Source organism: Coturnix japonica, chromosome 18 (assembly GCF_001577835.2).
Source record: "Coturnix japonica isolate 7356 chromosome 18, Coturnix japonica 2.1, whole genome shotgun sequence".
NCBI lineage: Eukaryota > Metazoa > Chordata > Aves > Galliformes > Phasianidae > Coturnix > Coturnix japonica.
In genome coordinates, this window is record NC_029533.1 from 250,984 (window position 1) to 311,910 (window position 60,927).

Sequence of the window (60,927 nt, forward strand, 5' to 3'; positions counted from 1 at the left end):
GGAACAGTGAGATGGTTTTGATCAGCTTGACAGACAGTAATCACAGATCTTCATGTGGTGGGGCATTAGGAGACAAAACACCAGAGAGCTGAGACTGGCACAACAGGCCTGTGTGCAAGCAGACCCATAAGCAGTCAGGAGGCAGATGGATGACAGCCAACAGTGATGACAGAGTACAAAACACAAGAGGATGGCAGAGTCCCAAACTGAACACAATGGTACAAGAACAATTGCCACAGATGAACTGGCAAAAGGAGAAAGGAATGGGATGGAAGGAAGGAACACAAAGAAGGACAGCAGGCTGCTAATTACTGAATTCAAATGAGGAGAGATAGGAACCTTGTCAGGTGTGGTGGCACTTCTGACTGACAACAAAAATGAAAGACAACACTGATCAAGGACACTGAGTGGCAGTCAGATGAACCACCCTGCTGAACACCACAAAATCAAGCTCCCATTGACAGTGAACATGGAGGCATTTTATAAAGAAAAATTGGAAGCTCTAACCAGCACATTATCTCCTGGACATCTTTGTTCTTTTCTTTTCTTTTCTTTTTTTTTTTTTTTTTCCCTGAAACAAATCTATGATCCCTTTAGGGTTAATATAAATAAAATGACAAGCAGCTCATTTAAGACCTGTGTGCTGGGCAAGGAAGACTCAGCATGGCTCTTCTCTTTTGATGTGCAGCCCTAACCCAGCACAGAGGGCACCAGATCATGGGGTGCCAGAGTGGTGTAAGTGCAGTAAGAGCGCAGCCCTGCTGTGCTAGAGAAGCCCAAAGCAGGTGCATGGAAACCAAGGCTGTGGCAACAGCCACAGGCTCCTTGGGCTGGCCAAGGGCTCATAACAAGCTCTGGTCATCCAGACCCTGCCCAGAGCGCAGGGAGGGATGCCCTGCAGGTGCTGAGCTGCACCTAAGGATGCAGCCCATCATCTCTGGGAGTGAAATGAAGATGGAGGAGCAGTGACACTATGTATGTATGTAGTTCCGCAAAGGTAGGAGAAGGAAAGTCCTACTGGATGGCCGCCTGCCCCTGCTTCTGCCCTGGGCTGCTCACAGCCGTCCTCCATACTTCACGTGCATGACAGTTTCCTGCCTCTGCTTTCCCATGTTGTGTGCAGCCACTCTCCTTTTCCACAAGGCACAGGCCTGTACCCAAAAGGAGGCTGCACTCTGCACACACGCAGCAAATAGCCATGCACAGGCAGCGCATGGAGCAGATGCTTTCCCATGGGACTGTATGGAGGACTTGGTAAGGCAGACAAGAGAATGGAGCAGTTGCTAGTTGCACTGCTACAGCTTTACAGAGAGATTTTTGCTTTATTTTTTCTTGTTTAACTGTTAATTTCCCTAGAGCATCAAAGCTGAAACCATGGATGTGTCCCGTTCCCCCAGGAATCCATTTCCCTGTATGGGATGTGACCCATACTACGTAACTGTTGCCTGTCTGCTCCATCTATTCGCAAACACTGTCAACATCCTTACAAAGTGATAGTCCTCACCATCATGTAGGTTTACTTTTATTTCTGACAGCTTCTACTTAGAGCTGACTAAGAATGAAGCAATCAAAGACAAGTTACATGCACACCAAGAGATTTGAAGCAGGTAATGAACATATCTGTTGCGTGAGCAGAAGTGTAGAGTATCAGGGAGTTTTCTACAGTGCTGCTCAGGGACCTCATTCTTCTGATTTCTAAATGCAAAAAAAAAAAAAAAAGAAGGAAATATACAAGTTAATGTACAAGTTACTGGTGTAAAAGAATTACTTGCGGGGCTGTTTCAGGTCTGTGGATGTTGCATGTTATGCCATACTACCAGTAAGAAAGTATTATTTCCCAGCTCTGATGAGAGCCTTGGTTCTTACAGTAGCTTATTACTGGTACGTATCTTGGGAGGCACTGACATGATTTTCAAAAAGCACCAGTTCTGAATAAATACCAACTCTGGATCTTTATGGCTTTTGATGCACAGGAAGAGTTCTTCTCTGCAGCACTCCAACTCACCTGTCTTCCGATGTCACGACTCTTGGCTCGCAGTTTGTTAACCTGACACTCAGCAATATCAGCTCGTTCTTCAGCCTCTTCCAGCTCATGCTGGGTCTTGCGGCATCGAGAGAGATTAGTGCTTGCCTGTTCCTCCTGAAAGTCATGGTGCCATCAGTAGCATGCACACAACCTGGCACTGCCCCATTCCAATTAACACTCTGCACCTACTTCATTCCAATGTCACCTACTACAGTTAACCTCACAGCTCCATCCATGCATTTCCAGCACTCAGTACATTTCCATCTAGTACTACCAAAAACTTGAGCACTGGGAAAACTGTGTGGTATGGCTCCAAAAGTGTGAAAATGCCAGGTTAACTATAACTGTGCCTGCTCTGCTGTGTGTCAGAACTCTTTAAAAATAAGCGCTATTCAAAGGCAATGGCCATCAGTGCTCTATCAAACTGAGTATTCAATTATTTTAAGAAATGTGGGATACTACACTTTTTGGGAATCTCCCCACAGGGCCCAAAACAACCAAGAGAGTCCTGTACTCACAGCTTCCTCAGCCTGTTTCTTGTATGCTTTCACTTTCAACTGCAGCTTGTCCACCAGGTTCTGGAGCCGAAGAATATTTTTCTTATCCTCTTCAGACTGTAGCAAGTGAAAATTAATACCAAAGTGATGAGCATTGAATACAAGAAATATAAAGAAGAACGCAGAGGATTTGTATTACCTGGTAAGTGAGCTCCTTCAGCCTTCGTTCATACTTGCGAGCACCTTTCAGTGACTCTGTTCCTCGCTTCTGCTCTATGTCAAGCTCATTTTCTAACTCATGAATCTGAAACAGAATACCATGATAAAGACAGGAAGCTGCCAGGAATGGCTGCTGATCTTGCTGCAGGACCCAGGACTGTGGACCTAGTTCTGTGGACTAAGGCCTGCAGAGAAAGTGGCAGCGCAGAGCAGCTTCCTGCAGCTGTTTATTGGGGTTAGACTAGCTAACACCTGCTCACCACACTACATTAGTAATGATATAGTTTGTGACTCCACAGCTATTTATGCAGCGAATTTAGCTTTGTATACCTGGGGCTGCCTAAACCAAAATTAGGCTTAAATCTGTCAGAGAAGAGGAAACTGAAACAGGGGAGGGAGGGTTTTGTTCACATTGTTCAGGAAAACAGAATTGTTTCATTTGTGATTTTCAAATCCAGCTTGATCTCATGAATAGCCTGGAACTACTCATTTGATGGTGGCTCCCACAGCTCTATTCCTGTCCTGCAGTGTATGTAAGTCAAATCTGGATGCCAATTTCTTTCTTCTTCTGTGTATACCTTGTTTCACAACCAAAAAACACTTAACTCCCCATCAGCTGTGCTGTATCTTGGAAGTTAAATAGTTTTAGACCAATTCAGTGGGCCAGGCAAATGCTTCATCTAGCCCAGTGCTCTGCCTCTGAGTATCTAGAGTGGCTGCTATTTTGGGACAGCATGGAAGATTGGCTGCTATCTACCCTCCTCACACTTGCCCAACTTCCACACATTAGATTACAGGTTTCAGGTGGCATATCTGTACCTGTTTCCCTGAGCTTATAAACCTGCTGATTTTAAATCCCTCTTTGAGCCTTCCACCAACTGCCTCTGCAGCCCCCTATGGCAGCAGATTCCAGAATTTCACTACCCAGTCTGTAAAGTACTTTATTTGTTTTAAACTGACTTCTGAGTAAGGATCACACGATCTGCATCACACGTCCTTACTTCTAGCATTTGTCTAATCATAAACTGTGTATTTTGATTTCTAACCATGCCAATAAAGCCCATCTCTTTTTTTAATATATATATATATTTTTTTTTTTTAATTTAGCTTTCTGCTTCTTCTGCACACTGAGAACAGAGTTTCTAAGACCCATCATGTACTGAGATCGCTCTTTGCATAGCTGTAGCTTCCATTTCCAAGTTCATCCCCACATAATATGTTTAAAACTGTTTTCCTCTAGATACTAGGCTGGTGTTCATCTCCCACCATTTTGCCCATTTCATTTGGGTTTTATCAGGTTATTCCCAAGATCCTTACTTGCTGTACAACACTAAGTGTAACCCTCATCAAATCTGATGGTGATCCTTGTTCTAGCCTTCCCAAGAGATTCTAGCAGCCCTGGTCCAGCTAAAGATATTGACCTCAGTCTACCCCAGTCTCCACCATACCCTGGCCTCTAGTTTCTGGAGTTGCTTCTTTCCACCCTTAAGGGCCAGCTGCTCTGCTTCATCCAGACGGTGCTGCAGGTCCTTCACTGTTTGTTCCAGATTCCTCTTCATTCTCTCCAGGTGAGCACTGGTGTCCTGCTCCTTCTTCAGCTCTTCTGCCATCATGGCTGCCTGGTTGAAGTGCAGAGTTATGAATACATCTCCACATTACTGGCAGTTCTGTGCCCTCTTTGGAAGAAATGCTCACAGTGGTGAATGATTCTTCACATTCTCAGTCAGCTGCCTATGATTGTGCTAAGGGTCTGTCATATAAAGAAGATCACAAAAGCTACTCTGTCTTGCAAATTGGGCAGGGTTTGATAATAAGAATAAAAATCTCAGCCAAATGACAAAAGAGTCAAAGCTTGTTTTTAAATGAAAGTGGAAGTTAGTGGCATCTTAAAGTATCACCAATTAGAACTCTGCTGGTTTTGAATATATCAGTGTTTGGTATCTAAGTTTGCTTGACATTCAGACTCCTAAGCATCTTTTATCAGTGGAATGACTCCAAGGTTCTCCTGAACATCAATGAAGAGCTTGTGTCTGTTGGGCTTTACAGACTATGGGGTGTAAAGGTGTCACCACTGTTTTGTGAAGAGTACAGAGGTCAAAGGAGAACCTAGAAAACTTTCTGTGCAGAAACCACAACTACACACATTGCTTCAGGTGTGCCACAATGTGATACAAGAGAGTAAGCATTTTCTGTTTTATTTTCTTACACTTCTTCTAGATAGTTCTAAGAATTGGTTCTTTTGATGTCGTGAACAGTTTCCTTGTTTAAATTAAACACTTAAATTAACCCTTTTTTTTTTTTTTTTAAAATTTCTTACAGAGAGAAGCATGTATCATTTTAGTCTCGATTCCTATTTTTCTGCAATATCTAGGTAGGACTTGGTCCAAAATACTCTTTGCCTGTTTCAATTTTGCCACCATCTGGCTTTTACTGTCAATTACATCTATCCAGGAAGCAAAAGTGAATGTGAGTATTGTGAGTATTGGGAAGAGGAGATAGGACAATTTTTCAGTATAGACTGCTAGCAGAACATGAGCAGATTAACTTGACTGAAAGGTTCTTCCGTGACAAGCAGTAGAACAGAGACTGTGCAAAAGACGCAGGTGGGAAGGCTTGTGTGTTACTGTTATTTTCTGTTCCTAAGTTCCACCTCACTGCTGCATTTCTAAGGTGTTAATATCACTGCAATAGGATAAAATGGAGCGAAGCAAGCAAAAATACTTACATCTGTGATTGCTTTCTTTGCCTTTTCCTCTGCATTTCTGGCTTCCTGAATGCTATCTTCAACTTCATTCTGTAAATGTGTAATGTCCACTTCCAGTTTCTTCTTGGTGTTCAGGAGGCTTGTGTTCTGTTGGGACAGTCCAAGGACAGGTCATTCCCATCCCACTTCATACCAGTCTAACATGCATATTATAAAACAAATACCTGAGAATGGAGAATCTGCGCTCGCTCACAGGCATCTGTCAGCTCCTGCTCAGAAATTTTCCGGGCTCGCTCTGTCTGCTCGAGGGCAGCTCGCATCTGCTCAAGTTCTGTCATCATCAGATTATTCCTACGCTCTACCACAGCAAGCTGCTCCTTCAGGTTATCATTCTCTCTCAACGCATCATCCAAATGGAGCTGGGAATCCTTTAAAGTTGAAGGCATGGTAAGACACAGAGGAAAGCGGAATGAATGTTAAAGACCTTGTTGAACATTCGCCCCTGTGGTTCCTACCTTGAGTTGCCCTTGCACGCCTTTGAGGTGCTTCTGTATTTCTGCTACCTGACAGTTGGCACGGCTCAGCTGTATTTCCATGTCATTCAGATCTCCCTCCATCTTCTTTTTCAGCCTCAAAGCATCGTTTCTGCTTCTAATCTCAGCATCCAACGTGGTTTGCATAGACTCTAATACCCGCTGATGATTCTTCTTCAGCTGTTGAACTTCCTCATCTTTCTCTGCACCCCTTCTGTCCACATCTGACTTCACTTGGTTCAGCTCCAGCTGAACACGCAAGATTTTTCCCTCTTCATGCTCTAAAGAGCCCTGGTAGTGTTGAAATAATATTAGACTGAAATGTTCATTGCTGAGAATTGCCTATGCAGAATTTTGACACTTCACAGTTAGTAACACAGATGTGTCCTATTATAAAACTTCAGAAAAGGCCTAGCTCTGAAAAAACGGACTTCTTATATACAGGAGTTATTGTACCCTAGCTGCACAGTAAACAGCAATTTGGTAACAAGACTGCTTAGAAAAATGCCTCCAGTACCACAGGGTCTAAACAGTGAGAGCTATGTTCACACAGCTATGTTCACACTACAGAGATAACAAAACTTGTGAAAATATTAAATTGACAGGAAAGCCAAGTGTTATGCTCAGTAGAAGTTAGCCTTCACTTGCATCTTCATGCTGAATTCTGCTTAGGGACACTGTACTTAGTCTCACCCAAACTGAGAAGCTCCAGCAACTGTGTGGGCATTCTCCCATATAGCCTATTTCCTGTGATGCTAATAACATCTAGAGCAAGATGTTTAGGAGTTATGGCTTGAGGCTGGGTCTTTACAACCAGTGGACAAAAATAAGCACATACAGAGGATGAAGCATTCCCATATAGCTTTGGCATCCCTTTTAAGAATAGTCCCTCCCAAGATGCCTATTTCCCCCTCTTGGTTCTCGAAGGAGCCCATGGTGACTAATTCAGGATGAGACTGCTGACATTTTGACATGAAAATGGGAGCACATGGATTTGCATGGCCACTATTACTCCTGTGTCTACTTCCCTCCCACCTTGTGTGATCTCAAGATCATAGATGTCAGATGCTTATTATTCCTTTTCCTTTCTAAGGGGATTTAGGAAGAAAAGGAAATGAGGCTCTTCTTGGAAGTGGATATCACAAAAGGTAACAGTCAAAAGGTAGCAGAAGGGAAAACCTGACTGCATGTAATTTTAAAGAAGTTTCTCCATAAGAAAGATGGTTATGGAACAGATCATCTTGGGTGCAGTCACGTAGCATGGACGAGCAGATGGACTACATGATCTTAGAGGTCTTCTCCAACTTTAATGATTCTATGATTCCTTGCCGTATAGAATATACAGCAAGGGCAAAGACTGTCCAGAATTACTGTGAAATCTCATTCCTTGGAAATTACAGAAAATATTTAAACAAGGCTCTGAGTAATCTAATGCAATTTGACTAAGTAACAAAAATTGTCAGATTTTTGAAACACAAATAAACTTTCTGCAGCTTTTCAGAAGAGTGAAATCAAACTAGTAGTGCAAAATGAGTTCAGATTTACCCTGGCACTGAATTTTTTGCATATGATAGCACAAGCTGGGCCACACTGGAGCAGGAGAGAGGCTGTCCCTGTTACTTGTTCTGCTTGTGATCTCATACTGGACCTTCATGGCATTATCAGGATAATTTCCAGATTTTCTCCATCCATAATCTGCCTGAAAACAAGCCCTCTTACTAAGACACTTGCCTCTGCTTCTTCTAATGCTGCTTGAAGGTCATACTTCTCTTGCTCAGTTTGCTTCTTTGCTTTCTCCAGTCCATGGTTAGCTTTTCCAGCTTCAGCAAGCTGTTCAGTAAGATCAGAAATCTCCTCTGAAACACAGAAAATGCACAGTGAGTTCATCTTAAATAATGTTGTTGGCACCTGCAATTGCTGTTTGGCAGTGGGAATGATGGAAGAGATAATAATATACTAGGAAGTGACAGCAAGAAGAAATAACTGGTCTTGTGTCATGTGAAGTCTTTATTTCTGATTACCTGTTATTTCTAATTCAGTGTGCAAGTTTAAAAATGAGGGGAGCCAAGTAGAGAGCAATTCGTTACTTCTGGATTATGAAATGACATCTCCAGAGACAGTCCTGTTTGATTTTATTCTAAAATACTCCACAGGGAACATTAGGCTCCACATAAAAGAACCGAATTCTGTTTCCTTTACACAGATGGTTCACTTATTAAATGCCAATCTATTGTGCCACAGCTGCTCAGTGCTCCAATAAGGAAATAGAAAACAGCCCTCCCAGTTTTTCTAATGGCAGTGATTGAAGTGGTCTGAAAAAAACAAGTATCTGTTTTCTTCATCATTTCTGCAGATTCAATTAATTTGGTCCCTAACCAGGAATGGGATTATAATGGTGTAGAGGAGGGGAAATACAATGATGGCACTAGCAACCATGAAGAAGCAGGATACTGTCATGAGCTGTAGGCATGTGGTCATAGGTGACCTTGTGATCATCTGAACAGAAAAGAAAGTCACATAGCCTGAGTTTTGCGGGAAAACCATAAGAAACAAAAGCTTGTGAAGAGGCAGAGCTTTGGTGTACCAGAAACATAGAAGCATCTCTTGGTTCACTGTGGATCCCAGCTGACAGAGATCTGAACTTACGCTGAAGGTTCTTGTTCTCCCGTCTGACAGTCTCAAACTGGTCAAGCACTTCTTCATAGGCATTCTTCATCCGGAAGATCTCAGTGCTAAGGGTGCGAGACTCTTTCTGGGCAGCTTCCAGCTCAGCCTGACTCTCCTGATACTTCTGCCGCCATTCAGCCACGACCTGGAGAGACAGGAACTATCAGTGCACAAGACTGGTCCATTTTACAACACACATGTCCCTGCACATTTATAGTATAAGAACCTAAGAGACGTGGTTTGTCTTGCAATCTTTTGCTTTGCGTTGATCACTGCCTGTAGCAATCTATTCACTGGTATATATACTGTGGCTGTTTCAGTGGTAACTACTTAAATTTCCCTCAAGGCTGGCAGACAAGCATCAGCCAAAAGTCATAAAATTATTATCACAGAATCGTTTGCCTTGGAAGGGATCTCTGAAGTCATCTAGTTCAGTCCCCCTGCAATGTACAGGGACATCCATAGCTTGATCAAGTGCTGAGAGCCTGGTCCAGCCTGATCTTGAATGCCTCAGGGAGGGGCATTCACCACCTCTCTGGGCAATCAGTTCTAATGCTTCACTATCCTTATCATGTATATATTTTTTCTTATATACAACCTAAATCCCCCATTTTAGTTTGAAACCACTTCCCCTTGTCCTATCACAACAAACCCTGCTAAAGAGTCTGTATCCTTCCTTCTTATAGCCCCCTTTAGTTACCAGAAGTTAGGGCTTGTTAGTAGGCATATGAAAACTTTCTCATTCTTCTTGGTCTTCCACTTGATATAGAGCTTCCCAATCTCCCTCACAAAAACTCTGTGCTATTTAAAACTATCAGAAGCTATTTTATTGTTTGATGTGGTTACATGGGGTTACTCACACTGTGACATTTTCATTACTGTTTGTTGTGTTACATGCTTCTTACCACAGTTTTGCTTTAGATAAAATGTAATTTATCTTATGTTGAGCACAGAACTCTCATACTTTCAGAATTTGGTCTGGCCTATCAAATTTTTATGATGTTCATATCTAGTAGCCTTTCCAAATGAACCTTGTCAAAGTTCTTCTGCTTTTTATCAAATGCTGCACAGGCTGCATTCGACCTCTCCACAGCAATCATGAGGTCATCCACTTCCCCCTGCAGCCTCTGCTTTGTCTTCTCCAGCGAAGCACACTTTGAATTGACAGCTTCAGTCTGCTCTTCTGAATCCTGCAGGCGCTGAGCAAGCTTCTTTCTGCAGGATGAGACAAGCAGTGCTAAGAAAAGGAAAATTCCGGCATCCTGAGAAAATGGACAGGAGGGGAGTTTGACACAGGAGAGAGCCAGCATAGACAGCTGTGATATTATGGACAGAGAGCATGAGTAGAAGCCTGGGATCACAAAGAATGCTAGAGTGGTGCATAGACTTGGAGAACACACAGAAAGAGATATGAACATGCAGGTAACATGGAAAGACGACTCTCCAGAAATCTGGGAGAAAGGTGGTATGTGTGATGGAATTGGTGGAGAAAAAAAGAGCATGGAAGGGGTAGACTACACCAAGGTGGGGAAGAAGCAGAAACTATTTCTGTATTGGCAGTGTGAAGAATATGATTTTTCAACAATTGCGTTAAACTCCATAGCTAATACACTGGAATTCTGCATTCTATAGAGACTCTCTCAAACATCCACTCCATCTCATTTAACTCTTTTTTGTCTCCCTCACATTTTCACTCTCAACAAATTACAGAGCACAAAGCTGTGAAAATTCCCACTATAACCATGTTCTGGTTTCCTCCAATTCCTTCTCATATTTTTACTTATCTTTTTGTTTGCTCAAGACCATCCCTCCACATACTTGGCATCCTCCAGTTCCTCCATACACTGAATAGCATCTGTCTCATATTTGGTTCTCCACTGGGCCACTTCGCTGTTGGCCTTGGACAGGGCACGCTGCAGCTCACCCTTGGCTTCCTGCTCCTCTTCATATTGTTCCCGGAGCAAGTCACAGTCATGGCGGGCAGACTGCAAGGCGTGGGCCAGGGCGTTCTTGGCCTGTATAATTATAATTGTACAAATTGTCAGAACATTAACAATTTGTGAGTGGACCTTTTTATTGCATTTTGATAAATTCCACATCTCACTGACCACATTGCTAGGGTCACTGAAGGAAAGAAGTCAACAGTATTTGGGACTCTGTGTTTCAGACTTGATAATGTCAATCAACATAAGGCCATTTTGTTCAGTTTGTCTGGGACACTGCCCCTTAAACAGATGAGCACCAAGTGCTTCCGGACAAGATGCAGCTAATACTGCAGTGGAAAAGGTAGGAATAATCTCTCCAAAAGTTTCCCTGTAAGCTTTTTAGGTAGAATCTAGTATTTGTTCAAAGGTGGAAAAGACTTTAATCTGTGCTGTCATTTCTAATCCTGGAGAGTTCACTCCTTTTTCTTATTTTTTTTGCTGTTGCTGTACTCTTTGAATCAAGGATTTCCTATAGCAGTAATATATATATATTTATATATATATATATTTATATAGATACTCTTATTCACTTCTCTCCTGTATTTGAACTTCAGAAAGCATGGTATGAAGAGCTTAAATTGTCTTAATTTCTAATGTCTCTTCTTGCATTATACTCCAAGGCTAAGTTCTGAAGTTTCACTGTTAATGTCTTTTTCTCAGAGGAGCTCTCATTTATTCTTTTATCACATTGATTTATTTTACAATTTTCAGGACCAAATTAAAACAAATCACCTTATTTTCTTCCTCTAGTTGCCTCTTCAGCTCTTCTGTCTCCTGTGTGATAGCCTGTTTGCCTCTAGTCAGCTGAGAAATCAAGGACTCCTTCTCCTCTAGTTGCCGAGTTAGTTCACCTAACAAGGAACCACTTTTTTTAGACAGAAACATGGGACATATTTGAAACATGAGAAAGGCTAGCCATACACAAAGAGACTACAAGATTTAAAGTAAAATCCAAGGCCAGGCTCTGAGCAACCTGACTGAGCTGTGGATGTCTCTGTTCATTGCTGGGGAGTTGGACTAGGTGACCTTTAAAGGTTCCATCCAACTCTAAGGATTCTATGATTTGATAATTTCATTCTCACCAGGTAGAAAAGAGCTGTCAGAGATAACACTATGCTAGCATTGAAGGAAATGGAGTTAACTGACCACAGACCCACACATTCGTTTTGATTGAGAATACTTCTTTTGGCTTGTTGTGTCCCCTTGTGTAGAGTTTCCTTGACTACCCGCAGGAAGAAATTCTACATTCTGAAGTTTGTTCAGATCACCCAGTGATGACTGCATTAGAAAATATATAGGCAGAATATTTAATACTTGGCACTGGACAAATATATTTAATATAAGGACACACCATTCTCAGTCTGTAGACGTGTTTTCTGTGTGTTCATATCATTAATTAGTCGCATATGCTCATCATCTTTAATTCTGATTTCACTGTACTGGTCTTCGAGAGCTCTGCATGTCTTTTCCAGATTGCTCTGTTAAGACATAGAAAGCACATCTATCAGCTCATTTAACTGTTCAAAAAAAAACTGCAGCAGTGATAAATATTTAATCCAACCTTAGCTTTGGAGACAGACTCCATGTTGCTGGCCAAGTCATCAATTTCCATCTTCAGCTCACTCTTCTCCTTCTCCAACTTCTGCTTGACTCGCTGCAGGTTGTCGATCTGCTCCCCAAGCTCCGCTGTGCTGTCCGCATGCTTCTTCCGCAGGGCAGCAGCCGTGGCTTCGTGCTGCAGCGTGGCCTCTTCAAGGTCACGGCGCATCTTCTGAAATTCTGCCTCACGCTTCTTGTTCATATCGATCTGAGCTGCTGTAGCCCCTCCTGCTTCCTCCAGGCGCTCACTGATCTCCTCCAGCTCCCTGGAGAGGTCAGCCCGCTGCTTTTCAGTCTTTGCACGGATTGCACGCTCAGCCTCAATTTCCTCCTCCAATTCTTCTGTACGAGCCTAAGAAAGTTAATTGGTTAAATGAGAGCTTCTGAATAGAAATACCTGAAATAAGCTTTAAGGAATAAAGAACAATCATTCACTTTCATTATATCAACAAGGAAAGTAAAGCACTGCAAGAAATTTCACTGAATTGTCCTAGGACATTCAATACTAAGTTCTTGAACAAAATTGAACTTAAACTTAGGCACTTTGGGACAGGTGAGTGGACAGTGAGTTGGACTGAGAAACAGCTGACTGGCAGTGCTGAGAGAGTTGTGATAAGTGACTCATAGTCTACTCGGAGGTCTTTAGCTAGCAGTGATCCCCATGAGTCAGTACTGGATCTGCTCTTGTCTAATATCTTCATCAGTGACCTGGGATAAGGGATGGAGTACACCCTCAGCAGATTTGCTGATGATACAAAGCTGGAAGGTGGATCTGACACACCAGAAGACTGTGCTGCCATTCAACGAGGCCTGGACAGGCTGAGAGTTGTGTGCAGAGGAACTTGTTGAGGACCAACAAGAGCAAGTCTAGAGTCTTGCACCTGAGGAGGAATAACCACATGCATCAGCACAGATCAGGGGCTGGCCTGCTGGAAAGGAGATCTGTGAAGAAGGACCTGAGTGTTCTGGTAGACAAGAGGTTAGCCATGAGCCAGCAGTGTGCCCTCCTGGACAAGAAGGCCAATGGGACCCTGGGGTGCATTACAAAGAGTGTGGCTAGCAGGGTGAAGGAGCTTCTATCCTCTGCCCTGCCCCTTTGAAGCCACATCTGGAGTACTGTGTCCAGTTCTGGGCTTCTCAGTTCAAGGCAGACAGAGAAGTACTGGAGAGAGTCCAGTGGAGAGCTACAAAGATGGTCAGAGACTGAAGCATTTCCCTTATGAGGAAAGGCTGGGGCTCTTCAACCTAGAGGAGAGGATCTTATCTGTGCTTATAACTATCTAAACAGCAGGAGCCAAGCAGATGTGCCAAGCTCTTTTCAGTGGTGCCCAGTAACAGAATAAAGGGAGTCGAAACAAACTAGAAAACAGGAATTTCCATTTGAACATGAGGAAAAACTTCTTTGCAGTGAGGATTACAGAGCACTGGAATAGGCTGCCCAGAGATGTGGCGGAGTCTCCTCTGAAAATATTCAAGCCTGTCCAGACACATTTCTGTGAAACCTGCTGTAGGGAACATGCTCTAGGGGAAGCTGGACTAGATGACCTGCAGAAGTCCCTTCCAATCTGTTTGATTCTGTGAAAATCTGATACTTCCATAAATATTGTAGGTCAGAATGGATTTATTTTGTAACAACAGGCATAAAACTTTTCTAAAGGCATAATGGATGAGCCTCTGAAAAATGTAAAATGATGTGAGTTGTTTAGAAATTTGCAGGTCAAGCCATCTCCATCAGCAAACACAACATAATGAACCTTGGGACAAGTAACCATGAGGTGATATCACTGAAAGGAACTGTTTTCCTTGACTCTACATTTAGATGTTATTCTCTATGCCGATTATGTAACTTCCTTTAATTTTCTTAGAAAATAGCTTCACTACTGTGAAGCAGTAGCTTTACTATAGTTTTAACTTAGCATCTTAGCCATTTCTGGAGACTGCCATAAGCTTTGCTTAAGAAATTCTTACATGCACATGATTATAGACCAGAGCCTCTGTAAAAAGTGCTGTCAGACAGCACCAAGAGTCACTGTTCATTGTTTTTTTATGTGTTTTTTATATTTCTCTACAACATTCTAAGAAAATATCAGATAATCCCAAGAAACCTGTACCCGGATACTAAAAATATCAATAATCTTTAGACTTTACCTGAAGCTCCTTGATTTTCTTCTGCAGCTGAGAACTTTGAGCCTGCTCATCCTCAATTTTACTTTGTAGATGGCCAATTTCAAAATCTTTTCTGTTGAAGAACAAGAATGTGAATTTAATACAGTTTCATATCCAAAATATGAATGTTGGAATTCAGAGAATAAAAAGTCTGTGCAATACTTTTTTAGTATTTCATCCATCTGTTGCTTATCATTTTCCAAATCCATGATGGAATCTTGAGACATTTTCAGATCCCCATCCAGTTTTCTCTTTGCTCTCTCAAGGTCCATTCGCTGTTTCCTCTCTTGTTCCAGAGACCCTTCAAGCTAGAACACATAAAACATAAAACATACTTTGAAACAAATAAAATATACTTCAGTAGTAAATATTCTTAATGTAAAAATCTCAACTAGAGTTTCAAATCAAAACTAGAGGAAACAACCAGATCCTATATATGTTCTCATCTTCTCCCACTCTCACTACAGGATCAAGGTTTAGTTTCTGATGTTAAGCTGGTCACAACTTGGGTGTGCAAAGGTGAAATGAAAGCTATTCAAAAATAAAGAAATGGAAGATTACCAGTGACTGTAATTCCTGCCATATAAACTGCAAAATATTGACAATTTCCCAGAATCCATAGCTTTCTGGATTATACACATAAAGTACATAGGTCTGCAACAACCCTCAAACTGCTAACTGGTTAAAATGTGCAGTACAAAAAGTCTACAATGATGAAATATCCAATGACGAACACAGATTAAACAGCCAAGAAAAAACAGAAAATTTACTGGATTCCACAACACCCTACCAACTGCCTGTAAGTTATTAGGTAAAACTGTTAAGAGCTGGCATGGCTGTTCTAAATGTTGTTTCCACTTCCAACTAAAGATTTCTGCACTTGTGATCTGTCAGAGTATCCCCCTACACAACTCTTTTTTTTTTTTTAATTTAATTTAATTTAATTTAATTTAATTTAATTTAATTTAATTTAATTTTATTTTATTTTATTTTATTTTATTTTATTTTATTTTATTTTATTTTATTTTATTTTATTTTATTTTATTTTTGTCTTACATCATTTACTTGCTGCTCCAGTTTGGTCTTGGTTTTGTTGAGTGTACTGACTTTGTCCTCCTCAGCCTGCAGGTCATCCAGTGTCTGCTGGTGCGCCTCCTGGAGGGCCTTTTTCTCCTTGGTGAGTTTAGAAAGATTTTCATCCAGAGCTGCCATCTCTTCAGTCAGATTCTTAACCTATAAGGCAGCAAGCATCCATATTATTGAGGGGGTATAATGAGAATGGACAGATTGAAAACACAGTGAAAGCACTTCTGCAAAATCCTGCATGGATGGACTCAAAGTGATCTCCACGGAAGGTCTACGTTTTTTATGATGAGAGCAGTAACCAGTATCATGCCTGTCATACCACTCTGATCTTGAAGTGGTAAAAATCCTTGCTTTAGTTGGTCTTGAATCCCAGCCCTACTCTGACAGTTTTTATAGTGGAATGTGTGCTAGATATTCACTTGTACCTGCAAGTTGTACTCTGCTTGGATTTACTGAAGGCCTTGTCCAAAAAATGCATTTTCTACATGTGATATATTTGCTAGGCACACAGTTGTAACTTCTCAGTAAGTGAGGTTGCTTAGAAGATACTATCAAATGCAAATCACAGCCAAACGTATGTTAAATTTTCCATAAAAGCTTAATTTGGCAATATACAAAGAATCTTCTGCCTTTTAAGAGATTATCACGAATTGAGGTCTAGAGCTCTTAACACGTCTGTTGACATACCAGCTCTGCTGGATTTTTTTTGGAAAATTATTCCCTGCTCTTCATGAACCACCGCACTACCAACAACTCTATCTCAAACACATCAGTCTCTCTGCATGAGGCTGCCTGATGTTTGCTTCCCACTTTTCTCATTCAGATTGGAAAGACTGACAGTATCTATAAAGGAATTCCGCTCTGCTGGGTGCTTTAGCTATGTGGTCCTTATTTTACTACCCAGCACCACCTAGATTTCTTCTAAACATTAGCATAGAAATGCCCAACATGTCTGAAATTGCAAACTTAGGATCCAGTAGTGTTTTCAGTGATGTCAGTAAAGGGAACCTCAACGTGTAAATACATCTCTGTTGGTATTGTTTCTACAGCAGGACTGAACACTGTCACCACAGACATGGCCTTTTGAATTCTAAGATTTCAGTTGTGATTTGTCGCATTAATTGCTGAGACATATGTAAAGAGATCAGTGCTCTTACTGGAAGATAAATAAGCTAATGACAACCTGATCCTTAGAATTCAGGAATTCTCATTGTGTAGTCAAGCCAATGGAAGGAAAGTATAGCCATCCTAGTTGAGATTGGGGCCTCTTAAATACTAGAGAATTATAAGAAAACATTTCGCATTTGCAATATCAGCTCTCCTCATTCATTGAGGAGAAAGGATCAAAACAGATATCCTCTATTGAGCTACTCACAAGCTACTATTTCTCCATCTGCAGGATAGAAACTGGTTCCTTATGCCTGAAAATAGCAGTGTATGGAAATTCTCCATCAAACACCCCAACAAGCTGTAAACTTTTTTTGAAATGCCATGAAAAAAATATTTTTCCTAAAAGGAAGTTATAATTTTTGCAAAATTTCTTCTTTTACAGGCAATTAAGTGGCAATATCTGTTTGTGCCTTGGGCACATACCACTTCCATTGAGAGCACATCCCACAAAACTGAAACCTGTCTGGGAAAACTGTCTGGGGATGAATAATTTCCTGGTTCGTCTGTCACCTTATTCTCTGTTGCATGCTTCTCCTTTTCCACTTTGGCCAGAGTCAGTTCAAGATCATCAATATCTTTCTTCAGCTCAGAGCACTCATCCTCAAGTTTCCTCTTCTTTGCTGTCAATTCAGCATTCATCTCCTCTTCATCCTCCACTCTTTCATTAAGTTCTTTAATTCTAGCTTCCAGCTGAATTTTACTTTTGATGAGACCTTCACATCTCTCCTCAGCATCAGCTAGACTTTCAATCTCCTGTCAGAACACATTGAAGGTGTGTTACATTTAGGACACATGATGAAAAGCAGCATATACTGTCCAAGTGCTGCCCCCAGGAAATGAACTGGGACAGGGTAAAATTTCCTATGCAGTTAGGAAGTAATGCACACAATCCAATCATGGGGAGATTACCCTGCTTGGTCATGGATTAGGGATCCCACAATAGAGGCCCTTCCTTTAAGCTGGTCAGGTGGTTTGATATCAGTAATACCACCAACAGGTGGGTCATCAAATTGGATGTCACGCAAGCATGAACCTACATAATGATTTGTAAAACATAAGGCATTTGAAAGCCATCTTTCATAATGTTGGATTATTCTATCTTTAGTAAGCTCCTCCAGCTCTAATGACACAGGTCTGATTGTCTCTCCACTGACTCCTTCTGCCCTTTAATTCACATGAGATTAACTGGCTTTCTTAATTGTCTAACCTCTTTCAGCCAAAACAGAATTGGGCTCATGGCTTAACCTAAAGTTTAGCCTGCAATTTCTACTAAAACTAACATTTTGAGCAACGTGATCAACAGATTAAATGTTACTCAAATTAATGCTACTGTGATGTATTCTAGGCAGAATACCAGAAAAGGTATTTGCTGTTTCCCAGAAGAGTCACGGAGAAAAGACATCACTTCATTAACAGTGGATGTTATCTCTGAAATTCATACTGAAACTCAAAATTAATGCTACTGAGTGTGCTACTGAGTACACACCAGTGCTACTAAGTATTTTCTGAGGACAAACATGGAGAAAATGACTTATGAGGAGCGTTTCAATTAGAGTTAACTGAAATTCACACAGCAGCAATGGGACTTAGACAGAAAAGGCTCTTCCCATGATGAATCACAGAATCGTAGGGGTTGGAAGGGACCTCCAGAGATCATCGAGTCCAACCCCCTTGTCAAAGCAAGTTCCATACACCAGGTCGCACAGGTAGGTGCCCAGGCGGGTCTTGAATATCTCCAGAGAAGGAGACTCCACAACCCCCTTGGGCAGCCTGTTCCAGTGCTCCGTCGCCCTCACTGTAAAGAAGTTCTTGAGCACATTCATGCAGAACTTACTCTGCTCCAGTTTCAGGTGAGTCAGCCAATCCTCCCAACTTGTCATCAGCAAACTTGATGAGGGTGGCCACTATGCACTCATCAAGGTCATTGATGAAGACACTGAACAAGACCGGACCCAGCACTGACCCCTGGGGGACACCACTACTTACAGGTCTCCAGCCAGACTATGCACTGACAATGACAACTCTCTGTGCTCTGCCAGTCAGCCAGTTCTCAACCCACCTCACTGTCCACATATCCATCCCACACTTCCTCAGCTTTGTTATAAGGAAGAAAGTATCAAATGCCTTGCTGATAGAAGGCTACCATGTTGGTCAAGTATGACCCCCCCCCTCCCCTTGGTTAACCCATGCTGACTACTCCTGATAAAGTTATTTTCTTCCAAAAAAAAATGAAACAGAGAGAAACTGAGTCAGGAAAGAAGCAGACAACACTCTAAGGGAAATAATCATATCCTAAGACTCTTTTTATGCTCTGAAATATGAATCCATGGAGTGCATTGATGGAATCCTAGCCTGGAAGCTAGGCTTCTTTTTTTCACTTACAATCTATGTGAAGGAGTTACAGAGAAGCCTAAAATACTTACAGAGTAGGTTGGCACTGAAGAACAGGACATTAAGTACTAAAAAAGGATGCAAATGAAATCAGAAAACTGAGTGATGTTAAGCTGAAGTGCTGAAGAAGGATTCAGGGAAGGAATCGATCCTTCGACATACACAGTGACCATCTTACGGCTTGAAGTAATACAGAACTAAAGCCAGCTACCTCAAGAGCACAGGGAGTCAAGTGACATTTCCACCTGCACCTGGCGGCTCTCGGCTGCAAAGTATCTTACTACCTTGTAACAGCTGACAGTATTCCTGTCTTGTGCAAAATCAGCCTCTGCTCAGTGCTGTTGCACCTGAAAAACATCAGTCTTTGTTCCATACTATCACTCCTGTCTCTGATACAAAAGCAGCCTCATCCCTGGCTCCACATTAGAATGGTCAGCAATTCAGGCAACAATCTATATTTCATACAGATCCAGAGAATGCAGCTAGAGGCACAATGTAGATCCACGGCAAATTGTCCTTACACTTGATCCCTTTTTCATAATGGTGTTAATGCTATATATCTCCTTTGTACCCACTTTGCTTAGGCATAGATGATAATACCAGATATAAGGTAGTGGAGAATATGGCCCTGTCTGTTCATGTATGACAGTGGAAAAGAGAATGGAAATAGCTGTAGAAAAAGAGGAAGTGGAGGTGAACCTGAAAATGGAGGTTACTCACAGACTGAACCTGCAGCTGCAAGTCATTTTTCTCTTGCAACAAGGTCACCATTTTCTCCTCCAGCTCCTTCCTCTTTGCCTCAGACTTTGCAAGCTCTTCCTTGGTTTTCTCAAACTCTTCTTTCATGTTGGCCATCTCCTTCTCAGATTCTACACTCTTCAACATGGGCTTCATCTTGAAGTACAGCTTCATCCAGGGCCAGTGCTTCACATTCATGAATGCTCTAACATTGTATTGGATTATATAAATGGATTCTCTGAAAATGCATGAAAATAATACAGATTATGAGACTGGAGAGACTTGGGTTAGAAACAGACTCATTACTGGCAAGACAGCATCAGTATTTTGTTCAGGGAAGTTTCATCTCACCTTTCTTGTGCTTATTAAAGTCATTTCTAGGCACCTAGGCACCGAACTGCTACTCCCTGGCTCAACAGAATAAACAATGGTTATGCCTGGGCATAACAGTCACTGGGAGAGGGTTGCAGCAGGAGGAGCGGGGTGTGGAACAAGGGGTTGGACTCTGTGGTTCTTATGGGCCTGCTCCAGCTCCAGATATTTACTGTTTCTATCGGATGCCAAAGGATTTTATTCAAGGCAGCTCTGACAGTTCATTGTAGAGAAATCCAGTACAGGTCATCGAATTCTTAGAAACTACTCCTTGTTTGGGAAGCCACTGAGCTAAACATATATGGTAGGGTATTACAGATAAAGGCTAACAGTTGGCAGAGAACTTCCTATGGGTTTTTGTGATCCTTGCTCCCTCTAAACAGCTTTCACTTGTCAGTGCTGCCAACCCTACACCCCAAATTTTGCATGAATTGTTCTACTCAAAATGGCAGAAATGAAAAGGGTGTTTTCTCAACTGTTCCACATATCTTCTCTGTACAATTTGGAATTTTTCATCTTAGACAGAAATGAAGCAATGAAATAAAACAGAAGTAGAGTAGAATGTGAATCCATTCATTACAAACTGATGTGATTTAATGAAATTGTCAGACAGCATGTTCCAAACAGCCAAATGAACAAGTACTACAGTTCGTCTAACTCCATCACAGGGTTCTTTAAGGGTTAAAAATAATTCTAAGGGTTATTACTTTCCTGGAGGAAGGCTCACTGTTAAATATCATGGTCCAGATGCTCAGTCCAACTACTAAACTGCCATTGCCAGAATTTGGAATGTTACAACAAGGAAAGTAATATTTTCTGCTTTTTCTCTTTCCCCTAATTTTTCTAAATGTCTTCACTGTGGACAAAGCTGTGTCTGAAATGGGGCATTGCAATCCTGGACTTTTGGTCTGGCACAATATGACTTGTGCTATGTTCATGCATTACCTTCTTGCATTCATCTTTTTAAATTCAGTTCTCATGAGATACCCTCTACACATAGCTTGCATATGAGTGATGAGGCTCACAAGCTTCTCGTCTCTCATTTCTTCTAGGAGTCCCAGGAGACCTGCCTTGAAGAACACCTAGAACATAAAATAAGGCTTAGCAGTTTGAGGGTTAGGCAGATACACACAATTGGCATGTGAAAGGCAAGTTTTGCCTTTCATGATTGGCATGAAAGGCAGTTTTGGAATAAAGTATGGAGAGTAACTGTTTAACAGCTAGAGAAATTTTGGGTCACTGTACATATCCTCAGTGCTCCTATGTTTTGTGACAAATCACTCTTCGTATGATCTAATCACATAGTTGTGAAGTCAATTGAGCTCCAGAGTAAGCTGGGGAAGACCTGACTAACAATACAAAAGAGTTAACCTCACATTCCATTCTAATCTGTTTGTTTTTTTTTTACTGTACCCTATTGTACCTAAACGGTCTAGGCTCTGTGAAGTAAATTACAGGTGGCCTGAGAGCCATACATGATGAAGTTCATTTAATAGCATACAAAGTCGTTCCCTAATCACCATGAAGGCTGATTTTATATGCAAGAAATACTGTCAACAAATGGTATTTTTTGCCATTAATATACCCAGTCTTCCACAAGAACTTTACCTTGGTGTGGCCAAATCTGTATTGGTTGTGGTCCACATCAATGGAGGAAAGAAGCTTTTCAGAAGCCTTTTTGCTGTCAATGAACTGGCCTTCTGGAATGGCTGAGGCATTAAGAATCTTGTACCTGTAAGACAGGTTGCAAAGTGCAGGTTGCAAACAGCATGGGGAGAACTGGGACAACTGTTCATAATAAGGTAACATGACTGGAAGCTGAGGTGCCTGAAAGCAGCTGACTACACCATCTGAAACCTAGACAGACTTGACTGAACAGAATACTATGACAAGGGGATATGATTACTCTGTAGTGGAATCTGTTGGCTGTGTAACTATGTAGTACGTTGTGACATGCAAAATTAATGTGCATACTTAACAGTATTTGCAGGTCCAGTAATTAGTGAGAACATGTCAACTTTCTCATCTCATTTCATTTATCAGAATCAGGCTATTTAAATTAAAGTGGAAGATGAATTAAAACTGCTAACAAAAATCAACTGTATTCCAAAAGGAATACAGACCTTGAAGAAATCACTGTCTCTACAAGTTCCACCACTGAATTCTTCAGTTTGGACTAAAAATGACATGGTATTATTTTTTAACTTCTAGAAAGTGTCTTATTATTTTGCAAGGTAACCTAATGATTAAGGCAATGCTATGTCATGGATAGGATCACCTAACTCTTCTAAAGGGATTTCCTCCAGTTAAGAAATGATGAAGGGTGACTGTACACTGGGGTACTTCCAGCAGTCAAGTAAGAGAATATATAAAAGTAGGATAATGAAAATGGCACAATGCATTTATTTTGTATTTTAGGCTTCTGCTGTAGTTCCCTCTAAACCTCAGCACATTTCCTTTGTACTGTGTAGCAATTTTCACTTCTGGACCATCACTATTTTGGTGTGCCTGCTTTACCTGTCACCTCAAGTTGTGATGTGATAATTGAGATCAGCTAATATCTTACTGAATTAAACATCAGGTTGCAGGGCATATTCAAAGAGGTCCTCCATTCCAGTCTTCACCTCTTCAAAGTCTGAGTATTCTTGTTGCTAAATAAGTATTATCAGTTTCTTGCCAAAGAGGCCAGGAAGGGAAGGAAGAAGCAAACAGGCCATGTATTTTTGCTGGGAAAGAGCTTTTTACACCAAGTCAGTATGAAAGATGCTACTGGTACATTTAATAGCAATAGTACTATTAGCAATAGCAATATTGTTTTGTAAGACTCCCATAGACTTATAAAGAGTAATCTATAATGTCACTTAACTCGTTCAACAAGCATTTTGCATCTCTTAGAAGCAATAGGCGGTGACTACAGTTCAGAAATGATACTGGTTCTGACAAATCAACAAACCTCTGGTCTGATCAAAGGAGGGAAAAAACTGGAGTGACTTGAGATAATATTTATAGTAAAGTTCCCTCAAATGCCAACAAACTAGTCTGTTTTGGAGGGTGTTTCTCCATGGTATCACCATATTTGTCACCTGAGTTACGGGTTTACCCAATTTTTACATTAACAGACAATAATAACTGAAGACATACCGCTGTTTAAAGTCCGCATAAAGGATTCTGCTTGGAAAACCTTTCCTGCAAATTCGGATGCCTTCTAGAACCCCATTGCATCGCAGCTGATGCATCACCAAGTAATGGTCCATTTCACCTTAAAAAAGATATGTATATAATAAATCCACTTTTTCCAAAGCATCTCAGTATTTACTATTATGACAGAGTAACTTCCACTTTTGCAAAAATTCAACCTGACCTTGATTAAAGATGAAGGAAATAACGACAGAATGCGCCTTTAATTCATACAAGTTGCAGAGAGTTGCTTCAACCAACTGAGCTTTGTAACTCAGAATTATTAGGACTGGCAGAGCTTATACAACACCATGCGGCATAGGGCTGCGTTTCTCAAAAATGGTAGAAAAGTACTCCAGAAGGCTGAATGAAAAATCTGCTACAGCAACAGCATCCTCACTGGATACAGATAAAAGCAGTGCATTGTGGGCTACAGCTCTTCATTTTAGAGATGATTTTACCTTGGATCAGCTGTGGAAATATTCATTATACTCAGCCTCTATTAGATTTGAAAAACAGATTCCAACAACTGAAGGGATAAGAAGGATCCTTAAATCTCTCAGTCCTTTTAAATACTTGTAGAAGCAGCTGACTGCAATTGGAAGAATGATCTCTATCAGATATAACAATCAACTAATTTTCTTAATCTTATTCCCATGTGTTGCAAACAAAGTATAATCAGTAGAATAAAATACTTTTGGAATCACTTTGTGATGAAGAAAAATCTGTCAAGTGCTGCAGAGATTAATTAATGCAGAATGACCCATATCATTCATCCCTACCTTTTAACGGTAATCTATAAATAATATGTACCCAAAGGCACAGTTAGGAAAGTTGAGCATAATTAGCCTAAAAACAGCTAAAAATCAGAAAATGTCCAGTTTCTCTTCCTTCACGATTCTTCATTCTGTTTACTCATCACTGCTCTCTTTCTTAAAAGGCAGATGTCATATTTCCTCTGAGTCACCTCTCTCTGAATATTAAAATGACACCCATATTTGGCTGAATCATTAATTCATGTATATTTCAGTAGGTTTCCTTAATTCCCTTATGCCTACTCTATTGTCAAGACCCCAGAAGGGTTCCTCTCTCATTACTTCAGGGATATGAAATGTGGATTTTCCATTCTGGCATAATTTATAGTCATTGGAGTGAAACAGTGTTTTCTAGGATGTGATTCATCTCATCCTGAGATGTTTAAAAGGGACCAGATGAGTCATACCTTAAAATGCCAGCTTTTCCCAATTAAATATGAAAGGAGTTTAGATGAATAACAATGAGGATGATTAGGTTGGATGATCTTAGAGGTCTTTTCCAACCGTTATAATTCTATGATTCTATGAATAGCTGAAATGTGAATGTCATACATATGCATGTTTCTTGCAGCATATTTGTGTTCTTCAAGGTTACCAATATAGACAAAAAGAAGGGTAAGAAATCTGTGGAAATTCTGGAGCAGAGAAAACTGATGGTGAACTTCTTTTTCCCCTTGCATTCCTGTTGCATCTACTACACCTTATAATTCCACCAGTATAAGGCCTCATAATGATTAGACTCCTAAGACCCACATAGGGTACTTAATGGCCCCAAACTGAACTATTCTTGGAGACTGAACTCCTTGCAAGAGTTTAATATTTAATTCAGAAAAGGAACAAAAATAACTTTACATCAAAATGCTTTTCAGGTACAAGCAACACCCAGCAGCTTATACAATGAGTTCTACAAGTGATGCATGATTTCTTTGACAGTCTTCCAGTTAGAATCACATTCTAACACTGAATACTTAAAAGTTGTAGAATTGCCTTGGTCTGAACCCAGCAGTTTTGAAAGACTCACTGCCTTAAAAACTGGCACTTATTAGGAACTTGGTAGTGCTGTTATACCCGACATACACTTCTAATAAAGTCATTTCTAATATTCATCAATTCAATATTCTCTCTAATATTCATCACGCAATGCTCATTCTAAAATTCATCAATTCTAATAAATCTCATCCTTATTATCTTCAGCTCTGTACACTCATTAAGCAAAGACAGGCAAGCATGGAGGACCACGTAGTGATCAAAATTTTACAGACAGAAAAAGAAAGCTCATTTGAACATCAGAAGAAGTTTGTGTAGAAGCTGAACAGCTCAATTCTAGTCAGTTCAGTGTATAATGACAGACTTACCTGGTGTCTTGGTCTCATTTGGAATCAAGCAACGCACAAAATGAGGATGTGTACTTCTCAGGTTAGTCATCAGCTTGTTTAGATTTTCCTGTGACAGAATAAAACACGAAGTCTGAGCTCTGAGCTACAGATCTTTTGCATTTTTATTGGTTAGTTTTAAGAAGAACGTCACTTACCCTGAACACAGCAGATACTGTCTGGAAAGATCCCCCCTTCTTCTTAGCACCTTTTTTGCCACTCCCACTATCACCTTGGGAGAAGCACATATAGGCTGAATGGTTGGAATAAGCAGTATGCCAATACAAACATTAATGTGAAACAGCAACTCACTGCTGTATGGTAGTTTTATGTGAACTATATCTAGCTCGTTATTAATCAGTGTGGTATATTTAGGTCTCAGATATATGACTTAGCTTACACCATAATGCATGTAGCTTTGGTGGTATAGAACACTGTGGCCTGACGTTTTACCTTTTACTCTGTGACACTGGACATTACTTTCACTCAAAGATACTCGCTCAACTTATTTTTGTATTTGTTTTTAATTAGGTGATAGGTCACAGGAATGGCTCAGCAGTGGACATTTCCTTATGAGTGCAATGAAATCTTCTCTAGAAAAAAATAATCCTATTCTAATGCTTCAGTTGACCTATCCTGTGTTACAGGAGCCCAAGGACAAGAAATGAAATATAGTCTCCGAAGAATATAAAGTGCTCGCATTTTCCAAATATATTTGACACTCATCTAGATGATGGCTAGCCATGCACATGAAGGAAACATCCAACTCCTGTTGCTTCATTTTGGACTTGCTGAGTGTTGCTTCTCTGCACCATGTGAATAGGGAGCTTCCTGCAGTTAAATACGTTTGTATCTTAGTCTTGTGCACACAAGATTAGAATTGGGTTAGAGGATGGTAAAGAGCCTAGAGAATACTACAAAGAGGAAAAACAGACATAGACATTATTTTTTTCCTGCCATATCAATGAGCACTTACTTGCTTCTGCCCCAGCATAGTTAGAGAAAAGAAAGGACAGCAGCTTCAGGGATGATTTCTGGTACAGCCCCACAACAGTTTCATTCAGGGGATCTTTGTTCTTCTCAAGCCAGCCAGAGATGTTGTAGTCCACTGTGCCAGCGTAGTGCACCAGAGAGAAGTGGGCCTCAGCCTTGCCTTTGGCAGGTTTAGGCTTCTGGAAGTTGTTGGACTTGCCCAGATGCTGGTCATAGAGCTTGTTCTTGAAAGAGGTGTCAGTTGCCTTGGGGAACATGCACTCCTCTTCCAGGATGGAGAAGATGCCCATGGGCTGGGAGAAATATGAATACATGATGAAAGAAAGCAATGAGGAGAAGGAAAATGAATAAAATTTCACCTTTTATATGATTCATAGATTGTTTCCATCACTGTAATTTGTGAGGCACAGGTTCTTAAAACATCACTAGCTACCTTAGTAATCAAACATAACACAGTTATTGCTTGGATGCACCTAAGCAATCTTCTGAGCGAGAGGCTTTTTATACATGTTATATTCGATTGCTTCAATAATCTTTGTCCTATACTCTTTGCAACGTAAACCAGTGAAATAAAAACAGGAATTCAGAAGACAGTTTCCAGTGCCCTGTTCATAGGACTGATGCTGTTGTGTACGTCTGTTACAAGTGATCTGATTGCAACTGCCAATGTAAACTTAGTCTGATGGCTCCTCAAAAATGTGCATAAATAATGGATGTGCATGAGGGATAAGATTTTTTGCACCTTATATGGAATGTAAATGGCATCAATCTGGCACATTAGAATACCTGTAGCCTTCTAATTAATCATAGAAGGTATTTAAAATTGGAAATATTTCAATACAGAAATGCAGGCATATCTTTAGACACATCAGAGATTACACCTGTGACAAGTTAGGAATCTTCTGATAGTGCACATCAGCTATATCTTTTCTAATTTTGCTGGAGATACTGACTTGACTTCTATTTCATCAGACTAGAGATTACTCTTGGAGTTCCTTCTCTTCATGAACCTTTTGTTTTTATACAAAATTTAATTAGATTCCATGAGATGCTTACAGCTGATACCAGGTAGACATTTACCATAATCAGAATTAGTGTTTCTCCAGATCATCAGCTATCCCAGGAAGTGGGTGCTGGGCAGGAATACTGTGTTCTGAATGAATCTTTTGCCCTCTCGGTTTGGCTGTTCTGTGAGAGCTCTGGAGTCAGCACATATCTTACTTATCTGTATGTGTCTCTAAAGTAAAAGCTAGACCTGAGTTAGCTGTCCAGATTGTTCTGGCATCTGTAGGAATGTACAGCGCTACAGTAATGTATGTGATGTAATTGCTATGGCTTTAACTATTCTGTACTGCATAGTTGCCGCACACAAACTGTGTGGACACTGAGAGTAAGTACAGCAATATGCACCATCCTTGAGTGGTTATGCTGGCTCTTGATGCTCCTATGAGGTGTAAACAGTGAGAGATTAGGAAGAAACGTGATATAGGCTGATATGTGCAAATGCCTCATTCATGGGTATGAATATTAAGTGGTGAATGTGCTTGTGAGGTGGTTGAAGGAGTCAGTGGGCAGTGGGCTGGGAATTGGTACTGGTATGCTTCTGAGAGGAAAGATGTTTGGGTGTGTGTACAGTGATTTGCAGACACTATGTAAGTGCTGTGCACAACCAGTCTGTGTTGTGCTGTTGTGCTGTGCACAACTGTCTCTGCTGCAGTGGGAGGTTAATTCCCATTAAGATCACTACCACTGTAGTGGCAGAGAGCACTGATGGAGGGGCCAGAAAGAATTACGTTGAGAGAATATAGAACTGAATTCTGTCGATTACTGCAAGAAGCAAGACTAGAAATTTCACCTTACTGTTTACCACTAAAGATAAAATTAATGTGCTTCCCTACCTTCCATCCCAGTCACATTGTTCAGAAAATCATCCTTTGTGCAGAGGCAGTTTGCTGCTCCAAAGTTTTTTATAGACTTGTAATGCTTTAATAGATTTTTAGATTTTATAAATTATAATATGTTATATTTATATTTATATATAATTAATATGTGTATATATAAATTTATATTTATAATTTTTATAAATTGTGGGAGAATCAATCAGCATAAATACTTGAATTTGTTAAGATTAAATAGTCTATGATAAATGACCAGGAAATAAATGTGCTTTCCTAAAAAGAAAAATATTTCCTTTACCTTCTCAATGAGCTCAATGCAGGCAGCCAGGTCCATCCCAAAGTCAATGAACTCCCATTCAATGCCTTCCTTCTTATACTCCTCCTGTTCCAGCACGAACATGTGGTGGTTGAAGAACTGTTGCAGTTTCTCATTGGTGAAGTTGATGCACAGCTGTTCCAGACTGTTGAACTGCAAATTCAAAATACAAAACAAAACAAAACAAAACAAACAAACAAACAAACAAAAACCACTTAGTTTGAAATAATTATCAGTGGGCAAACATACCTACTGTAACTCACATCAAATATCTCAAAGCCAGCAATGTCCAAGACACCGATGAAATGCTGCCTGGGTTGCTTCGTATCGAGCTGCTGGTTGATTCGAGTAACCATCCAAAGGAACATCTTCTCATAGACTGATTTAGCCAATGCTCCCACTGAATTGTATACCTGTAAGAAACATAGCCAAGGCAATAAAGATTATTGAGCTAACTTTAAAACTGAACAAAATGAAAAGACAGTCAACTCTCTTGGTACCTGTTGGACATTTTGCCCTTTAGTCACGTATTCATTCCCAACTTTCACCCTGGGGTAGCATAAAGCCTTGAGCAACTCCGCAGAATTCAGACCCATCAGGTAGGCAGCTTTGTCAGCCACTATGAAAAGATATAGCAGGGGAGAACAATATGGAAGAACAAACATGGCTCGATCCTCTAGGAAGTATCTGTTAGAAGGAGCACTGCTCGGATGTGCCTGCTGTAACAGGAGCTCTCTTCAGCCCAATGGAGAGTGCATCCCCTCAGCACAGCAGTGCCTCGGCCACACCACAGTAAGGGCTGCAGCAGAGATTAATGTTTTAACAGTGTCCACAGATTAAACTAGTGACCTCGTGTCACCTGCTCCAACTGGTAGAGCTTAGTTTCTGGTAAGGTAAAAGCAGTCTCAGAGTTTCGAGCACTCTACAGGCCAGGGCTGCTCTCCCGGCTCATGTGGAACCGCACAGCCCTCCCCACCTTCCGTGCCGTCTGGCTCCGCTTGTTCCTCCCGCTGCTTCTGCTTGAACTTCATGTTCCCGCTGTGCATGACAGCCCCCGTCAGCTTGTACATCCCCACCTTCTCGTCGGGGCTGAAGCCCAGGATGTCCACGGCGTTCTGCGGAACGGAACAGGCCGGTCAGACGAGGCCTGAGGAACACGGATGCTTAGATGCATCCCCGAGCGGCCGCTGCGGGGCGGCAGAGGCCGAGGGTTCCATCTGGGCCGCGCAGCTCGGATCCGCCTGGCCGGGCGCTGACTCGGCCGTACTCACGTCCGTCGCTAGCAGCTCTTCGCTGTCATCAATGCTCGCAACGGTGATTTCCCCTTGACTCACATAGGCGAAGTCATAGGGGTTGGTCGAGATGAGAAGGAGATCTGCGAGTTTAGAGTGCACAGTTGGTGGTACTGGGGCAAGTCAGAGTGCAAAGCGTGGAATGCACTGAGCGGAGCCCAGCAGTGCTGGCACTCACCAATGAGCTCTGGCTTTTTGTTGGACATGATCTGGTAAAAAATATGATAGCTCCTTTCACTGGCTAGCTGGAAAGTCACTCTGGATTTCTCCAGCAGATCTAACCAAAGGAGAGATGCCATGAGGCTCCTGGGAGACCTGAGATCAGGAATGTATGAATTCTGTGTATGCTGACTATCTCCAACTCACAGGTTTCGATATCGGCTGATGCCAGCTTCCCAGTAGCCCCAAAGTGGATCCGGATGAACTTCCCCTGTTAAGTTGTAGAGATCAACCTACTGGCCAGAGCAATTGATGGATGAGACATAAATTAGATGTCTGCATTCCAGCAAAAAGGAAATGAACTCACAAAGCGTGAGGAGTTGTCATTCCTGACAGTCTTGGCATTGCCAAAGGCCTCCAGCAGTGGGTTGGCGCTGATGATTTGATCCTCAAGTGTTCCCTAGATCAGGGAGAAAGGGGATCTTAGTAAAGCACTACTAGTTGCTAACAAACATGTCAAGGGATACATTATGAACAGGTCGTTATTACCTCTCATACATTATTTTAACTTTCAATTCACAGAGTTTTTAAACACTCATAAGCTATCACTCAAGAATGTTGTCATTGGTTTCAGGGGAAGAGTGCTGCGAGACAGATCTGTATTTTGTTTCCTTTTTGTACCTGCTACCAGATGTTGTGTGTTATATACAGAATCATTATGGCAGAGCTCAGAGAGATTGGCATTTGTATGAGAAAGGCATTTCCACATTCCCATTTACTGCTCACAAAGGACATAAAGAAAGAGTGAAAAATGGGTGTTTTTTGTTGTTGCTTTCCTGGAGGTTACTCAAACACAAGACACAGAGAAAATGGTAGTCCTAATGCTTTAAATAGGACCCACCTAACAAAGGAGAATATAAAGTTACGTTCAAACAAGCAGCAGCCTTTCAGAGTGCAGCACTGTATCTGCAGACACACTTTGATAAGAGGGGTAGGACAAGAGTGAAGCCTAGGACTGAAACACCAAACAGTGAGAAAAGGGAACAGTGATTCTTAATGAAAGTGTAGCCATGGATGGTTTCCAAGCAAAGCAAAGAATGAGATTTAATAAATAAATAAATGAATCAGTTTTATCCAGATGAAGGACCATCGGCAGAGCTCAAAGTGCTGCACATCATTCGGGGGATGGTGCAGCAGCCCGCAGCATCTCGCAATGGGGAGGCAGCGCCTTTCCCAATAGCGACTGCAGGCGGCACAAAGAATTTAAATTAGTTTGGACGTGAAGAGTCATATGAAACTAAGCAGTATACAAAGCACTCTCTCTCTGTGTCCCTCTGTTTCTCATAAGAAATCTCAAATATCTAGGGTAGTGTCCTCTCACATATCTCTTTCTAAATGAACTTTCTCATTTTATGATATGTGTGTGAGTCAGTGCGGTTGATTCCACCACCAAAAAACTTCATTTTGGTGTATCGCTGTAACCTGGGAACACACCAGGTAGCACTGTGAATGGGAACAGTATGGAAGATCTGAAATCCTTTACACAAGTTCAATCTGGAGTTCTGTCCACAGGCTGCATTACTGATTTCTCAAGCCTGAGAAAGCATTCCTGGGAATTGTCATTACTCACTTCCTTTATTTTTATGCTGCTGCCTGATATATGATTTCACTCTGTGTCTGAAACTGGATGGCTAGACAGAGCCGTAACTGAGTGTTTATTTGGTGATCTTAAAAAGAGACTGCTTATTTAGTGGCCTTGTGAAAAGAAACATACTATTGCTGTAGAGATTGTGAATATCAAATATTCTGTGGAATAACTTAGAAGATGGCAGAACAGGTTGTTGTCTATCTGAGAACTTGGTGTTTGGTTTTTTTTCTTTAATCAATCAGTACATCTTCCAGCTGTCTCCAAGTTCTGCTGAGATCGCTCCTAGCATAGTGAGCAGCTGGTGAAAACTGAGCCCAAGCAATACTGAAATGGTGCTGATGGAAAGAGTGCTGGTGGTGAAATTGTCTTTGCCATAACAACCTATCAATCACAGACACCTGCCTCTCAGCAAGAAAAAGTATTCAGCCGTGGGATTTCCTTAGGATCCACTGTGCCCTTGGGTACTCAAATAGCACACTGACAGCCATCACCCTCTTTGATGCACATACCTCCTCACAGATTTTGGGGACACTTGTGCCATGAGGGTGTTTGGTGCTTACTGTGTGCTAAGGAATGAAGCCTGTGCCATGTAAGTACACCACTGGGCTCAGATTGCAGCAGCTGGGCTGCTCAGCAGAAAGGGACTTCAGGACATGTGCTTTTGTTCCTGGAAGGTTCCTCTCTGAGGCTAATGTCAGGCAAGTGGTCCCTGCTGTCCCAAGTCTGACCCTTTTTCTTACACTGCCTCTCTGGGCTGTTACACAGATCATGGACAGAAGAACAAGCTAGTTGAAATTATTGTGTGATGCACCTGATGTTACTCTAACTTCAGTGTAACCTCTCTGGGGGTCCACAGTTGCTGCACTTCCCCTGTTGGGAATGAAACACAATTTCATGCCAGTGGGAGCCAACTATTTCAGAGCAAACACGTTGGGAAAGAAGTGAGGACAGTTGACTTAATTAGTCTGTTTTAAACTTACTTAATGTAGAGAGCAAAAAATCAAATGCAGTATATTTTGTTGCAGATAATGCAGCATGGGATAATGCGCATGGGAACAATACCTTATATGTAGAGTTGACTATTAATTCCATCACATAAACAACCACTGAGCAAAAAATCCTAACATATTTACTTTTATTTGAGGGCTCATGAAAGCCCTTAGATGTGTGATGGCTGATTTCACAGCATACTAATGGTTCAGTACACAGGCAGACTGTCATCGCAGAGGACACTTGTGCAGATTAATATTCTCTCACTGCCTACAGTGAAAGCTTTCCCTGGGTAAATAAGAATTGTGTAGGAACTGATATTTAGTTATATCCTACATTACATGTTCTCTTTTGGGATCTGCTTGGTAGGATGCTGTATAATAGAACTTCAGAAGGAAGAGGAGGCAAGGAAAGCTGGATAATATTCAACAATCACTTTCCCCAGGCCAAAAATAGATGCATCCCAAAAAGAGGAAGGCAGCAAAAATGCCTGTAGGGATGAACAAGGAACTCCTGGACAAAGACGCAGAAAGAAATCTTTCTGTGAATGGAAGCAAGAACAGATAGCCTGGGAGGAATACAGAGATGTCTGAGGAGAGGAGTCAGGTTAGTAAAGCTAAAGATCTGATAGAATTGAATCTGGCAAAGGATGTCAGGGACAGCAAGAACGGCTTCTAAAATTATGTGAGCGATTAAAGCAAGACTACAGAAAACATGGGCCCGCTCCACAAGGAAATGGGAGATCTAGTTACCTGGGACGTTTTCTTGGTTTCAGCTGAAATAGAACTGTTTTTAACTTCATCATGTCTGGTAAGATGCTATGCTTTGGCTTTAAGAGAAAAACATTGTTGATAACACACTCATGTTTTAGTTTTTGCTGAGCAGTGCTGCACAGAGCCAAAGATACTTCAGTTTCTCAGCTGCTTGCACTGTCCTGCCAGTGGGTGGCTGCAGGGCACAAGGAGGTAGGAGAGTGCAGAACCAGGACACCTCAGCTAAACTGAACAAATGAATATTCCAGGCCATACGACAGCATGTATAAAAAGCTTGAAAATGATGGGGAGTTGGTCAGGCGACCTGCTGCTGCCTGGGGACTAGCTGGGCATTGGTCAGTGGGTGGTGAGCAATTGCTTGTGCATCACTTGTTTTGTATATATTATTGTGGTAACTATTCCCACTTTTCCTCTTCTCTTTTCTGACTTAGTAAATATTTTTTATGTCAACCCATGAGTTCTACTTCGCTGTTATTTTTTCTTGATTCTCTCCTGCATCCCACTGGGAGGGGTGGGGTGTGTAAATGACTGTGTGGGAAAATGCTGAGTTACTCAGTGACTTTTTTTTTTTTTGCTTCAATCTTCACCAGCAAGTTCTCTAACCACACCACACTACTCACAGAATCCAAAAGCAGGGACAAGAGAATGAAGAACTACCCGCTGTAAGAGAAGATCAAGAGAGAGACCATGCAAGGAGCCTCAATGGACATGAGCAAGTCCATGAGGCCTGATGAGGTGCATCTGAGGGTCTGGAGGCAACTGGCAGAAGAAACTGTTAAGCTGCTGTCTATCATATGTTAGAAGTTGTGGCCATCCAGTGAAGTTCCCACTGACTGAAAAAGGGTTAGCCCCATTTTAAAAAGAAAAAGAAAGGAGTTCTGCGGAACTTCAGGCCAGTCAGTGTCATCTTTGTGTCCAGTAAGATCAGGAAGCAGATCCACCTGGAATCTGCTGAGGCACACTGAAAACAAAGAGGTGACTTGGGGAGTAGAGCCATCATGGCTTCACTAAGGACAAATTGTGCCTGACAAAATTGTTGGCCTGAAGTAATGAGGTTACAGCATTGATGGATGAGGGAAGAGTAACTGGTGTCATCTGCCTGAGCTTGTGCAAAGTATTTGATACTGTCCCGCATGACATTCTTGTCTCTAAATTTGAGACATGAATTTGACAGATAGACCACATGGTGGATAAGGAATTCACTGTATGGTCTCAATCAAAGTGTTGCAGTCAATGGCTTGATATCCAGATGGAGACCAAGAACAAGTAGTGTTCCTCAAGAGCTGGTATTGTGACCAGTATTATGTGACATCTTTATTGATGACATGAGCAATTGGATTGAGTACATCCTCAACAAGTTTATGGATGACACCAAGCTAAATGTTGTGGTCAAGATGCTGGAGGGAAGGAATACAACCAGAAGGTCTTTGACAAACTTGTGAGGTGGGCTTGTGTGAACCTCAGAGTTCAGCAAGACCAAGTACAAGGTTGTGCACCCCAAATGGGGCAATTCCAAAAGTGGATGCAGACTGGATGATGAGTGCATTGATAGCAACCCTGCAGAGAATGACCTAAGGGTACTGTTTTTTTGTTCGTTTGTTTTTTTAAAAAGAGAATATGGGTCAGCAGTGTGCACTTGTAGCCCAGAAAGCCAGTCATATCCTGGGCAGCATCAAAAGAAGTGTAGCCAGCAGCTTTAGGGAGCTGATCCTCTCTACTCTGCTCTCATGAGACCCCACCTACTGTACTACATTCAGTTCTGATGCCACAAGCATTAGAAGGACATGGGCATATAACAGCAGGTCTAATAAAAGATCAGAAAGGCTGGAGCACATCTTTTAAAAAGTCAGTCTGAGAGAGTTGGGGTTATTTAGCCTGAAGAAGAGAAGGCTCTAGGGAGATCGTTTAGGGGCTTTCTAGGAGTTAAAGGAAGAGGTACAGGAAAGATGAAAAGGGAATCTTCATCAAGGAGTGTGGTGATGGGACAAGGGATAATGTTTTTAAACAACAAAGGGGTAGATTTATGGTGGATAATGGGAAGAAATTCTTCATTATGAGAACTGTGAGACATTGGCACAGGCTGCCTAGAGAAAATGTGGATGTCCCATCTGTGGAAGCGTTCAAGGCCAGATTGGATGGGGCTTTGAGTAACTGGGTCTAGGGCAAGGTGTTCTTGCTCATGAGAGTGTGGATGGAACTAAGTGATCTTTAGGGTCACTTCTAACCCAATCCATTCTGTGATAATATGATTTTGTTTCACTAGTGTTAAGGGGAATGGAAGCGGGGCAGCAGGGATAATCAAGCATAGGTGTGCTCAGACAGTGTATCCTGCCCATCACCTCAGTCACACTACACTTTATTTTGATAGCCTGGCAATGTAGAAATCTGCATTAATAGCTTCTGCTCTATGAAGAATTCTCAACCAAATATTCTCAACCAAACATTAAAAGAAGGTATCAGTCACATACCTGCATTTTACTAGGCTGCTGGTCTTTCTTCTTCTCACCAGTAACTGCAATTGTTGCAAAGTACTGGATGACACGTTTTGTGTTCACAGTCTTCCCTGCACCAGATTCTCCACTGTTGGAATGAAAATACTGTTATAGGAAACAGGAACCATTTTTACTTCTCTATCAGAGTAGATATTAGAATGATCTTGATAGTCTTTGAGGTCCCTTCCAATACAAGCCATTTTATGATTCTGTGATTAAGCAGTCAGCTTTGTCACACATATCAAAACATACTCACGTGATAAGGATTGACTGATTGTCACGATCTGAAAACAAAGCCACAGAAAGAGCTTTTCAAATGAGTAGTTGAGGGCTTTTATTTCTCAGAAACAGCTAACTCAATTCAAAAGAAAAAAAACTGTATCAGACCTCGATTTACCACTTTGTAACCAGTAAATCCTGCATTAATCTGCTTGTGCATTTTTATAGGTACAGCCAAATGGAGCTGTCCAAAATAAAGCAATGATTGCTTATTGCACTTTCCAGCTTACTATTTCCTTTCACATGTGTGTAATGAACTTGAGTATTTTTTAATTGAAATTAATTTATCTTCTGTGATTGTTGCACAGTGTTTCTTAAAATTCCTTACTGATTCAATGGACACAAAGCCAAATGGCTAACTACAGCCTTTTCATTATCTAACAGTGCATGGTTAAGGTTGGACAGCCTGCAGCATCTTAATGGAGTTCAGCCACAGGAATATGGGAGCTGTTTCCCTCAGGCACCGAACAGAAGAGCACAAGAGATACCTGAACTGCTAAATGTTCTGTGACCAATAAGTCACTTCGATGTTCTTGCCAAATGACTCACCAGTCAGCATGAACTGATAGGCGTTGTCAGAGATGGAGAAGATGTGTGGAGGGGCCTCTTGGCGCTTCTTGCCTCGATAGCCAGACACCACCTCTGGGTTGTACACCGGCAGCCACTTGTAGGGGTTGACAGTGACACAGAAGAGGCCCGAGTAGGTCTGCGAGGAAGGCACACAGCACGTTGCATTCCACTCAGCCTGGCACAGCAGTCCTCCCCAGCTATGTTACCCAAGGAAGAGCTGCTGGTACTTACGTAGATCATCCAGGCTGCATAACGCTCTTTGAGGTTGTACAGCACAGCGGGTTCATGGAGGTGGGTCATCATGGCCATGTCCTCAATTTTATCATACTTAGGAGGGTTCATTGGAAATACTTCATCATCCTTTACTGTCACAGTCTGTACATAATGAAAAGAAACAAAAGGAGAAGAAATTTTGGCCAGGGAATTTTCTGGACTGGATAGGCTATGTGTAACAATATGAGTAATAATATAACAATAATGAGTAACAATATGACAGCTAATAACACTTACTGTATCATCGTATGTTTTAACTGTGACTTTGCCACCTTCTCTGCCTTGTATGGTACCTTTCACATACATTTGCTTTTGATCCACTACAAAACAGGCTGCCTTAGCATCAAATGGGCGATTCTGGGCTTCAATTCGTTCTTTCTCAGACTTCCTTAAATAGGGAGCAGCTTCTCCAAAGATTGCCATCTCTGCATCTGAAGACATGGCTGGAGTTTTGCTGGAGGATTTCAGAAAAGTTATAGATATCCTGTGTGTTTAGTTTTTTATAATCAACTATACATATTTAATTAAATATCATATATATCAATTTATAATTTAATAATTTACATTTATCCAGAAAGTAACCGTGTTCAGTGACTAAAGGGAAAAGGATAGCTAATCAACTTCAGGAATCTAACTACTGCCCTAATTTTAAGTATCCACTGAACAACTCTTAATACATCTCCTTGTAGACAAAAGTGAGATTTGTAAGTTATGAAGACTTACTTTCACACCTGATTTCAAAGTGGAGGTATTTACTGTGCCATTCTGTTTTTTGTTTTAATACTAAACAGGAGGAACTCAAATAGTTTCTTTACATACCAAGTAATGAAACAAACTGTGAGTGATGATCATCATCCATCTAGAGCCAAACCTGTTTATCTTATTAACTGAACATAAAACATATTTTCACACTACTGTCAAAAAAGGCATATAACATGTAATAAATTACATCATTTAAAGCATAGTGTTATTTAGATTATTTAGATAGATACTTACTTGATATTACATTTCAAGTATTTTCAAAGTACTGTATTATGCAGCGTGACATCAGTTATGAGTGATTAAAATATGACTTGATTGTACCAGTAACACTGGGTGTCTGTCACTTTCTCCATAACTGGAGTATTCCTTACTAAGAAATATGAATATACTCATATGATTAAAATATAAATTTTGCAGTGAAGATGGTTCTAAAAACAGTCCTTTGCCACTGTCTAGATGAGCAACACTCAACTGGTCAGCAAGTAAAACAAGACTGATAAACCATTACCTTCAGAAATCCAAGGAGGAAATCTGCTTTCAGTATCTGTATAAAATTGTTAAAGAAAGGACAGAGTTAAATAAAAGAGTTCTTGGTTAGCTTTTAGTCCACATGCCTTAAGCGTATGCTCAGTGAAATGTGTTCACATTTCTTTTGTAGTCTCTTATAATCTTAAGCTAGGGCCAAATCCCAAAGAAGGACACGTTCCTCTCTACATTGCTATGATCTGCTGGAAACATATGTCACGTCCTGGAAAAAACTAAGCAATTTTTGCATATTATCCCAATCAATTTCAGTTGCCTTCAGTGTTAGCTTTCTTGTGCCTTTCACAGGGCTTGGGGATACCAAAGTTTAGAGAAGATCCTTCAAGAAATAGCATATAATTGCTCTCTGCTCTTCCTTGTGCCACCACACTGGAGTGGGTTGTATTATTTAACCTTGGCACTGCATGTAAAATATGAATGAGAATGGTAGAAGTGATGAGTAAAAAAAATATATGCTCCTACATATTCCAGTTCTTTTCATAGTTGTGGAGATGTCATGGTTAGAGTAAGAAGCAAGGAGATGAAACTTACCATGAAATGTGGAGGTAACAAAGGATAAGACCACCTTCAGCTGTGGCTCTTTATATGCAACTTCCAGCCCACGCAGCAATCAAGTGCTCTATTTTTGGTCAATTGTAATTTACTCTCAAGTTGTAAATGTGTTGAAGCTGTGATCTGTCTCCTAATTAGAGGCTGGATTGACTGAAGGTTGTATGGAGTCAGCTGCACTGACCTTCTTTTTTCTCATGTTGGTCCGTGCCAAGATGGAAGATTAAGGAACTCAAAGGTAGCTCTAATAATACCAAATAAGGCAACTCTTGGTTTCTAACGTCAGGGACTTTAACACCTAAACAAGCAAAAATTCTTTTTCTTCTTTTCTAACTGAACATAATTATTTCTTTACAATTTGTAATTTTAACAGATCCCATCCTGGCCTCCCTACTTATCTGCATGTGCTGGTGGAAAAGTGGGAAGGTTTGGTCAGATTGATTTTCTTCTATCATTATATGTGTTTAAACCACTGTGCAGATTGCTGGCAAGTCTAAGGCCAGTGTAAAATCGGGACGGTGTCAGACAGCAGTCATTTCATGGACTACAAGAAAGATTTGCAGTCGTGATCTGTAGGTTTACAATATCTGAGTCTTGAAGGCATGCTTCAGGTCTCAACCTGTAGGAAGGAGGCTTCTGTGCTGCTGGCTTGCCATGTAGAAGATGTGGAGATTTTTCCTTTGTGGAGTTTATTGTGAACCTTCAACATCAGTGAGCATTTTCTGTTTATCATAGGTTATCGTTCTATCAAGATAATCTTTCATATAAAGCATCTGTTTAACCTTTGTTTACTTATCAACTTTATAATTGTGTAACTGTACCCTGTCTTTGGAAAAAGAATAAGGCAACTTGGGAAGAGTACAAGGATGTCACTAGGGTATGCAGAGGGAAAATTAGAAAGGCAAAAGCCCAGCAAGAACTTAATCTGGACACCATCATTAAAGATAATTGAAAATGTTTTTATAAATGTATTAACAGTAAGAGGAGGACCAAAGAGAATCTCTCACCACTATTGAATGTGATGAGAATTATCACTAAGGACAAGGAAAAGGCTGAGATTTTCAGTGCCTTCTTTACTTCTGTCTTTAATAATCAGGACAGTTATCCATGGGGTTCTCACTTCCTGAGTTGGAAGACAGGGGTGGGCAACAGAATTAAACCTTCCACAATTCAGGAGGAAACAGTTAGCAACCAGATACTCCACAAGTCCATGGGGCCAGATGGTGTCCTCACAAGGGTACTGAGTGAGCTGGTGGAGGTGATTCCTAAGCTGCTTTCTACCATTTATCAGCTGTTCTGGTCAAACAGGGAGGTCCTAGGTAACTGGAGAATTGCTTATGTGGCGCCCATCTACAAGAAGAATTGGGAGGATGATCCAGGGAAGAACAAGCCTGTCAGCCTGACCTCTGTTCTGGGAAATGTCATGGAGCAGATTGTCTTGAGTGTGATAATGTGGCATGTGTGGGACAGATGGGGGATCAGACCAACCCAACACAGGTTCATGAAAGGCAGGTTGTGCATGACCAAGCTCATCTCCTTCTATGTCCAAGTGACCCCCTGGTTGATAAGGGAAAGACTGTGAAATCAGACTACCTAGACATTAGTAAAGCTTTTGATTCTGCCTGCCTCAGCATTCTCATGGAGAAGTTGGCAGCTCACAGCCAAGGCAGATGTACTCTTCACTGAGTAGAAAACTGTCTGGGTTGCTGGGCCCAGAGAATGGTGGTGAATGGAGTTAAATTCAGCTGCAATCAGCCAGGAGTATTCCCCATGGGTTGGTTTTGAGGCCTGTCTTTGTGGGAATACAAGAAAAGCTGTTCAGAGCAGCAGCTGTGGAGCAAGATAAATAGCATGAGAACCAAGGACACCTCTAGAAGGAGAAGAAGGTTTTCACAGCTCTGATTGGATATGTTCCTGCATGGACAGTTGAAAAGTGTTTTGTAGAATGCTTTGTTGACATGTAAAGGTGGTTGGGAAAGTTGTAAGGGCGGATGGGAAAGTTAGAAAACAAAAACTTGTGAAGATATATAAGGGATGCGAGAACTTGTAATAAATGATTTGGATCATTCACATCTGAGTCTGTGCCTCAAACTCTGCATATCCTGTTTAATATCTTTGTTGATGATTTGGATAAGGGACTTGAATGCACCCTCAGTTATGTTCACAGATGACACCAAGTTGGAGGGAAGAGTTTATCTGCCTTGGGGTAGGAAGGCTGTGCAAAGGTACCTGGACAGTCTGGATTGCTTGGCAGAGGCCAGTGGGATGAAGTTCAACAAAACCAAGTGTTGGGTTCTTCTCTTCGGTCACAACAACCCCATACATTGCTATAGGCTTGGGGCAGAGTGGCTGGCAAACCATACAGGGGAAAAGGACCCGGGGGCTAAATATGTTTAGCACTTGGCTAAACATGAGCTGGCATTGTGCTCAGATAGCCAAGAAGGCACATGGTATCCTGATTTGTATCAGAAAAAAGTGTAGCCAGGAGGACTAGGAAAGTGATTGTCCCTCTGTACTCGGCTTTGTTGAGGCTGTCCTGAATGCTGTGTTCAGTTTTGGGATGCTTACTACATGGAAGAGATCAAGGTCCTGGAGCATTCACTACAAAAAGCTCTAGCGAGTCATGATAATGACTTTTGAGTAGAAGGCATGTTACCTGCAGAATCATAAGTGTAGAGGTGGAAAATACACCATCAGGAGTGAAGGGATGGCTATAAGTGAACACTACAACCCTCTCTTGGGTGTCTGTCCACAATGACTACTTTGTCACTGCTGGGGGAACTTCCCATTTCATTACCTGTACTATTCAGAGATGTACTAATAGGAGCTTACCAGCATCCTTTAACTGACCATGGCCTTTCAAACCACTATAACTGTCTTACACTGCACCACACACTGTTGGAAAAATGTTATTATCATTATTACTATCTCCTTGTCATGAGGCTGTCTTACTAGGTAGGAAGGCCAAAACATGAATGCTTAGTTTTATTTGTCATCTCTAAAGTCTTGGTACAAATACTGAAGAAAAACCTCTTTTTGTTTTTCAAACTATCCATCCCACATTTTCCAAAGACAGCCCTGCCTTTTATCTTCCTGTTTGAAGGCAGTCATTTCCAGGTGGAGGCCAGTGACAAGTGGTATTCTCCAGAGGTCTTTCTTTAGGACAGGTGCTCTTAAACATCTTTATCAGTGACCTGGACAGTGGAGCTTAGTGCATCAGCAAGTTGCTGATGATTCTAAACTGAGTGGTGCAGTTGATACAGCAGAAAGAAGGAATGTCATCCAGAAAGATCTGGACAAGCTTGAAAAATGGGCCTGTAGGAACATAATGAGATTCAACAAGGCCAGGTGCAAGGTATTGCACTTGAGTTCAGGCAATGCCAGCGTTTATAGAATGCTCGTTGAGAGCAGCCCTGAAAAGGACCTGGGTTTTCTGGTGGGCAAAAAACTGGACATAAGTCAGGAGGGCAGCCCAGAAAGCCATCTGTATCCTGGGCTGCATCAACAGAGGGGTGACTGGGGCAGCAAGGTGCTGTGCCCTTGTGAGGCCCCATCTGGATTACTGTGTTCAGGCTTGAGGCCTCCAGCACAAGGAATATGTGAAGCTGTTGGAACGGGTCCAGAGGAGGGCCGCAAAGATGCACAGAGAGTTGTAGCAGCTCTCTGGTTGAGGAAGCTGGGCTTGTTCAGCCTGGAGAAGAGAAGGCTCCAGGGAGACCTTACTTTGGACTTCCAGTATGTAAACAGAACTCAAAGAACTGGAGAGAGGATAACTTTTTACATGGTCTGATATTGATAGGACAAGGGGGAATGGTTTTAAACAAAAAGAGGGGAGATTTACTTTAAATATTTGGAGTTGTTTTTTTTTTTTAACTCAGAGGTTGGTGAGGCCCTGGCAGAGGATGTGGATGCCCCATCCCTGGAGGTGTTCAAGTCCAGGCTGGATAGGGCCATGGGCATCTTGATCTAGTGGGTGGTGACCCTGTTCAGGCAGTGGCTTGGAACCAAAGGATCTTTAAGACACCTTCCAAGCACAAAAGCTAATGTTTTCAGAGAAATAGAAATTGTGTCTTAGTGGTCTCTACTGAGTGGCAATGGTTGTATTAGAATTTGCTTTTTTGTTTGTAAACACTGGACATTCTTTTAATGTCCATAATTTACTGACATTACTTTCACCTGCATCTTAATCTCTCAGTCACAATATAGTCAAATGAGGAAATTAAGGAATGAAACTCACCAGCTTTTCCCTTGAAATTCATCTTCTATTACAAACAAACAAACAAATAAATAAATAAAATAGTCTGAATTAGAACAAATAAGGGAGAGATAGAGTTAACCATAGTTCTGTAGGATCAGCAGTGAGGAGATGTTTTAGCTGGTGACACATATAAAGAGGCCTAGGATAATGAGTAATATAGACAGCTTCCCTCTGCAGATGAATTTCCTGACTGTTAGGTTGGGAAGAAATCCCTTCTTTCCTTGTTTTCCAACAGCTCTTTGTCTTGCTCCAATTTAGGAGTGAGGCAAGGTTCTTTTGATATGTTATGCCCGGCGTGAGATTAAGAAAAACATTCAAATGCTGATCCGACCAGTTTATTAAAAATAATGGACAGCCGAGGGGATGGGGAAGGGAGAGCAGCGAATATCAAAATTAGGGTGATGGGGACAGGAAAGTGGGTGATAGAAAAAGTAGGAAAAGAGGCAAGAATTGCTTAAAAGCGGGGAATAGTCACCACCTGGATGCAGCAGCGTCCCGTTGCACCTTGTTTCATTGTTCCAGAGCAAAATAGGCATAGGGGAGAAAAGCAGCAGAATGGCAAGCCGAAAGCAGCAGATGGGTGGAAAGGAGCAGCGGGGTCTCAAGGAGTAGCGAGGTCTCACAAAGTAGCGAGGTCTCACGAAGCAGTCTCGATCAGTAGGCCCAGGAGAGTCCGTTGGCGACAGTAGGAGGACAACCGAGGAATCTGAGGTCAGAAACCTAAAAGGTTCTTCAGCATGCAGGCATTCACGTAGTGAGGCATCTGATGACAGAAAACCTCCTTGCTTCCGTATTGAGGCATCTGGTGTCAGAAAACCTAATTTTGTGGTTTGTCTGTGCCCTTTTTATCCTACTTCTTTCCAGCCTTCGAGACATTCCTGGAAGCTTCAGTCTGAGTCATGTGAGTACCTCAGAGATTGCCATCTTCCTTGAGATAAGCCCACACAAAAGGACCACTTTAGGGCCATTCATCTGCATCTTCTCTCTCTCTCTCTCTCTCTCTCTCTCTCTCTCTCTCTCTCTTTGCCCCTGGACTTGTCCATCTATTACCCTCAGACAAAGGATTTCTCATCCCTTGCCCAGGGTTTGTCCTTCTGTTTGTCTCAGACAAAGGGATTTCTGGAACCTTGGTCAGGACTTGCCTGAACTTGTCCATTTCAGAAAACTTTTGAGGCAATAGTGTAAAAAGCATGGCCTCTTACACTCTTGCACTCTGTTCTCCCTACAGGCAGACAGTAGAACTTCAGAAGGGAAGCTGTGTATGTGTATCCTTTCCCACACAGGCATATGCACACACTGAGTTTGCTGGAAGCCATGTAGCGATGGGCATGAGGGCTGGGGATCTCAATTCTTGAAGTGTTAGTGGGAATTGATTTGTTGACTTCAGGTCTCTTATGCATTGGGTAAATGCTCTTACCATTATATTATTTTGTACAGGAAATGAAGTGACAATTCATCAGCATTATCTCTTCTATAATTTAAAAACAAGCATTTCTCAGAGGATTTTAACCATGACATTTGCCACATCTTTGTAGAATTTGCACATGTCCAGTAATAAATTGATTTTCAGATGCATTATTTCCATCATTTCATCTAGAGAATATCTAGAGAATGTCATTTACACTGTTTTCATTACCTGTTTGTTTTGTCTCATGTTCAAGATACCTAATACTTAGGGATAATGAAGGAAAAGCCAATTGGATACTACTACAGAAAAATTACAGAAAATTCCTTCCAGCCTGGGATTGCAACATGCAGAGTTGAGAGGTATTCTCTTTAACATTTTTGTCTTATTTCTTGACTCCTCTGTATTCTTTTAAATACTTTTACTACATTGGTATTTTTTGTGGGTTTTTTTTTTTTAATCAAAGTTCTCTCCAGTCTGTCAAAGCCTGTCTTGAAGCACAAGCATGAACACTACATGAAATGATGGTAATAATACTCAGATGTGAAGATAATATTACTGTGTTTTTCTTTGTCTGATTGCTCTATATCAGATTCAAATTGGTTGTGCTGGCTGCAGCATCAAAGTTACACACACCTTTTGCATTTAGCAGTCCTGAGGTCTGGTTCTTATCCCCTATGATCTGTATTACTAGCCAATATTCTTTATTATTTGCTGTGTGCACATACATTTGCATTTTAATTGTGTGTGTCTTTGGTTTAACTATAGAGATAATGGAATAAAAAATACTGCCTATCCGACATAATCTTTTCTTTCAAATCTTACTTATCAAATTATTATGCAATGAAAATGATTCTGCCTTTTCTTCTGAGTACTGTTTTAGTTAAGATATGGCTAAGAACCAGTTCTTTCTGAAGGCATACTTAGCTACTGGTGACTGCATATATGGAACTGTTTTTAACCCTGGGGTGCATCAAGCACAGCATTGCTAGCAGGTCAAGTGAAGGGATTGTCCTGCTCTGCACTGCATTCATATGGCCTCACCTCAAGTACTCTGTCACCACAGTAAAAAAGGATATAAAACTATTAGAGTGTCCAAAGGAAAGCTACAAAGGTGGTGAAGGGTCTAGAAAGGGAGAAATATGAGAAACAGCTGAAGTCCCTTGATTTGTCCTGCCCAGAGAGGAGGAGGCAGAGGGAGGCCTTCAGTGTCCATTCAATGCAAGAATAGCAAAACAAAAAAGAAGGATGGTGGTACAAAACAGAAAAGGTGATTCTTTGCCACAGACCATGATGGGTTTCAGCTGTGCAGACTGTCTGACAGTTCAGTGGCAATGATTAATTATAGGCAAACCTATAGAATGAAGGAGAAACAGAATCACAGAATTGTAGGGGTTTGAAGGGACCTCCAGAGAGCATCAAGTCCAACCTCCCTGCCAAAGCAGATTCCCTACACCACATCGCACAGGTAGGTGTCCAGGTGTGTCTTGAATATCTCCAGAGGAAGAGACTCCACAGCCCTCCTGTGCAGCCTGTCCCAGTGCTCCGTCACCCTCACCGTAAAGAAGTTCTTGTGCACATGCATGTGGAACTTCCTCTGCTCCAGTTTCAGCCCATGATACTCCTGATAATGTCATTTTCTTCCAAGAATATGAAACAGAGAGAAACTGAGTCAGGAAAGAAGCAGACAACACTCTAAGGGAAATAATCATATCTTAAGACTCTTTATTCTCTGAAATATGAAACCATGGAGTGCATTGATGGAATCCTAACCTGGAAGCTAAACCTGGGCTTCTTTTTTTTCACTTACAATCTATGTGAAGGGGTTACAGTGAAGCCTAAAATACTTACAGAGTAGGTTGGCACTGAAGAACAGGACATTAAGTACAAAAAAGGATGCAAATGAAATCAGAAAACTGAGTGATGTTAAACTGAATTGCTGAAGAAGAATTCAGGGAATGAATCAATCCTTCGACATACACAGGGACCATCTTACGGCTTGAAGTAATACTGAACTAAAGCCAGCTACCTCAAGAGCGCAGGGAGTCAAGTGACATTTCCACCTGCACCTGGTAGCTCTCTTACTAACTTGTAACAGTTGACAGTATTCCTGTCTTGTGCAAAATCAGCCTCTGCTCAGTGCTGTTGCACCTGAAAAACATCAGTCTTTGTTCCATACTATCACTCCTGTCTCTGATACAAAAGCGGCCTTAATGTGATGTTGAGTGCTGAAGAAGGATTCAGGGAAGGAATCTATCCTTCGACATGCACAGTGAGTGGGAGACAGTATCAAATGCCTTGCTGAAATCAAGGTAGACTACATCCACAACATCATAGAAGGCTACTGGATTGGTTGAGCATGACCTCCCCTTGGTGACTACTCCTGATAACCTCCTTTTCTTCCAATTGTCTGGAGATGGCATCTGACACAAGCTGTTCCATCACCTCTCACACAAAGAGCAACTCCACCACCCCGCCTTGCCAGCCGATCTTTCCTAAAAAGCACATAGCCCTCAATGACAACATTCCAGTCATGTGAGCTGTCTCACCACATCTCTGTGATTGCAATGAGATCATGGCCTTGCGAACGCACGCAGATCTCCAACTCTTCCTGTTTATTTCCCATGCTGCGTGCATTAGTGTACAGACACTTTAGGGAAGCAGCATCCCCCCGCCCCTCTCCATCCCTTTGAACTCCACCCTCTTCACCCATCAAGCTCTGTTTTGAGCCTTGAACTACCCACTCAACCCCAGTGGCCCTCATTTTGTCCCCTTCCCCCTTCATACCTAGTTTAAAGACCTTTCAATAAGGCTTGTCCTCTAGCACAGCCGGGAATTCTTAAGTTATTGGGTGATAACTTGGATTTATGAAAATCAAAGGTACGCAAGAGCTTCAAGACTACTAGCTAACCATCTCCCAGACTGTGCTTATCTCCCACAAACAAAGGAAACAAGGCTTGTGGGTGATGCCAATCCCAGGTGTGCTTACTGACAGATGATAAAAGGAACTTGTAATCAGAATCGCTTGGGTCTTAAAAATGGCACATATGTATTCCATCAGTTCTTTAATATGTGCCATACCAGCTCATTCATCAGTTACTGTAAATTCTATCATTTAGGGAATTCTGTAAATTTTGCTACTTACATGGGCTCATCGATCAATCATCATCAAGCAAGCAGCATCTGTATGAGTACTCCTGATTCTCGCTTTGTCAACCAATATGCAGCATTTAAATGTAAGCTGCTCTTCATTGCTGGCAGGTTAAATATGCGAGCCACAGCCTGCACAATTGTGCATTTTGTTATCCTAGAAATGTTTTACTCTTTCTTGATGTGTTTGTTTTCTGCAGTTAGTGCAGGTTGCAGTGACACATTTGCTCATTGAACTAAATACATTTGATCATACTGCAGTTATGCAGTTTCTGTTCCACCAGGTTCATGAAAGTATTCTTTTCCTAGAGCAAGTAGTCCTGTGCAGTAAACCTAATCCTGCAGTAAAACTAAGTCCCCAGAACACTTTATATACCTGCAGCTGGAATAAATGTGTTAGTCATTTTTGTCTTATCTGGGGTAGATATTCTATGCTTTCATGTAAAATCTCTTTTACTAGAGATTGTAGATACTTGTTCTTCATACTGTCCACCTTCCTGCCCTTTTCTCACTGCATATTAACAGGTCACCACGTTGAGTTTATTGTTCTACACCTGGAGGAATGAATGGGGAAGAGAGGCAACTAACTCCTTGTTGTCCCCCATCCACATATACGGCTTCCAAAAATACAGTATTCTCTTGTGTTACATTTCCCCTTCTTCCATTACATCTTCAGTGATGATAAATTGCCCGGCCTTTTCTGCCTTCCCTAGGTCATCTCCAGTATAAATATCTTACTTTTAAATTCTATGCAAGTTCAATAAATTTGTTCATGAAAGGCTCTGAAAGCCACAGAGAAGATACTCTATTATACACATTATTGGTGTTGGTTATGGGACAAGCCCTGTTCTGCATACTGTAAATCATATTGCAAAGTTGTGTAGGGCTGGTTCTGGAGACAAGGAGAAAAAGAAGTTCCTTGCACAGGATACTGAACTTGGATGTGATTCTGACTGTATCTGAATACCATGGTAATTCCACAGTTTCATTTCATAATGTTTGTTGAAGCTTTTTGGCAAAAAGTCCCCCACTCCACGGACAAATGAGTGAAAATTACTCCATAGCCCTTCTCAGGATTTTTACATATTGCACATTTATTTTTCAGTTCAAACAACTGTGGGTGGCAGAGTGTATATATAGCCATGGAAAGATGTATCTGATATGTTTCTGAATTCACCATGTGTTCCTGCACTGAAGAGAAATAAATCTATTGAGCCTTGAAAATATCTTCTAAAGGTATATTTTATCAGCCCGACTTTCAACGGCACTTTTAAAAAATGAAAATTGAAAATAAAGCTAATGTAAATTTCTCTAGAGTGTGTAATAATGAAATGTAGATTTTCTGTGCCACTGAGCATCTGACACTGAGTCAAGGCCAAATAGAATTAATTATAGGCACTGAGAGATTCCTATCTTAAAAATATTTGGTAGCTTTTTTTTTTTTTCACGGCTATCAAGTGGCTGAAAGGACCTTCTGTTGTAATCATGGAGGATGGGCACTGAAGATGTCTTACAGCTAACTGCTGAGCACTGCAAAATGGTCAGTGATATACATTATGTACTCGGGGTGAAAGGTGATCTCTATCCTAAATTTATCATTCTTTTTCCAGCATAAAGCAGTGATACGATCATGTCTTCAGGTTGTTTCTACAGTTGTGAGGTTGGCAGCAATCCATATTCTGTGTAACTTACTGACAGGAATTAAATATTACCCTGTGGACCATGGGGCTATTTCACCTTGAATGCCTTATTTCACCTTCTGCCTTCCCTGAGTCAGCCTAATTAGGAAACACTTCAGAGAGTCATATAATTATTAGCATTGGAAAGGACCCTTAAATGTCACTTAGTCCCTGCAATGAACAGGGACACCCACAGCTCCGTAACTGCTCAGAGCCCCATACAGCCTGACCTTGGGTGTCAGCAGGGATGTGACATCCACCAGCTACCTGGGCAACCTGTGCCACTGCCTCACCACTCTTAGTGTAAAAAGCTTCTTCTTTATATCCAACCTAATTCTCCCCTCTTTTAGTTTGAATCCATTTCCCCTTGCCCTATCACAGCACACCTTGCTAAAGAGTCTATCCTCTATTCACTATGAACTAAGATGTGTGAACTACCATGCTACTGGAGGTATGGAAGTTGTCTAGCAGAATGCCAGTTTTAAAAAAGTATTTCAAAGAATGGTGATCCTGTACACCTAGTGCTTGCACTGGGAAGACAGCAGGATCTAGTAATGGTAAATTCAGTACACCGAGAAAAAAGGTCGTTTGTAAGGAAAAGTCATATCCCACCAGCATAGGGGAGAATTAAAAATACGTGGACTGGGGAGAAACAGCTGCTATTGTCCTAATGAATATCTAAAGGTCATGTGAGAGGGTATGTCACCTTTCTTAACGGAGATAAGTGTGAGTCCATGTTGTTATATGATAGTTCTGAGAAGTGATCCTAGAAGAGGATAGCTAGATAATCATCAGTGCAGAAATATGAGTGTCCAAAGTGGCTTGATCTGAAGCAAATCCCAGGAGCAGCTCAAGGAAAAGATCACTCCAGCACATCTATTTATAGGCTGTACAGATGGGGCTGCATTAGAGCCTAGCACAGCCCTCCCAAGGTATCTCAAAATTCCTTATGTAATTAACTTCACACCATTCCTATGTAATGCCCTTATACCCTTGCTATCATTCCCTGTTAGAGCCTGCTAGAGCATGAAACAGCAATCATTATTTTAAGACATTAATGTACTGTAGAGGGGTAGGTGCTGATCTCTGCTCTCTGGTGACAGTGACAGGAGCCAAGGAACAACATGGAGCTCTGTCAGGGAGGTCAGGGAAAGGCCCAGGGGCAGTGGGCATAGCCCCAGTGCCAAAGCTCAGGGAGAGCTGGGACGCTGCTCTCAGCTGTAGGGTTTGGGTGGTACTGTGTGGAACCAGGACTCAGTGGTTCTTGTAGGTCCCTTCCAACTCATGGTGTTCGATGTAAATGTTCAAGTGAGTCCTGAACGACAGCAGAGGGTCAGTATGTTGCATAGTGCCAGGAACTCCACCAGTTTTGGTAAAATATCTTCTACATTTGGTACATCAACACTGTGCATCACTTGAGCTCTTTCCTATTCAAAGTACGCAGTGAAGACATAGTAGAAAAGGGGCCTTCTGACAACCCACAAAGGCAAGATTGTTTTTCTTTTTTGCCTTATTATTGCCTGTGCCTTGAAAGGTCAATATTTAAAACAGTGGCACTTACTGCTTCTCAAATATTCTCTGCTTGAGAAATATTATATCCATATATCAATATCAATATATATCAATATCAATTAAATCAATATTATTAATGTGCACCTGCTCTATCACCCTGTGGATGCATAAGGCTGGATTACTCATGCAACCCATCAGGCTCTTCCATCCCCACCCCACTGTCTGTGGGGATTATGTATCAGGGATCCATCTTCCTGTCAGGCAAGGGGTGCTATGTTCTAATGCCCCCAACCACCCCATGTACCAGGACAACTGTGTATTTCCTCAGGGCTGCCCCCAGAACAGGTACAACAGCCCCTGTCAAGGTTGATCCTTATCACATAATCACTCTCTTACGTCGTACCCTGGTCCTCTGCAGGGCAGCCCTGAGCTCCATCTCCTTAGAGCAGAGAAGAGCTACGAAATACTGCAGAGAGTAGTTGAGGGGTGGGTTCTGCAGCAGCTCAGCCACCTGCTGCACCTGCTCCTGGGGGCCTGGCAGCTCTGGAAGAGACACAGTGATCAGACAGACCCCACATCCAACAGCCTGGGGATGCTGCAGGGAGGCACTTACTGCTGACTTCAATGAAGGGATCAAAGGGGCTCTTCCTAGAGGATGAGCTTGAGGGCACTGATCACTGGATGTTGCTCCACTCGGGTCTTACAGGCTGAGCCCTTCCTCTGGGGTGGACAGGGGGCTCAATCAGCACCTGGCAGCAGTGCCAGGGCCACCCCTGCTCCACTGTTCCAGACGATGTTGGCACAGCTGCTGGTGGAAGATTACCTGGATGAGGGAACTGAGTGCATGCTAAGTAAGTTTGCAGATGACACCAAGCTGGGAGGTGGTGTTGATCTGCCCGAGGGCAGGGAGGCCCTCCAAAGGGATCTGGATAGGCTGAATCACTGGGCTGAGGTTAATGGGATGAGGTTCAACATGGCCAACTGCCGGGTCCTGCACTTTGGCCACAATAACCCCATGAAGCGCTATAGGCTTGGAGCAGAGTGGCTGGATGACTATGAAGAGGAAAGGGACCTGGGGGTGTTGGTCAATGCTTGGCTGAACATGAGCTGACAGTGTGCCCAGGTGGCCAAGAAGGCCAACAGCATCCTGGCCTGTATAAGAAATAGTGTGGCCAGCAGGAGCAGAGAGGTGATCATCCCTCTGTCCTCAGCACTGGTGAGGCCACATCTTGAATACTGTGTTCGGTTTTGGGCTCCTCACTACAAGAAAGACATTGAGGCCCTGGAACATGCCCAGAGAAGGGCAACAAAACTGGTGAGGGGTCTGGAGCACAAGTCTTATAAGGAGAGGCAGAGGGAGCTGGAATTGTTCAGTCTGGAGAAGAGGAGGCTCAGGGGAGACCTCATTGCACTCTACAACTTCCTGGAGGGAGGTTGTGATGAGGATTGTTGCCTCTTCTGCCAGGCAACAAACAGGACCTGAGGAAATGGCCACAAGTTGTATCAGATGATGTTTAGACTGGACATACGAAGGAACTTGTCAGACACTGGAATGGCTGCCCAGGGAGGTAGTGGAGTCACCATCACTGGCAGTGTTCAAGAAGCGTCTGGAGGAGGAGCTAGGAGATATGGTTTAGGGGTTTTTCTGTAGGTATGGTAAAGGGAGGACGATTGGACTAGATGATTTTGTTGGTCCTTTCCAACTTTGTGATTCTATGATTCTATGTGGCAGCTATCTAGGTCATGGCTCACTCTGTGAGGATAGAGCAAGTATCATGGAGGGACAGCCACCCTCCGCCTATTCCTGGGCCTGTGCTCCAACACAGCCCTGATGCCACATCCCCATCTTGTGTTGCCTTGTTCTCTCATCCTGGTCTGCAACAAACCACTGATTTGGTAGATCCCATCATCTTCAATACCTGGGAACAGTAAGTGGGTGAATCATGGTGAGTGGATCTGTGATAGCTGGAGAGGGCTTCAGAGCTACCATGAGTTACTACCTCCATGCAGACCCAGGTGAAGCAGGGCACTCCTGCTGGCATAGGTGGCACCTGAATCCCTTGTCTGGGAAAGTGCAGTGCTGGGGCAAACTGGACTGGGAGGCAATGGGACTTGGGGTGGGAGTGGGACTGGGGTCGCAAGCAGGAGCACCTTTAGCCAGATGATGGACAGGATGATCTCCAGAGATCCCTTCCATCCCCTGTGATTCTGTCTTTTATTGGAAAGGACTGTGCTCTCTATTATATAGGCCTTTTCCTCTATTCTTGACAGTAAAGATCCTGTGCCCTTTTTAGCTTCTATCTTATCTGAATCCATTTGAAGGAGCTTCTGCATGCTTTTGTGACAGCAATTCAGCAAGACCTCTAACATGCTGAATCCAGTAGCCCAACATAGTTAAGGCTGACAGTGTTCCATACCCTTTGGTCCAAAAAGTAAAAAGGCTGCAGGTGTATCCCAGCAGACACACACACACAGCACATACTTCCACAGTGTCTGGGAATTACATAGCTATAGTGTGTATATTATTGGCAGTATTTGCACATATATTATACCAGTATTTACAGTACTTACAGCTACAATTTCTACTTCAAAGTAAGAACTATAAAAGAATGTGTAGAAATAAAGGAGGTAGCGAAAGGGCAAAAAGCATAAAATATTTTTGAGGAAGGTAAGGATGACATTTGTACCTTTAATCCCTCGCAGAGGACTGTAGTGTTCCTTGGAGGTGCCCAAGGCCAGGCTGGATGGGGCTGGATGGGGCCCTGAGCAGCCTGAAGCTGATGGGTGGCAACCAGCCATGGCAGGAGGTTGGAACTGGATGATCTTTAAGGCCCCTTCCAACCCAATCCACATTTGTTGTTAGAAATGTTTGATCAGACCAAAGGTGTATTTCCTTACTGCCACTTCATTGCAGTGATGTCACGGCTTTGCAACAGGCATGGCACAATAGTGGAATCACTTCAGGTAATATTAAGACAGTATCTCCATACGACTACTTATGTCACAGAGAAGGCAGAATTGGGATGATATGGGTATAGAGACTCAGTGATCCTTGGTAGCACTGCTTTCAGTATTTTCAAGGTGTGGCAGGAGGGGGAAACCTGTAACCCAGACTATTCCTTCAGGATTTGCCTACTCATATTCAGCCTGTTAGGCATAGCTGGCATATTAGTACATAAGACCTGTGACAAGTCAGAGGAAGTTTGCTGTAACTGCACTGCACAGTGTTTGGACCACACAATAGTGATGAGGTGGTGTTTGTCCCACAGGAGTGACACTGTGTGCTGCTGCCAGCAGGTGTACATACTCCCATGGATGAGTTGCCATGTTGGGTTGATACAGTGGACCTGACCTGGGTTTCTGTAATCAACTGATAGAGATCCCAGATTCTGAGGAGGAGTTCTACCCTACATTCAGCTTCATGCTGCTGATGAAACCTTACCTGGTCCCACTCTGAATAAAAAATAGAGAAGGTACAAATACAGCAGCATGGTATGGAAAAAGAAGTAGCATCATTTGGATGCTACTCTTTTTACTCTTATTACTCTTGTAATAAAAGCATCTTAGTTGTAGAATCCTGCAGGTATTTGTTATCATACTTTTCAACATGTTCAAAAACAATGTGTAAAAGAAAGCAAGTGAGATGACAAAAATAGTAGTATGCTAAACAGGAGTTTTTGTCCTGAAGAGAAACATATCTGGAATTTATAAAAGTATAAGTGGCTTAAAAAGATTAATTATGGTTTGCTTGCTGCTCTGCCTGCTTAGCTTAGAACTCCTAGCCAGCTTTAGAGAACAGAGGATGAACAGCTACACGAGATAGCTTGTATTGTTGCCCATGCAATACACATTTGCATATCTCTTTTGTGAACAAAAATTAAAAGTAGTTTTTGAGGACATTTATACCCGAAGTGAAAAGTCTAGAAGAATTGAAAAGATGTAACCTGAAAAAAATGTCTTCTGCAATTAAGCTACATGACATATTCATTAATCAGTTATTATACTGGGTTGCTAGAAGAAGCAATTAAATTTTGTTTCCTGAACAAAGCCTTTTAATTAAAATGCAATATCTTCCTAAAGCAAAATGTATAAGGAATAGTTATATTCAGTTGTAAAGAAATAATGGTTTTCTCCCTTGAGGAATTCTTATGTGAAATTCCATGGGGAGAACAAAGCCGGATAACTGAACAGACTACTTAAATGGTGGTCTTTAAAATGTAAACAAGGGAAAATGTAAAACTTAAAATAATCTAGGATAATGACTAAATACAGCAGTGAACCAATTATTTTCCATGGGAAAATCTCTACAATTTTTATTATCTAAACATTAATTATTGATTGATGAAGAACTAAGCAGTAATCACAAATCAAAGTGATAGAATTTCACATTTTGTGCAATTCTCTTTCACTTTGCACCACTGGAGGCATCTACTCTTCACTTTCTGCCTTCTTGCCTATTTCACGGCTTTTTGCTCGAAGCTTGTTGACCTGTGACTCTGCAATGTCAGCCCGCTCCTCGGCTTCCTCCAGTTCATGCTGGATCTTGCGGAATTTGGAGAGGTTGACATTGGACAGCTCCTCCTGGGAAAAGGAAATCAGATACGAAAATCTTAAATAATGCAATTTCCATTTTTCCTTCACTGTGTTGATATTAGATTTACTAAAAAGATTATCAAATTCATGCTGACTTCTTTAGAAAACTTACTAAAACTTATTAAAAAAAGGTTTTTATATGTTTAACGGTAATTTTTTCTTATTGAAAACCTACACTGGACATTCCGTGGTACTTTGTCATTATAAGAAAAGAGTCAAAGACTGGGATAATATCTCCAATACTTCTACAGAGAATCAAAGAAGTAGCATAAATTCTAAATGGTCTCACTGCAACCTCCTTTCAAGTAGTTACAGGGAGTGAAAGGTCTCCCCTCACCCTCCTATTCTCCAGACTAAATAACCCCAATTGCCTGAGTTACTCCTTGTATGTCTTGTTCTCTAGTTGCTTCACCAGGTTCAATGCTCTTATCTACATGGGCTTGAGCAACTCTATATCCTTCTTGTAGTGAGGGGCACAAAACTGAGCACAAAATTTGAGTGTGGTCTCACCAGTGCCAGGGACAATTGCTTCCCTAGACCAGTTGGCCACACTCTTTCTGATACAAGCCAAGATGCTGCTGGCCTATAGGCCAGCTGTGTATTGCTGGTTCACATTCAGCCGGCTGTTGATAAGTAACCCAGGCCCTTCCTGCTGGGCAACCTTCCAGCCTCTCCTCCCCAGGCTTCTGTCACTGTTGTTATGACCCAACGGCAGAATCTGGCATTTTATCTGGTTAAATGCTGTGTAACTGGATTCGACATACTCATCCGACCTGTCCAGATCCCTCTGCAGACCCATCCTATCCTCAAGCAGATAACTCTCCTGCCTAATTCTATTTAATTAGGACTCTTTTAGCCTGGCCATCCAACCAGTTCTTTGCTGAGTACATGTGCACGACACATCATGAACCGATTTCTTCAGAATACTGCAGACAACATTATGAAACGCTTTACAGTATCTAATAACATTTAATGCTTTCAAGATAAACAATATCCATAGTTTTTACTTCCTCTACAAAGCAGGTCATATTGTCAAAGATCAGGTTAGTTAGGCCACACCTACCTTTCATGAACACACGCTACCTACTTCCAATCACTTGATTGCCTTGTATGAGCCATAGGATGGAACTCAAGGTGATCTGCTCCATAACTTTCCCTGGTACTGAGGTCAGATTGTAATTCCCAGAAAACTCCTTACTGACCTCCTTAAGATTCAGGTAGATGGAGGCAACTCCTCTAGCAACTTCAGTTTAAAGCTTTCTACACCATCCTGGCAAGCCCGTAAATCAAAGATGCCTTGCCTCCCCTTCAATAGATGGATCTCCTCAGGCCCCATCACACTGATTTTCTCAGAGTCCCATGTTAAGAGAAGCCAAATCCTTTTCTTTAAGACCAGGACTGTAAACACATATTTCTCTGCCAGATTTGTCTGCTCCATTCAGTCTATTCCACTGACTGACAGGATCAAACAGAAGACCTGTGCTCCAGTGCCTCTTGAAACTATTCCAAGGGCACACAGGAGCTCAAAGTAGACTTGTTTTTTATTAAAACACTTTCCATATATTTCCTGCTATAAAAACATGTATAGCAATTTCTGGAAGGCAATTATTATCTCTTCAAGAGAAAATCATCGAATGTGAGATAAAGAAAGTGAAAGAAAAAAGCAAGGACATGCTCCCATATGAGTTGATACTAGATTTCAACATCACTGAGTGATGCAACAGTACTAAGAATCCCTGAGATCTTATGTAGTACACAGACAAACAAATGTCATAAATGTTAAGGGCTTGAACAGAGCTAGGCAGAACAAAATGCCAACACAAAATGCCAGTTCTGCCAGGAGGGAGACTGACTGCAAACAGTAATACTTACAGCCTCCTCAGCTTGCCTCTTGTAGGATTTCACCTTCATCTGCAGCTTGTCCACCAGGTCCTGGAGCCTGAGAACATTCTTCCGGTCTTCTTCAGACTACAGAAAAAGGCAAATAATAGTAACGCTTCCTATCCTCCCACCTTACATTTCTTTCAGCTCAAACAAAGGCAGTAACACTCCTCAGAGAGCATTGCTGTCCAGCAGGACAAAAGAAAAAGACATGTTAACCATGTCAATGATGGAGAACAATGGGAAAATATCACAATATCCAAGAAATCACAATGCCAGTATGACAGCATACTGACTTCATGAGAGAAGGATGTGTAAGAAAAGTCTTTTTCTGCCTTACCTGGTAGGTCAGCTCCTTCACCCTCCGCTCATACTTGCGCACACCCTTCACGGCTTCAGCGCTGCGCTTCTGCTCAGCATCAACCTCCCCTTCCAGCTCCCGCACCTGTAATGAGAAACCCATCGTTGGAGCTTCCCTGCTCTCTCTGTCCTGGGATTGCACACACTTGCAAAATACCAGTCCTACGCACCCTGGCCTCCAGCTTCTGGATTTGCTTCTTGCCTCCCTTCAGGGCCAGCTGCTCTGCCTCATCCAGACGGTGCTGCAGGTCCTTCACTGTCTGGTCCAGGTTCTTCTTCATCCTCTCCAGGTGGGCACTGGTGTCCTGCTCCTTCTTCAGTTCTTCTGCCATCATGGCTGCCTGGAGGAGGAAGAATCACAGGCATTTTGTGACTGGAGATATTTTGAGGGAGAATGCATCCACCGTCAGCAGTGAAGGAGTGCCCCAACTCACATCAGTGATGGCCTTCTTGGCCTTCTCTTCAGCATTGCGGGCTTCCTGGATGGTATCCTCCATCTCACTCTGAATTTGGGAAATGTCTGTTTCCAGTTTTTTCTTCGTGTTGATCAAGCTGGTGTTCTGATAAAGAAAAGGCATACTGTGTTTTTTCCAGCAGAGTTAATATACCAGATTTGGTAAAAAACAGTGTACCCACTTTTATATAGAGTTCTCTTAATGTTTATATGAAGAACATCTCGAAAATAGTTGTAGCAGAAGACTTCTGAAGAGCCATGGGATATAGTCATAAAAAGTGAAAATGGGTTTCATAATTATGTGAATTCCCTAACAACTGTTTCTCACATCTGACTGAATTTTGGAAATGTTTCTAGTTTCATCCTGGTGTCGATTCTCTTTTGTGTTCTGCTGAAGATCTTCAATATCATCATTTTGTTTCCATTACCTTGTAATAGCAAATCAAGAACACTGCAAAATACTGCTTTTAAACATCAATTGTGCTATTAGGTCTCATGGAATTCTGTTCTAATAGTCAATGGGGTAGCTTTTCTTTTTTCCCCATGGCTGTGATATGCTTCAGTAGTTAAGAATGCACTCCATAAAACTTTTCTTCTTGTTTGTGAGTCAACTCAGAAGGAATTTATACTTGCCATGAAAACTAATATAATCTTCTCTTATAATTTTCAGTCTAGTTGTCGAAAGCAAATTAAGGCTAATTCTACAGAATACTCACAATGACTTTGCTAAAAGATTACTTTTCTAATATTTCTACTGAAGCCTAACGAAGCTACAAGCTCTTGTATCTGCAGATGAAAAATCACTTTTGCTATTTCTTGAACTGTAAATGTTGCAACATGTAGTTTACTAAGTCCTGTTTATGTTCAAGCAGTCCTTAGCTATTTTCTTTGTATGGAGCAGAAGTATGAATACCTATTACATTTATAGACTGACCTGAGTATGGAGGAGCTGCACACGCTCACTTGCATCCAGAAGCTCCTGCTCAGCTGCTTTCCTTGAGCGCTCCGTCTGCTCCAGAGCTGCCCGTAGCTCCTCAATCTCAGCCTGCAGCAGGTTTGCTCTGCGCTCCACCATGGCCACCTGCTCCTTCAGGTCCTCCTGTGACCTGAGAGCATCATCCAAGTGTATCTGGGTGTCCTGGTAAGAAAGATGAGACATTGTGAGGCAATTTTTTCCTGTTTTGCTGTTTTCACATCAGGATAGAACTGATAGAGTTGAATCACCAGTATATTTTTACTTCTGTGAGAAATCAGTGTTTTGACATACTTTGAGCACTCCTTGTGCATTTCTGAGGTTCTTTTGTGCCTCTGCAGCCTGGCGGTTGGCATGGCTCAGCTGGATCTCTATTTCATTAAGGTCTCCCTCCATCTTCTTCTTCAGTCTCAGGGCTTCATTCCTGCTCCTGATCTCAGCGTCCAGGGTGCTCTGCATGGACTCCACAATTCTGAGGTGGTTTCTCTTCAGCTGGTCAATTTCTTCATCTTTCTCTGCTATCTTCCTGTCAATCTCAGACTTGACTTGGTTGAGCTCCAGTTGGAGGCGCAGGATCTTCCCCTCTTCATGTTCCAGGGAGGCCTGGAATTATATTATTTATATAATATAATTATATAATTGACAATGTCAGTAAGTTTACATGAGCTCTTCTGTGGAAGAATTTAATATTGCATCATGTCTAAGCAGGAATAGAAAACAAAGGCATCCTGTGCATCAAAATGGTATAATGATGCTCATTATGCTTTGCATACTAAAATTAAAGAAATGAATATTTACTTCTGCTTCCTCTAGAGAGGCTTGAAGTTCAGATTTCTCCTGGTCAATCTGCTTCTTGACTTTCTCCAGCTCATGGATCGCCTTTCCTCCCTCTGCAATCTGCTCCGTGAGGTCAGAAATCTCCTCTGTGTGAGCAAAGTTATATTGTAATGCACAAGGCAAAAAAAGGAAGAGCCCTGACCCATTAAGGCAAAGACTTCTTTGTAGATCTTAAGGCAAACAGATGTGGAGAGGTGGAGAGACAGTTGAAAAAAAGCCCTGCTAAGAGCACAGGACCATGGACTTACGCTGCAAGTTCTTGTTCTCGCGCTTCAGTGTTTCCAGGTGGTCCAGGGACTCCTCATAGGCATTCTTCATCTTAAACAGCTCTGTGCTGAGGGACCGAGACTCCTTCTGGGAGGCCTCCAGCTCAGCCTGTGTTTCCTCGTACTTCTGCTTCCACTCTGCCAGGATCTGAGGAGCAGCAGAGCGTGAGTATGATTGTAGCAACCACCTTCTGCTCAGGAATCACAGGGCTGGAGCCCAGAATACCTTGTCAAAGTTCTTCTGCTTCTTGTCCAGAGCTGCGCAGGCAGAATTTGATCTTTCCACATCAATCATCAGGTCCTCCACCTCATTCTGCAGCCTCTGCTTTGTCTTTTCCAAGGAAGCGCATTTTGAGTTCACAGCTTCAACGTGTTCCTCAGCATCCTGCAAGCGCTGGGCCAGCTTCTTCCTGGGAGGTTGTAAGCACAGTTCCCAGTGAGAAAGCAAATTCTCAGGTTCACAGGAAAGCTGTGGTTGCAAGCCATATGTTTTTGGGAGAAGCA

General features: G+C 41.9%; 1 protein-coding gene and 1 pseudogene across 2 annotated transcripts in view; both read right to left on the reverse strand.

Annotated features, from left to right (window-relative positions):
- Nucleotides 1–1,505: 1,505 nt before the first annotated feature.
- On the reverse strand, nucleotides 1,506–37,642 carry LOC107322050 (myosin-1B-like). The gene is made up of 39 exons (XM_032448301.1): nucleotides 37,439–37,642; nucleotides 37,160–37,303; nucleotides 36,908–37,064; nucleotides 36,336–36,363; nucleotides 36,056–36,167; nucleotides 30,544–30,636; nucleotides 30,384–30,447; nucleotides 30,196–30,294; nucleotides 29,997–30,100; nucleotides 29,702–29,840; nucleotides 29,226–29,344; nucleotides 28,989–29,138; nucleotides 28,708–28,878; nucleotides 26,495–26,804; nucleotides 25,677–25,750; nucleotides 25,501–25,588; nucleotides 23,295–23,412; nucleotides 21,762–21,885; nucleotides 21,099–21,235; nucleotides 19,764–20,019; nucleotides 17,163–17,405; nucleotides 15,453–15,629; nucleotides 14,559–14,704; nucleotides 14,379–14,469; nucleotides 12,193–12,582; nucleotides 11,983–12,109; nucleotides 11,364–11,482; nucleotides 10,465–10,661; nucleotides 9,678–9,861; nucleotides 8,626–8,791; nucleotides 7,711–7,835; nucleotides 5,962–6,270; nucleotides 5,671–5,874; nucleotides 5,468–5,593; nucleotides 4,191–4,361; nucleotides 2,723–2,827; nucleotides 2,545–2,640; nucleotides 2,006–2,140; nucleotides 1,506–1,695 (listed from the first exon to the last, which is right to left on the reverse strand). Exons 1-39 carry the CDS (start codon nucleotides 37,640–37,642, stop codon nucleotides 1,681–1,683), a joined length of 5,817 nt encoding a protein of 1,938 aa, XP_032304192.1. The 3' UTR covers nucleotides 1,506–1,680.
- A 17,700-nt stretch (nucleotides 37,643–55,342) lies between these two features.
- Nucleotides 55,343–60,927, reverse strand: part of LOC107322051 — a 23,438-nt pseudogene continuing 17,853 nt past the window's right edge. Inside the window, exons 31-40 of the transcript XR_004309242.1 lie at nucleotides 60,650–60,829; nucleotides 60,406–60,571; nucleotides 60,119–60,243; nucleotides 59,615–59,923; nucleotides 59,282–59,485; nucleotides 58,328–58,453; nucleotides 58,064–58,234; nucleotides 57,874–57,978; nucleotides 57,525–57,620; nucleotides 55,343–55,640 (exon numbers count right to left, since the gene is read on the reverse strand). The product of XR_004309242.1 is annotated as a myosin-1B-like (transcript). The remainder of the gene's footprint in view (nucleotides 55,641–57,524; nucleotides 57,621–57,873; nucleotides 57,979–58,063; nucleotides 58,235–58,327; nucleotides 58,454–59,281; nucleotides 59,486–59,614; nucleotides 59,924–60,118; nucleotides 60,244–60,405; nucleotides 60,572–60,649; nucleotides 60,830–60,927) is intronic.

Excerpts from the sequence above, each read along its gene's own strand:
- LOC107322050 (XM_032448301.1), bottom strand. The coding sequence starts at position 37,642 with ATGTCTTCAGATGCAGAGATGGCAATCTTTGGAGAAGCTGCTCCCTAT. Across the intron at positions 25,751-26,494 it reads CTATGCTGGGGCAGAAGCAA|GTGATAGTGGGAGTGGCAAA; the intron begins GTAAGTGCTCAT and ends GCTTCTCCCAAG. Across the intron at positions 14,470-14,558 it reads ATGGATGAAATACTAAAAAA|AAAAGATTTTGAAATTGGCC; the intron begins GTATTGCACAGA and ends GTTCTTCAACAG.